Source organism: Xenopus laevis, chromosome 6L (assembly GCF_017654675.1).
Source record: "Xenopus laevis strain J_2021 chromosome 6L, Xenopus_laevis_v10.1, whole genome shotgun sequence".
NCBI lineage: Eukaryota > Metazoa > Chordata > Amphibia > Anura > Pipidae > Xenopus > Xenopus laevis.
In genome coordinates this window covers 136,133,553-136,205,641 of record NC_054381.1, presented here as the reverse complement: position 1 = coordinate 136,205,641, position 72,089 = coordinate 136,133,553, and the positions used below count along the sequence as shown (strand labels likewise).

At 39.6% G+C, this 72,089-nt stretch overlaps 1 protein-coding gene across 1 annotated transcript; it reads left to right on the top strand.

Moving 5' to 3' along the window:
- Positions 1–18,238: 18,238 nt before the first annotated feature.
- On the top strand, positions 18,239–43,542 carry tmem64.L (transmembrane protein 64 L homeolog). The gene is made up of 3 exons (XM_018268118.2): positions 18,239–19,177; positions 35,147–35,302; positions 41,489–43,542. Exons 1-3 carry the CDS (start codon positions 18,560–18,562, stop codon positions 41,660–41,662), a joined length of 948 nt encoding a protein of 315 aa, XP_018123607.1. The 5' UTR covers positions 18,239–18,559; the 3' UTR covers positions 41,663–43,542.
- The last annotated feature ends 28,547 nt before the right edge of the window (positions 43,543–72,089 follow it).

Below are 72,089 nucleotides of genomic sequence, written 5' to 3'. Positions count from 1 at the left end.
TGTTCTTAGATCTACCAGGCAGCTGTTATCTTGTGTTAGGGAGCTGCTATCTGGTTCCCTTCCCATTGTTCTTTTGTTTGGCTGCTGGGGGGGAAAAAGGGAGGGGTGATATAACTCCAACTTGCAGTACAGCAGTAAAGAGTGATTGAAGTTTATCAGAGCACAAGTCACATGACTTGGGGCAGCTGGGAAATTGACAATATGTCTAGCCCCATGTCAGATTTCAAAATTGAATATAAAAAAATCAGTTTGCTCTTTTGAGAAATGGATTTCAATGCAGAATGCTGCTGGAGCAGCACTATTAAGTGATTCATTTTGAAAAAAAAAAATAATTTTCCCATGACAGTATCCCTGTAATGTGACGAAAACTTTTTTGTTGCAAATATTTTTTTAGCACCTTCTTTAGGCTTTGGGGCTACCAATAAAAATTGGAAAGTCGACATCACATGAATTTTTCGCTCAGTATACTTACACACATGCCCTACATTGTTAAATGATCTACTATCTACTATGCTACATCTGATTTTCAATAGAAAAAAATGCTCCTATGTTGCCAATTTCTTAAAAACATGTCTGTGATTTTTGACATTCGACTAGTAATGGTATCTACTACTACACTTAGTAGTACACTTAGTTGCTGTTTAAGCAAAAAGTACCATCTATAGTTTATCTATTACTACTAGCTTACAAACACAGGAACAACTAATAATAAATGTGACAGCCAACAGATAATATCTGGGTGCTTTGTATCCCACATTAAAATGAATAATGTCACGATCGCCGCCCGGAGCAGTTCCAGGAGCTCCGGGCGGCGTGTCCTCCCCTGCCGACGTCGCTCCCAAAATGGCGGCGCCCATGGCCGCCACGTGGGTAGTGGCGCTGGCGCGATGACGTCAGCGCGTCGACGCCGGCGCAAGGACGCCGATGACGTCACTATGGCGCCAAATTCAAATATAAAAACCCTTCCAAGACGTCAGAATGGCGCCCAAGTATAGGATTCGTTACTGTGTGTTTTCTTGGGTTCCTGTCTGCTATTTTGAGACTAATCTTGTTCCTGTTAGTTGCCTGACCTCTTGCCTGGACTTTGGACTTTGCTGATTATTCTGCCTGCCCTTGAACTCTTGCCTGGACTTTGACCTTGTATCTTGCTTAACCCTTTGGATACCGCGACCTTGTACCCTCAAGAGGGCTTCCTCCTTGATCCTGACTACCTCCCTGGAGGGAGCTCCCGGCTCCCTGACAATAAACATATATTGATGTGTATGTCCTTATATAGACAGTGGGATGGATCAGATGCCATTGTGGAAATAGAGGGAAAGGCGAAAAAGATGTGTGCATTTGTCGTGCATGCCTCTTTCTTGTTGCTTGATTTGCACATCTTTTTTTGTCGTCCAAAGTGTAATGAGCCACGTGGTGAATTTTTGATGCAGACTCACGAAAATTTTTGCCACTGGCGAAACGCAGAAGTTCATGTCAATTCTATACATGACAACATTTTTCAATCCAAATAGTTAGGGGAGGACAAGGTGCTCCAGAATTAAATGTAAAGTAACTCACCAAACCGGCACTCGATTGGATCCACAGGACCAGAGATATTCAGTTAAAAAATCATTTTATTGGTAGAAAAGTTAAAAATATAGCTGCATCTCCATCCACCCTACACGTTTCGCACCCCTCAGGGTGCTTAGTCATGGGCTCAACATTTTTCAATCATCACTACACTCTACAGGGGTTAATTTACTAAAATCTGAATTTATCTCATAAATTAAATTAAAAAAACTCGACCAAACTCCAATCCCCCATTTTACCTTATTTATTAATAAAATAACTCAAATAAATTGGATCGGTAATATAAACCCGATAAAATGACCACAATATTTTCCAATTGGGGTAGGGACATCTCCCATTGACTTATACATGACCTCGACAGGTCTGAGATGGTGGATTTTCGGATTTTTGCTTTTTGCAGGATCGGTCTATAGTAAATTTAGAAAAAGTAAAATTTTTACCAAAAAAAGTCATACCAAATAAATTCGAGGTTTAGTACATAACCCACTATATCTACCTATGTAATTGTAAGTTGTATAACCTGGGTTGGCCTAATCACACACAACAAACACAAAAATGAATTTGGAAAATTCACTTATATCACAGGTGCCAAGACATGCTGGGTAATCTTGAAAACCTTTGATCACTCATCTGAGTGGCTTCTTCAATTTATTCCCAATGAATTCCCTACCACTCATTTGAACTGAAAAAGCTGCTAGGACAAGGGGTGAAATGGTGAACCTAGCCAAGTTGCTTTGAACCAACTATACCACATAGATTTGGTAGACAGCATTAAATCTGCCATTGTGTAACCATTGTGGACCATTTTTTGGGCTCTTTTGTATCTTTATATTAGTATAAATTTAATTATATGAATATATTCTTTAGAACAATTATTATTTAGGAACTTTTGTAAGCACTCTGTCCACATCCAGGTATTTGCAAAGAGCACGTTGCCTTAGTTCTCCATTGACTTTAATATAACCTTGCAGGTCAGTTCTGTAGTCACTTTATAGTTCAAGGTTGCTGGTTGCAGTTTAAAGCAGTTGGGATTAGTGATGGGCGAATTTGGGGCGTTTCGCTTTGCCAAAAAATTTGCGAATTTCCAGCAAAATTCGCAAAACGTCACCAGCGTCTCGTTTTTGATGCCGGTGTCCGTTTTTGACGCCAGTGTCTGTTTTTTGGCTGGCGAATTTTTGTGGCGGTTTCGCAAATTTATTCGCCGGCCGCAAATCACGGGAATTCACAGCGAATTTGCGCCTGGCGAATAAATTCGCCCATCACTAGTTGGGATATTTACATGATGTTATGGTGAAACAGTGAATTAGAAGTGAAAAAAAACTGAAGGCATTGCAAATATGTGTTTAAAACGTAAATAAACAGGTATAGTACAAACACCGTGCATTATAGAGGCAACTGCATAACAGAATAACTACGAGCAGTACAGCCTTTGGTAACATATCACTAGAACCCCAATGGTAATAGGGTTTTGAAGCCCCAACCATCCTCCCTACCTATTAATAGGCCGACTTTATTAATAAAGAAGCAAATAAAATACAGTGGTAGAGTTGTACTGGATAAGTGTGGATATAAAGCCCAACTGCAATAAGAAAACGGTATAGTCCTACATATGAGCCTAAAATAATATAAATAATAACCTCCCCACTGCTTGGTTTGTAGAAAAGCAGGTCCTCACACCACAAAGTAGCTATATTAGCAATTAAATGTAACATTCTGTTAGATACTGTATGACTAGTATAGTTAAAAAGTACAAAACTCAAACACAACAAACTTATGAAGTTCCCTTAAACAGAGCCAGTTACCTTTTACAGATCTGCCATTTTCAGGATCAGTTACAAAGGGTACTATTTAAATACTGACAGATTCATAATAATAAAATGATCTTGCAATGTGGGTCATGGAAGCCCTGGACCAGACAGTGAACCAATCCCGTGCAGCAGGTGTTTGGCAGTAAAAAGCATCCACAATGAAACTTTCTGGGCATGAAAAACAATTTGATGGGGACGCTCTTTAATATCTCAATTAATAACTCGAAACACTACAGATAATAAAAAACAATTGGAAATTGTCCCAAAATATCACTCTCTATATCATACTAAAATTGTTATTCTATCTATCTATCTATCTATCTTTCTATCTATCTATCAAAAAACAACTAGAAATAATCCCAAAATATCACTCTCTACATCATAATAAAAGTTTATTCTATTATTTTATTCTATCATATAGCTGTCTATCTATCTATCTATCTATCTATCTATCAATCTATCTATCTATCTATCTATCTATATATCTATCTATCTATCTATCTATCTATCTATAATCTAACAAAAACAATTGGAAATTGTCCCAAAATATCACTCTCTACATCATACTAAAAGTAAATGTATTCTATCATTTAATTTTATCATATATATGTCTATCTATCTATCTATCTATCTATCTATCTATCTATCTATCTATCATCTCTCTTTCTGTGTATCTATCTAAATATCTATCAATCAATCAATCAATCAATCAAAACCAATTGGATATTGTTCCAAAATAACACTCTCTGCATCATACCAAAAGTTAATTCATTCTATAACTTTATTATATCATCTATCTATCATCTATCTATCTATCTATCTATCTATCTATCTATCTATCTATCTATCTATCATCTCTCTGTCTGTGTATCTATCTAAATATCTATCTATCAATCAATCAATCAATCAAAAATCAATTGCAAATTATCCCAGAATAACACTCTCTACATCATACCAAAAGTTAATTTATTCTGTAACTTTATTCTATTATTTTGTATCTATCTATCTATCTATCTATCTATCTATCTATCTATCTATCTCTATCAAAAAACAATTGGATATTGTTCCAAAATAACACTCTCTACATCATACCAAAAGTTAATGTATTCTATAACTTTATTATGTCATCTATCTATCTATCTATCTATCTATCTATCTATCTATCTATCTATCTATCATTTATCTACTCATGTGTGATTTATTTAGATTTTCTCTTTCACGTTTCCATGGTGCTACTTATTCAGGATTAAACACAGAAGGCAAGAGTAATTGTATTCTTTAGAAGTAATATGGGCTGACATGAATAAGTAAGAGCTTGTGTCTGTGCCATTCTGAACAAAGTTAGGTTAGAGCGGGTGAAGAAAATGACACCTGTTTAAAAGTTGGAGAGGTGTGAGTTTCAGTGCTTCACTAATGGCTTCTATTTACAATAGTATAGTGTGTCAGGTAGAGAATTCACATCATGATTACTCAGCAGTGGAGTAAGAAGTAGAGAATTCCAGTAATACACAGTTGCTACAAGATAAACATCTGTCAATTATATCAGAATGTTTTCCAGGAAAAACTGTCAGCACAGAAAGGGACATGATGCCTAAAGCAATGACTTGTTTAGGGGAGCCAATACAGACTATTAAAACTCTTGTATTTATTCACTAAATAAAATTTACATTTAAACATACTCTTAAAAACAGATCTGGCATGTGCTAATTGTCAGAATATATTGTTATCACCTAAAGGCTCTAATAATTCCCATAAGATCATATAACCATAAGAAGCATTTTTTATTATTTTAGTATGATTTTTAGATGCAGTTCAAACAGCTGTACAAATATTTTGGTTTGACACATGCCACTAATACTGCTTCCTGTCTTGCAAAAGAATCCCTTAAGGCTAAGGCCACACTAGGCGATAGCGCCGCGATTTGACTCGCGGCGACTTTTCGCCGTGACTTTTAAGCCACAATCGCTGGGGAAACTTTTGCGCTGGCGTCTATGGGGAATCGCGAGCGTAAAAACACACGCGGCGATCTTTTTTCTATTGTCGCTCGAAATCGCCTAGCGAGGCAATTTCGAGCGACAGTAGAGAAAAGATCGCCGCGTGTGTTTTTACGCTGGCGATTTTTCGCGATTCCCCATAGACGCCAGTGCAAAAGTTTCCCCAGCGATTGCGGCTTAAAAGTCGCGGCGAGTCAAATCGCGGCGCTATCGCCTAGTGTGGCCTTAGCCTAAGAGCACTGATACTGACAAATTCACTAGAGTACCTTTGAGTAAAATGAGGCAATAAGGTAATCTGATCATGTGAAAACTCTCAAACACTTTCACAAAATCAAGCTACAAGGGCCCCATTGATTGCATTTAATTTAAACTGAATCAGTATCTAAAAGAGCCAAGTCCAAGCTGCTTAGATGAGTGGTGAAATGTTTCAAGTCCAGTTGATTTAAAGGGATTGTCACCTTTAAATTAACATTTAGCATGATGTCAAGAGTGATATTCTGAGACAATTTGCAATTCGTTTTCATTTATTATTATTTGTGGTTTTTGATTTATTTCGCTTTTTATTCATCAGCTCTCCAGGTTGAAAATTTCAGCAATCCGGTTGCTAGGGTCCAATTTACCCAAGCAACCATGCACTGAACTGAATAAGAGATTGGGATAGGAATGAGATAGGCCTGAATACAAAGATGAGTAATAAAAAGTAGCAATAACAATACATTTGTAGTCTTACAGAGCATTTGTTTTATAGATTGGGCCAGTGACCCCCATGTGAAAGCTGGAAAGAGTCAGAAAAAGAAGACAAATAATTAAAAAATTATAAAAGAAAAAATGTAGGCCAATTAAAAAGTTGCTTAGAATTACCCATTCTATAACATACTAAAAGTTACTTTAAAGTTGAACCACCCTTTTAGTCTAACTAGCTATCACTGTTAGATATTTCATATCATGACCTGGGTGAATCTAAACCTTTAAAAATATAAATGCAATCACCCCTGAACCCAGCAGTTTCAGTTCCCAGTTTTTTTTAAAAAAAGTCCCGTATTTCTACTGGTCTGAGAAAGAAGAAAAGAAAGAAGGAGACAGAGGTGAGACATACTAGGAGTTCCCCATTTATAACACCTTAAACATTTTTCACAATACTGTATGTATCATAGTACTTGTACAACTGCAAACTGTTTTATTCTTTATTGGAAGCAAACCAGCCTATTGGGTTTATTCAGGGTTGGACTGGGCCAGCAGAACAATGGGGAAAAGGAACCTTGTGGGCCCATCCAGCCCAGATCTACTCCCTGCTTGAAGATTTGTGTGGCATGGGACCAAATGTGGCGGCAAGATTAGGAAGGTACGCGGCAGGGGGCTCCCAGTCCAACTCTGGCTTTATTTATTGTTTACATGATTTCCTAGTAGAGTTGAGGTATGAAGATCCAAATTATGGAAAGATCCCTTTATATAAAAACCCCAGGTCCTGAGCATCTTGGAAAACAGGTCCCATACCTGTACTGTAATTCTTTTCTGATGATCAGCAATGAGCTCTAAATGGTCTACAAGAGAAAGCAAGAGAACAAGAGAACAATGAAAGCTCTGATTTTTTGCTTCTGGCTATTGCACTGTGGAAAATTTGCACAATGTTAGTAAATGAGTGTTAATGTGTATACAACACTGACAAAATGTTGCAGAAAAAATAACACAACACATTCTAAATTACATTCTAAATTATTCGGACGCCCGTTGACTTTAATGCAGTTGGACAAAATAGGCACGTGTATAAAAATTGCCGTGGGCATCTAAATTGACGCGTCAAAATAATTTTGGCGCCCATTGCCTTTAATTCGTTTTGCAGATTTTTCGCCGTTTCGTGAATTTCGCTGGAAATTCATGGGAAACAGGACAAATTCGCTCGTCACTGACTATAACGTCATATTGATTTGTGTTGCAGTGACAATTCCTGACAACTATTATCAAAGGACCTGCCAGGATCTCACTAAACTTTTTTCTTCTACATTTATATGGCTATGCAGTGAATATCTGGATTCTGACAAAAAGAGTTAATCAAAACAGGATAAAGATATATATATATGTGTATATATATATATATATATATATATATATATATATATATATATATATATATATATATATATATATATATATATATAACAACCAAAAGGCATACATTTCCTGTGCCATGTTATTCATTATTACACTGTTTATTATGTCATCTACATTGTATATAAGCAGACCTGAACTCCAATAAGTCTTCTCTAGGTTACAGACTATGTTTTAAATATACATCTACTCCAGATACAACCTATCCATGAACTGTAAGCTAGCAACGTGGAACTCTGATATAGTACTTATTAATATATGTGTGTGTGTGTGTGTGTGTAGGTGGGTCACAAATATTTGAGAGCTGATTTCAGTGCTTCACGCCACTATCTCATCCAGAAACACCAATTCCCTCCCAACAGATTCTATTAAGGCCCTTTAAGCATCTGCCAATACTTGCACAATACTAGCGACTGCGTACACTAATATATTATAATTATTTTATCCACGTATTGGAATTGGGTTTTGTTAAAACATTAACAGAAAATATGAGCTCACTAGAATCAGATTTGACCAAGGCCTTTAGAAAATTCCACTTTCGGGTCAGACGCCATGAATGGAACAACTTGAACCCACTAGAGCTGCCAGAGTGTGAGCCAAGAAGATGGCATGCAAAGCATGTGACAACATAGGGAAAAGACATGAAGATAAGATGCGTGACTTGCACTGGGACAGTTTGAAAAACACTCGGGTTTTAAGCACAAAGATAAGCATATTGGCCTCATATCCATTGCAGTGAAATTCTAACATGTATATACTACACCATAAGCTAATCAGCAGGACGTTCAGACAGACGAGTAACCAGAGACTGATGGAGGTAAGGGCAGACAGATTTGTAAGTGGATACAAGCAAGCGGCTACAGTCCAGCGTAAAATATAATATGTAAAAAGAGACAAGCTGGAAGTCAGGGCTGGCAATCTGAGTACCAATGTAAGTAGCAGCCAGGGGTCAGTAACCTGGAATATCACACTAGAGCTTAAACATGAAAAATAGAAGAGTATTATAGCTAAGAAGCTTGGTGATATCTCAATGTTCCAGTCTGAAGTTTGCAGAAGAAAAGTAAACAAATATTGTAGAGAACCAAGTTCCTGTTCAGACAAACTCTGCTCAGTTAAAACTGAACTTCTGTCTAACAAGGGTTCTTAGCCCCTGGTTTATACCCTCTAAGGGTGGTGACACACGCTAAGATTCCGGGGAGATAAGTCGCCCAGCAACAAATCCCCTGAACAGCCTTCCCGCCGCCTAGAATGTAAATTGCCGGCGGTATGGCACTCAGAGCTAGTAAGTATACAGATCAGTTCCTTTAACTGGCACACAATTTTACCTATTCTCTCACAGTTAGCATGGATTGATCTATATAAGGTAAAATGTTTCATGTAAAATGTTCTATAACCATGTTCAAAATGTATGGATACATACACAGGACTGAAAATATATATTTTTTTAATTTGCAACTCTATCTTTCTAATCTCTATAGTTAGTTAGTTACTTACTTACTTAACATACCATCTTGTTGAAAAAAATAATATATTTATATAGTAGTTAGGGATGATTTCAATGCAGTCATAGATCAAGTGCTAGATAAATTCTGTGCTGCTCACACTTCCCATACCCACCATTTAGACATAGTGATGGGCGAATTTGCGCCATTCGCCGCCGGTGAATAAATTCGCGAAACGGCCATGAAAATTTGTCAGTGAATGTGTGCCGTTTCGCTAATTTTTCGCTACAAATTCACCCATCACTATTTAGAGAGCATAAATTACTTAGACCCCTTCTGTATACTTAACCCCACAACAAAAGACTATGCCTACTTTTCCCATGTCCACAAAACCCACTCACCCACTCTGCTATTGCAGACCATGACCCTGTTCACTTGAAATATAAAATCACCAAACCAACTACCAGCTGTCACCACTGGAAATTTCCTTCTGACTTGTCCACAAATCACTAATTCAGGTTCTTTCTTATAACCTCCTGGGAAAATTACAAGGATGACAACATAGAACACTATGATGATCCAGCACTGTTTTGGGGTGCTTCCAAAGCAGTCCTGCAGGGCCACATTATATCCTATGTCCCAAAAACCGAGACTTTTTGAAGTCCTGTACCCAATTACATAACCAGGTTAAAACGACATATATTGATTTTGTACTCCAGCCAACAAGTGATCAGAAACAAAATACAAAGAAACACATGAGGAATTTAATACACTAATCAGCACTCATATGGCCCAGAAAATAGACCACAACTAGCCAAACCAAGGGGAATGCGAAAGTACCTAGCCAAAACCTAGCCAAACCAAGGGGAATGCGAAAGAGCTATCAACCCAAACACTCTACAGCGAGAACCGAAGGGATTCAAAATCTCTTTCATTAATATTTTACAGAATTACACAACAAGACCTTACCTTCGGCAGGTTTTCTGTAGCGAATAGTCAAATTCGAATTCTTAAAGGTCCAGAGTATGATAAATCTCAAAAATCGAATTTGAATTTTTGGATAATTCCCTAGTCGAATTTGACAGTTTTGACCATAAAAAAATTGAAAATTCAAATTGGAGTTTTCAATTCGACCCTTAATAAACCGAAAATGTACAATTTTCACTATATTTTGTATACTTAACATTAACCAAGACAAAGCTTTTCTCTATTGTACAAAAACAAACCGAATATATGTATCCATATATGTATGGATGCTAATTATCTATTGTAAAACCACTGTACCATTAATGTAATAAAAATATGTTTACAAAAAAAGGAATATATTTATTTGCATATTTATATTCTCTTCCTTTAATCAAAGTCCAGTCAGGACAGGAGAGCAGTGGATTTTTGTTAATCCATTGGGGCATTACGTTAAGTCTGATGTTATGTCTTATGATCTCTAAACGTATTCAGCAAGTTTAAATCTTTCATGCAGACAGCAGACTTGATTGAGAGGAGGATATACTGTAGTAGTCGCTTGTAACTCAAAGAAGGAGCCGTTGTACATTATTCATCAAGTTCCAAGACACACTGCTTTACCTCTGCAAATCATTTCCCTGCCTCCACCTTTAGACATGCTTTTTTTTTAGTTTTATTTTGTTAATATATATTAGTCTTATGTGTTTGTGCATTCATATAGCTACTTGTGTGGTATCTATAAATAAATAAATCTATATATTAACATACATAATCTTTAAAAATATCATTATATTTGGTCACTTGTCTTACTTTACCCATGGAACCTTGTGTACTTTTATAATAAAATTACCATCTTTGATACCTTTATAAATAGGAACTTTGCTGGGGAAGGTGCTGCTCAGCATCCAGAAGATTGTCTTGGCACTGGTCTGTCTTGGGAATGTAGGGGTGCATTAGCTTTGTGCTGTAGGAAGCATTTGTGTCTACCATTTTTAGTGTCTTCAGTTTATAAAACAAAATGTGACTCCAGCATAAGATTATTATGCCCTTACTCATGTTCTTTTTCAAGGTGGTTTGCCACCCTGCTGGGTTCCTCACTATCTTTCTGCAACCATCAGATTCATTCTAACACTAGAGAAACTAGAGAATATTTTACTGTTTTCAGGAATGTTCATCTCGTTCAGTTGCACAGACACTAGATTTCTTTAGTCCAAGCTGGAGAAAGGCTTCCCTTTTAGTTCACTCAACGTTCAAATTTTGTCTCTGTCAAACAAACGATAGGTGGATGAACCTCTGGTGGCTTACTTTATCTCAGCAGTTCTAAGGATTTGTGCACCAATAAATTCACATGCTCCACCCTTGGACCTATCATTGGGAATAACTCTATGCTTGTGCATATTGCTTTAAAAGTAGGTGGTCTTGAAGGTGTGGTAAAAATGGCTGCACATGGCTAAAAATGTTGCACAGTAGTGATGTGTGGATCAGGAAAAACCCTAACCAGCAAAATCTTAACCAGCACCTGACCCTAAATTGCAAATTGTTGGCATTGCAGGACCTGCACCCGACCCATACCCCCATCATCGCTCTCTGGTTCCAAGACTGGGAATATTTGGGAGCAGTGGAGATGTGTGCTTCCCCAGACTAACCCACACCCAACCCTAACCCAAAATGGTTGGCAAATTTCAACCCAAACTCTCTATGCTCTACATATTCCTCAATATTCCAGGTTAAAGGTAAACATCATTTACCGGAGCATGTGTAAAGGATAATTTTTTGCTTGAAAGTGTGGCGATATCTTGCTTTTGGGTCAAACCATAGTTTTATAAAAAGGAAAAAAAAACACCACTAGGAATGCACCAAATCCACTATTTTGGATTCGGCTGAAACCCTGAATCCTTTGTGAAAGATTCGGCCAGATACCGAACCGAATCCGAACCCTAATTTGCATATGCAAATCAGTGAGGGGGAGGGAAAAGGAGATCCGTGCACTCTATGTTTTGTAACATGATTTTAAGGATACGGATTCGGTTCGGCCAGGCACAAGGATTCAGCCGAATCCGAATCCTGCTGAAAATGGCCAAATATCAAACCAAATCCAGGATTCAATGCATCCTTAGCACTAGTTACAGAACGTAATAATTTGGCTTGTGTGTTTGTTAAACGTTTTGAATGCGTGGAGTGAAGACAGCAATATTTATTTTGTGTAATAGCTAAAAATTTGCTTTTAAAAAACAATATCCCTGGGTAGAGAGGAAAATATCAGCATTACAGAGTATACCAATATGGGGGATAAAATTAGATCCACATCTCCTGGACTAGTAATATGGAATAGCCCTGCATTTCAATAATAAGCAATAGCATCAGCCTTATTTATTTATAATGCAAGTTATATGATGCTTTTCATTTCAATAACAGAGGACTTACAAAGGCATACAATCTAAAGGGATGGGGAATGATTGGGAAGCTGTTCTAGAGAACAAAACCTGTGTCAGTACAGACCTTCAACAGACTAGGATTAGGAGTTAGCGAGTTGGGCCTCAGGGGTTTATTGTTGTTTATGTTTCACATCTTTTAAAATATTCTATCAATTTATGGCTTTTTCATACATGAAAGGGGTTGTTCACCTTTAAATTAACTTTTAGTATGATGTAGAGAGTGATATTCTGAAACAATTTTTTATTAGTGTTGTTTTTAGTTATTTAGCTTTTATCGGCAGCTCTCCACTTTACAATATCAGCAATCTGGTTGATAGGGTCCAAATTACCCTAGCACACATGCATTGATTTGAATAAGAGACTGGAGTATGAATAGGAGAGGCCTGAATAGAAAGGTGAGTAATGAAAAGTAGCAATAAAAATACAATTATGGCCTTACAACGCATTTGTTTTTTTAGGAGGGGTCAGTGACCCCCATTTGAAAGCTGGAAATTGTCAGAAGAAGGAGACAAATAATGCAAAAGCTATAACAAAGAAAAAAGAAAGCTGAGTTGAAAAGTTGCTTAGTTACTAAAAGTTAACTTATGGGTGAACCACCCCTTCATGGGGTGGCCTTAATGCTGACCAGAAGGCTGGACACAATTGTTATATAAACACAATGTTAGAGAAGAGACTCAGCACTGATTCCCTTTAGTTTATCGCACCTTCCTAGAGGCATTGGCATATATATTGATTCCTGCAATAAACAATTAAGTCAGCCCAGTTTTTCCCTCTGCCACTGACAGACATAAACTGAATTATGGCAGTCACACAGTTGTGAAAAGACACATTTCATATCAGTGCGTGATATGGTTCAAGAAGCTAAATGGTTAATAATGCTAAAGCAGAGGTCATTCTGAGTGTGGCATCAGATCTTTTACTTACCTAAATGTATATAATTCACCATGTTAAATAGCGTATGTAGAGCACCATATAATTTCCTTTTAGTATGATATAAGTGGCAAAATTCCCCCCAAGTGTTACTCCAGCTAAAAGGCAACCTGCAGTGCAGTGAACATACTGTAGTCATAACTTACAGTGGTTAATAGCCTCTCACAATATTGCTGCCAACTTGGCCCATGATTCAGCCCTCAGACCCACTTTGCATCAAGCAGTCACCTCCCAGCCTAACGAAAATCTAATTTCTGTAGCTGAAATTTTATTAAAAATTGTGTTTGTTCAGTTTGTTTGTATAGATTTTCTTAACAGAGTCGGACCCCTCTAGGCCCCAGCCACAGCCCAACTTCAGCACCCTCCCTTCCCGTGTGTGTACCTGTTATTTTCTGTGAGCGGGCCAGAGAGGGAGGCAGAAACAACAAACTTGGGTACGGGAGTGGGTCTGGGTGAGAGAGGGCGCACGCGGCCCCGGGCCCACTGGGTTTTTTCCCAGCTCAGTACGACCCTGGTCCTTAAAGGGGAACTCCGGCTTCCAAACCAAAATTTGATAAAGAGGCCCAGATAACACAGAAACCCCTAATATACCCATCAAAGTTATCTGTTTCTTCAAAAAGTATGAATAAATGCCATTTTCTATGCTGAAATCCAGCTGTTTAACAGTTCTTCTCTTTCTGCATCATTTGAAATCCTGGCAAGGAAGGAGGGACTAAACACTGATGTTACAAATTGTAACAATTTCTCCACAGCTTACAGACAGCATGCAGGAACTACATAACCCACAATGCATTGCACGGTGATGTTCCTATCCTTATTGAAATCACGTTTGCAGGGAATTGTGGGGTTTGGAGGATACAGGCTGAGGACAAATGGCTGTTGATACAAAGTAACAGTAGTCAGCCAGCTCAGCAAAGTAGTCAGACAGATCAGCAGGAGAGAGGGGGGCTAGGCTTGGGGAACTGTTCCAAACCATTGAAAATCATGAAAAGTTTATGTTTACTTTTCAAAAAGCTTAAGTTATGTTTGTGTGGAGTTCCCTTTTAAAGTGCTTTTCCTCTCTCTTTTTTGGCTACTATAGGAGAATGTCACTGATAATTTACCAGCAGTGATTAAAAACCAAATGAAGGTGCCAAAATCACAATCAAAGAGTGCCAGCTGTTGTATCACTGATGCTGCTTTTACCAGGAGATTAGTGAACTTTGCGCCAGTTTATCAGCCTATGGAACCAACCATATGTTTAAAAATACAGGTATAGGACCTATTATTCTGAATGCTTGGGACCTGGGGTTCTCTGGATAATGGATCTTTACATAATTTGGATCTTCATACCTTAAATCTTCTGAAAATCATTTAGATATAAAATAAACCCAGTAGGCTTGTTTTGCCTCCAATAAGGATTAATTAGTTGGGATCAAGTACACAGTACTTTTTTAAAGAGAAAAGGGGATTACTTTTTAAAAATTTTAATTATTTGGATAAAATGGAGTCTATGGGAGATGGCCTTACTATAATTAGGAACTTTCTGGAAAATGGGTTTCCGGATAATGTATCCAATACCTGTACTGGAAATTGCTAAACAGATAGGAGCTAATTTGCTGTCTGGCTTCTATGGGTTACCTGAACTGTAAGTCAGTGGCACTTCCATTATATTTTAATACATTTTTACTTGGCCTTAGGAGTGCTCCCACAACCCCCTTTTTGTTTACCTGAACTGGGCAAATATTTTTTTATATATAAATACTGCCGTATCCTGCTTGTTTAGTTGCCCAGTCAGCAAACAATCTTGTGAAGCCTGTCGAGATATTATTAGTGACCTGCCTAGGTTTCACCCGTTAGCTTGCCTCTGCACATATCCCAGTTAGTTGCACTGTCAGCACACCATTGTGTGAAACCTGCCGAGGCATCATTAGTTCCTTCCAGAGGTCTCACCTGGCAGCTTGTCTCTGTGTCTGACAAAACCGTGGATTCTGAAGCAACTCAGTGCAAATCACCAGCTCACGTTGTGCCACAGTCAGTCAACGGGAATCAGTGATTTCTTTCCGTCAGACAAGCTATGTTGCCTAGTGTGGCATTAGCCTAATACATAAACATGGCACGACTTTTTCAGTTTGTTGTTTGGCTTTCTCAGTCTGTTAATTAACAGGACAAAATGGTTGTCTGCTGTTCTTCTGGGACATTTAATTTATCATTATGTACACTTCATACCTCCCAACTGTCCCTTTTTCAGAGGGACAGTCCCTCTTTTGACAGCTCAACCTGCAGTCCCTCATTTGTACTGGAAAGTCCCTATTTTCTCTCCACTGAACAGCCAGAAAAAGAAACACAGTTTCTAACTTAATTGGCTTTTAGCAGAGAGCCCTGAACACCTAAAATGTGCAAATAAGATACTTTGTAACAATTTTGAGACACAAAAAACACAGTTTAGATAAGGAGAAACATTTTCAAACTTTCATAACCTGCCAAATTTTGTAAAATGAACATGGTAATTAGGGAGTGTGGCCACAGAAGGGGGCATGGTCAAAAAATATCGCTGCAATACATTTTTGTCCCTCTTTTTAAGTGTCATAAAGGTATGACACTTTACAGGTCTGGAGGGGCTGAGTTAGTTGTTTTTGTAGGCACATTTATAGACAGCTCAAATGAGATTGCTTTTACCCTAAAGCAGTGGCTCCCAGACTGTGGGTCTACCCCCCTGGGGGGCTTGATCAGTGGCATGGGGGCTCAGCCTGAAAGCCAGTAAAGCTGGGGATACACGGTAAGCTTTGTAGGCCCAATTAGGTCTATCTGATCAATGGGACCCCAGGCTAACATTGGAATGATAATGGAACCTACAGAGAGGACCGAATCAACCTGCCTCACCAAACAGGATTTTCGTAGCTGACTAATTTTTCACCAGTTTCTTAGTACCTATGATTGAGGGGCAGATTTACTAAGGTTTGAATGGTAAATTCAAATTCAGAGTTGTTTTTTTTGGTCAAAACTCACATTTTCGAGTTGAAATAAAGCCAAACTGGTATTTGAAATCGACATTTATCATCCCTCGACCATGGAAATTACTCGAATTCGATAGTATGCCACCTAAAACCTGCCGTGTTCATGTAGAAGTCAATGTCAGAGGTCCGTTGACCTATTTGAAGATGTTAATAGCCTTCCTGACATTCGAGTTTTTTTTCATAGGAAAACTTGATTCGAGGTCTGTTCGAATTTGATTACAGTTTTCAGGTCATTCCTATTCGATTGCATTATAGACGTTCGAGTTTTTTTCATAAATAAGCTCCCATTCCAGTTGTGAGTACATTCGACTTTATTAGAGTTAAAAAAAATTCACATAACTCTAAAATGCAAACCTTTGATAAATAACCCTCTGAATGTCTAAATACAAACTTGCAGCAGCCCTCCGAATCTTGTGAAAAAGTGTTTATTGCACCAACAAACCAGGGAACTTTTTGTACTAATTTCATTATTTGGAGCTTGATCTTAAGGGTGGTGGCAGACGAGGCTACTGAGGGAGATTAGTCGCCCAGTAACAAATCGCCTCTTCTTCAGGCGACTAATTTCCCCTAAATGCCTTCCCGCCCGCTAGAATGTAAATCGCCAGCGGGATGGCACTCAGATCGCTTTGGCTTTCTGAAGTTTCCTATGAAGCAACTTCGGAAAACGAAGCGTTCTGAGTGCCATCCCACAGCTATTTACATTCTAGCCATCGGGAAGGCATTTAGAGGAGATTAGTCGCCCGAAGAAGAGGCGATTTGTTACTGGGCGACTAATCTTTCTCAGTAGCCTCGTATGCCACCTCCCTAAAAGGGTGGTTCATCTTTGTTATAGAATAGCGAAATCGAAACAACTTTTCAGTCTGTCTTTATTTATTTAATTTGTTTTTTAATTATTTGGCTTGTTCTTCTGACTTTCCAACTTCGACATGGGCCCCCTTCGACCCTATCTAAAAACCAAATGCTCTCTAAAGCTCTGAGAATAAATGCAAATCAATTGCAAATGGTCTCAGAATATCATTTTCTACATTGTATTAAAAGTTAGTTCAAAGGAAAACAACCCTTTATATAAGTTCGATGAGCACTGGTTAGATCTTAACCACTAAATCGGTATCTGTGCGTTTATGATCCCATGCTCAGGTTTGGTAGAGCATTTTGCCAAACGTTGATCTCATAGCCAGACAGTATTTATATGTATAGAATAGGGATGCACCAAATCCAGGATTCAGTTCTGGATTTGGCCAGGATGCTGCCTTTTTCAGCAGGATTCGGCCAAATCCTTCTGCCCGGCCGAACCGGATTTAGGATTCGGCCGAATCTTTTACGAAGGATTAGGGGGTTCGGCTACATCCAAAACAGTGGATATGGTACATCCCTAGTATAGGCACCCTGGGTCAATCAGACCAAACTAAAGCGCCAAGGGTTTTGACATGAAAACACAATATTTATCCCACTTTCAGAAGTTTCCTCACATTCCCATCAGCGTGGAGGAGCTTACAATCTATTTTCCTTAGAACACACAGCTATTAGTATTGTGACTGGCTCATTTATAAACACTGGGCAAATTAGCCCCTGGGTAGTAACCCATAGCAACCAATCAGCAATTAGATTTGTTCAGACAGGTACAGGTTGATTTCTGAAAGCAATCATCTGATTGGCTGCCATGGGTTACTGCCCTGGTGCAAATTTACCCAGTGTTTATAAATAACCCCCGAGAGCCTGGAGTGGAGCTCAGCTGGAATTTCCAGAGCGGCCACGCAAGCGAATCCAAGCAGCGCCACTGACAACAGCACGTTCAGATGAGCAGACAGCTGCGCCAGTGGGCGTGACGGATTGACGCTTTTAGGGAGGAGCGAGCAGATACCTTGACCCCACCCAAGCAAAGCAAGACGCCCCACATGTATGGTAGGACTTCATTTCCCATAATGCTTCGGCATAAATACCTCAAGGAGGGGATTACTGGGACTTGTAGTTCCGTATTCTCTGGCAGGCGAAGGTTCCTGTAAAAGCCGACAGAGGTTTGTCTCGTGACAGCTGTTTGGGCTCTTCCCTCAGAAGATGTGGTTGGAGGAGGGGTTGTGGGTGTGACGTAGCCAGCATTGTTACCTCCCATAACCGAGATCGCCGCTAGGATGAGAAGGTTCTCTGTGTAATCGCCGGTCCGGTCGCCGAGTTCTCACTTCACCATGTACCGGAGTGGGAAGCGGGGCACAGCATCAGCCCAGCGGCTCCCTGTATCGTGTGACTGACCGGGACTGTACAACATCCCTCCGCCAGGAAGCAACAGGCTTCCTATTTACCCCCACTCATTCCGCGGACATGCCCGGCTCCGCTTTACAGATCCTCGTCTCTCATGGGCGCCAAGCGCTGGGCCGCTGGATCCACGGCCGGGACCTTCCCGATAACCCGATGTCCTCGGAGCCTTCAGGGGAGTCCGGCCATGCCCATTCCCCGCTGCTGCTGCTCCAGGCGGACGGTGGTGCCACCGGGGTGTGTTGGTGCCGGAGCGCTGTGCTGCTTTGCGCCCTGAGCGCTGTGTGTTGCGCCTCCCTAGCGATGGGCCGACATTACCTGAAGGATGTGCTGCTGTGGCTGGAGAGCCTGGACAGTCTGGTGGGGATGTTGCTCTTCATCGTGGGCTTCATCCTGGTGTCGCTGCCCTGTGTGTGGGGCTACATCGTGCTCAATGTGGCTGCCGGCTACCTGTACGGCCTGGTGCTGGGGATCGGACTGGTGGTGGTCGGGGTGCTCATTGGTACCTTCATAGCCCACGTGCTCTGCAAGAAACTGCTCACCCACTGGGTGCTGGCCAAGATACAGACCAGCCACAAGCTGGGAGCCGTCATACGGGTGGTGGAGGGGGGCAGTGGGCTCAAAGTCGTGGCCCTGGCCAGGCTCACCCCCATCCCCTTCGGACTACAGAATGCTGTCTTTTCGGTGAGTGCCAGTTCAGCAATAGTTGCAGTTGCCATACTGAGTGTCAAAGCTCAGCTGCCTGGGTTGGTGGGAGAACTCCCAGTGCTCTAACAGGGATGGATAATGTGGTGCTGGCTGTACCTGTGTGTGTGTAATAAGACTAGAGGCTGTCGCTTTATCCCACATCTGGCCACTTGCAGTCCCAGGTAAAGATTACATCAATAATTGGGACCCCAGTGAAGGCACTTTGGTCTCTTAAGGGTTAGTTCACAGGAGGAGATTCGGGGAGATTTTGTTGCTTGGCGACCAATCGCCTCTTCTTCTGGCCAACAATCTCCCCGAACTGTCTCCCATACGCTAGAATGAAAAGTCACATGCGCTAAAGCACACACGGCGCTTCGTTTTACAAAGTCGCCCAAAGTTTCCTCGTGAGGCAAATTCAGGCGACTACGCAAAAAGGCAGCGCCGCGGACAGGAAGACAGAGGCAGTTCGGGGAGATTGTCGCCCAGAAGAAGAGGCGATTAGTCGCCAGGCGACAAAATCTCCTTGTGTGAACTAATCGGCACTTACAGCCGAGCGTTTTTAGCTGCGCTCCCTTACGTTCCGGTTTCATGCAGGAGTAGACACACTGAATTATTGTCAATGTGGCTGTACTCACACAGACGCATGTAAGCGCCGACCGCAGGTAAAATGCAACATGCTGCGTCCCAACCTGCGTTCGGCGCTTACATGCTCTGTGAGTACAGCCACATTGAAAATAATTCAGTGCGCTCCCCTGCATCTGAACGCATGAAACCAGAACGCAGTGGAGCGCAGGTAAAAACGCTCTTCTGTAAGAGCCCTTAATGGACGATGTTTGGATGACTTCAAAGGCAACCGATCAAAATTTTCCGTCCAGCCCGATCGCCGACCCGACCGATATCCAAGTCTTTTGCTGAATTCAGTTGGCTCTTTTCCCACCATACACACACCTATTATAGTTTGAAAATTAGTTTCATACAATATTATCTGTGCGTCTATGGTCACCTTAAAACCAACACTCCTGAGCTAAAACGTCATTTTGAGTTGAGTTCATATTATAGTGAATAAAGTACCCACTCTTTTAAAATATATAATGAATAAAGTACCCCCTCTTGTAAAATATAAGGATATTCAAAGTTACCGAGGAGTTTCATGACCATATAAAAACACGAGGCCGAAGGCTGAGTGTTTTTATACAGGTCATGGAACTCCAAGGTAACTTCTAATATCCTCATATTTTGCAACTGGGGGTACTTTATTTATTTTAATACACAAATTTCAGTGAGTCATGTGACAGAAATGACATCAGAACTCACTGTTTATAACTGATGACATCAGAACTCACCGTTTATAAGGATATAATTTACAAGCTATTCATAGCTTTTGTGTATTATATAGTGAATAAAGTACCCCCTCTTGTAAAATATAAGGATATTATAAGTTACCGAGGAGTTTCATGACCATTTGCAACTGGGGGTACTTTATTTATTATAATACACAAATTTCAGTGAGTCATGTGACAGAACTCACCATTTATAACTGATGACATCAGAACTCACCGTTTATAAGGATATAATTTACAGGATATTCATGGCTTTTGTGTATTATAAGGATATTATAAGTTACAGAGGAGTTCCATGTCTGTATAAAAGCAGAAGGCAGAGTGTTTTTATACAGGTCAGGGAACTCCAAGATTACTTATATCCTCATATTGTGTAACAGTGGCTACTTTATTATAATACACAAGCCATGAATATCTTGTAAATTATATCCTTCTTAATGGTGATTACTGATGTCATCTGTTATAAACGGTAAGTGGTGATGTCAATTTTGTCACATTACTCACTCAAACTTGTGTATTATAATAAAGTACTCCCTCTTGTAAATTATAAGGATATTAGAAGTCACCTCGGAGTTCCATGACCTGTATAAAAACATTTGTATATGGTCATGAAACTACTCGGTAACTTATAATATTGAATTTCGAATTCATTTGAGTTTTTAAAAACTCCCCTAAACCCCCTTAAATTCAACCAGTCGAAATTTATTAATAAAATCGAATTTTTTAAACTCGGATGAATGGAATCGACCTGAAAACTCGAATTCGATTTGAATTTTAAAAATTCAAACCAAGTTTTTTTTCTCAGAAAGGCTGAAAACCACTCCAAATTGATCCCTGGACCTCTCCCACTGACTTAAACAGCAATTCAGGTGCTTTTAGGTGGCAAATAGTCAAATTCAAGTTCTTAAAGGGTCAGAGAATGATAAATCTCGAAAATCAAATTTGAATAACTCCCTAGTCGAATGTGACAGTTTCAACCATATAAAAAATTAGAATTTTGAATTTTCTTTTCGACCCTTGATAAATCTGCCCCTTGATGTCAAGTTTATATCCGTACTTTTTTCATTTCTAGAGATCTGTTTGTTTTACAAGCCCAACTTCCTGCATCCTTCCAGTGTTCATAATAATTGTGCAGTTTTATAGAGATTGTCTGTATAGGGTTAGAAGCCACAGCTTACACATCCAGTAACTGACTATGCCCCAGTTGCTGTTGAGCCAGCCCCCCCGTGTTAGTGTGTGTGCACAAGTGTTAGAGTTGCCACACTGTCACATGTCTGGGAACTGTAGTTCGGCAACAGCTGGAGTTGTGCAGATTTCACTTTCCCACAATATATATTTCTTCTTTGTTCAATCTCAAGTGTTTCTCTGGCACTGGCATTGCTGGTCTCTGAAGAAACAGAATAGATTTTTCCTAAAAGCTTTAGGGTTTATGCGATTATGGCTTATAAACCTTTGATTATTGTAACATTCAGAAAAGGAAAATTAGTCACTTGTGTTCTGCCTTCAGACTGTCATTGTTCTTGAGAAAAATGAGACCCATCTAACTCATCTAAAAACAAATGCTCCGTAAGGCTACACACTTATTGCTATTGCTACTTTTTATTACTCCTCTTTCTATTCAGGCCTCTCCTATTTATACTCCAGTCTCTTTTTCAAAACAAGCATGGTTGCTAGGGTAATTTGGACCCTAACAATCAGATTGTTGAAATTGCAAACTGGAGAGCTGCTGCGTAACTGAAATAAAAAATGAAAACCAATTGCAAATTGTCTCAGGATATCACTCTACATCATACTAAAAGTTCATTTAAGGGCAGAGACACACACTCAGATTCAGGGAGATTAGTCACCGGTGGGATGGCACTAGGATAGCTTAGTTGTCCAAAGTTGCCTGAAGTTTTCCCGTGAGGCCACTTCGGGCGACTTCGGAAAACAAATCGCTCAGAGTGCCATCCCGCCAGCGATTTACATTCTAGCCAGCAGGAAGGCAGTTTGGGGAGATTAGTCCCCCTGAAGAAAAGGAGATTTGTCGCCAGGCGACTAATCTCCCCGAATCTGAGCATTTGTCTCTGCCATTCAAATTCGCACCCTTGTAACTATGGGCTCACAACTTGACACCGTATAATCTACGTTTAGCATTCTTACATATGCATTTCCTCTGACGTCATGCCGCTAAGGATATTATCGCAGCTATTTGTCTCCCTGTCTGTTTGGTACAGGTGTTTTTGTATACTTCACTATGTCTCTGCTATTTTTCGATTATCGCTCCGAAAACGGTCTATGTACGTTTTCAAGCTACTGGCGCTTTTAAATAGCGTTGTGTGCATGGTACCTTATGCTTTCCTTTACTTTCTATGTACAGACAAAACGAGCAACTAGTCGCCGCTACTCTCTTTTTAAAAACGCGGGCGACAAATCGTCCCGTGTGAATAAAACCTAAACGTGTACAACCTCTGTAATGTAAACACAGTCCTCCGCGGTGGGCAACTGTCTCCGCAGGGGGTTCTGTAATACTTGAAGGGATTTTGTAATCCTTTAATATTCTATGAAAGTACTTGCAGATATAATCTAATCCCATAATATTCTATGAGAATGTCCTCCTTATCATCCCTTTATGCTTTAGGGCCTCTGTGCTGCTGTCTTATTCAGGGGTGTAACTACAGAGGGTACAAACCCTGCAGTTGCAGGGGGACCTAGGAGATATATGGAGCCCCCCTGAGGCCTTAATTAATGAGCAATACAATATATTGGTAAAACAGGACAATATTTTTGGGGCCCTAAAATTGATTTGCTGCAGGGCAAGTAAAATCTAGTAATGCCACTGGCCTCCTTACATACTTTAGTTGCCCTTTAATGCCTGTTATTTTGTTAGTGCTTCACATCGTTAATAAAGTCCCGCACACATCCCAGTGCTTTGCTGAAGCTGTTTATTTCCTGGGAAAGGTATAGAGATCAATACAATTGCTGTGTTCTGAGGTCACTGCCACATGGAATAGTAATTTGCCCCTTGTCGTGTCACTACACATGGCAGACTAGGGGCCGGGCTCAGCTGTTGCAGACTGCTAAGGTGTGATAGTAAGAAAGTTCAGAGTAATATGCTGAATCTCCAAGTCTTGCAGTCGGACATGGAATATAAATGCTTGATGTCTGGTTCTGTCCAAAGACCAGCAAAGCACCTTGATTTGCTCTCTTAGGCAATTCTATTTTTACTGTTCCTTTTTATTACTTATCTTCCTATTCAATCCTTCCCTTGTTCATATTCCAGTCTCTCATTCAAATCACCGGAGAGCTGCCAAGCAGAAAAACTAAAAACTAGACCAATTGCAAATTGTCTGAGTCTCGCTCTCTACATCATACTAGAAGTTAATTTAAAGGTGAACCACCCCTTTAAGAATATAAGTTATGTACGCCACTACTTTTCTATAGATCCGTAAAAAGTAGCATCAATGTTGTGTGCGCATACCTCTTTCATGATTATTTGACCTCTAAGTAGTGTAGAGGCGACCAAATGCTGGCCCAGATTCTTAACTTGGCCACTACAGTGGCAGTTTATTGGCCTGTGTATGGGGCCAAAATAGCCTGTGTGACTGGTTGAGGATTGTCCTGATATATATTAGACAGGCTTGTGCATTGAGCCATTGGTATAGGATTCTTTTGTACATCTTTTGTGATCTAATTGTTGGCCTGCATAACATTTATTTACTGTGGTGTATAGTTATTAATGATAATTTTTGTAGTTCAAGTGGCAGCGAAAGCCCTTAGACCAATGGCAGAAATAGGATACCAAGCGTATTTCAGCCAGCGGAGTTACGTTTCCCTTCCTGTCATTCACCATAATAGAAGTCACCTGTTACCACCACACTTGTATTGATTGTTTCTCTGTTGATAGGAGGTGCGGAGCGTGGCTACCAAATGTGCTCATCATTGAGCCCTACCAACCAGCTTTTAGGCTTTTAGGAAGAACTGCTGGGGTTAAAAGAACCTTTCTTGCCTGACTTTGATTAGCGTAGCTGCTTTGCAGTGCTGCTGCTGCCCTGAGTTCAATATTGTCTATGATATATATGAGATATATGCAAGACATTTGTCTACCAGCAGGTAAATTGGCTCCTGATGACAATGATGTCCTCACACTGTATACAGGTATGGGACCTATTATCCAGAATGCTCCGGACCTGAGGTTTTCCGGATAACGGATCTTTCTGTAATTTGGATCTTCATACCGTAAGTCTGCTAGAAAATCATGTAAACATTAAATAGACCCAATAGGCTGGTTTTGCCTCCAATAAGGATTAATTATATCTTAGTTGGGATAAAGCACATGCTGCTGTTTTATTAATACAGAGAAAAAGGAAATCATTTTTTAAAGTTTGGATTATTTGGATAAAATGGAGTCTATGGGAGACAGACTTTCCATAATTCGGAGCTTTCTGGATAATGGGTTTCCGGATAACAGATCCCATTTGATAATTGATAGGCTCATTAAATGATTTGCTCCATCAGTGATGACCAAGTATAAACATGTTGGGACTGTATTTTAAAAGGATTATAATAATGTGCTGCCTGTGGTGATATCAAATGGTAAATGCACAATATTGTTATACAGGTATGAGACCTGTTATCCAGAATGCTTTGGACCTGGGGTTTTCCGGATAAGGGATCGTTCTGTAATTTGGATCTTCATACATTAAGCCTACTAGAAAATCATGTAAACATTAAATAAACCCAATAGGCTGGTTTTGCTTCCAATAAGGATTACTTATATCTTCGGATCAAGTACAAGGTACTGTTTTATCATTACAGAGAAAAGGGAAATAGTTTTTAAAAATTTGGATTATTTGGATAAAATGGAGTCTATTGGAGACATAGTTTCCAGATAACTGATCCCATACCTGTAGTAAACATCCATGAGAGTCCCCCCCTCCCCTCTGGTACAGTCAGTGTCTTAAACTGATAGGGACCTTTTTCCTCCAAGGCAGGCATAGATGTGAATAGGGAACGGTCTCTGTGAACTTTCGGGTAATTGTGTTGGTGCTAGATAAAATATAATCATATTCAGATAATTTGGAAGTGAGCTGCTGATAGTAATATCTGGGTGGGGATCTGTCGAGTTTTTCAAAGTCAACATTCCTGCTGGATCAGTTCCTGCTATCACCATGAGACGGGGCAGTGGGAAGTGTGTACATTGCTTTTTATGAAAATTGAGCGCAGTTGCATGATGAGACTGCTAGTGACACCGTTGCTTAAGTTTCATCTTGGCATGCTATGTTCTGCTGTGTTCTTCAAGTTGGAAGTGGGCTGATAATCTTCTTGACTAAAGGTGGCTATAGATGTAGAGATCCGCTCGTTTGTCGATGCCGCCAAACGAGCGGATCTCTCCCCAATATGCCCACATTGAAGTGGGTATATCGGGCTGATCTGATCGTAGTCCCTAGGGCCCAGCAATCGGATCATAATGCATCCAATGGGCGGTCAGATTGTGGGGCGGCATATACGCACAGATGCGACCGCGATCCAATGAGATTTTTTAACCTGCCCAATCAAGATCTGCCCGATGTTCGTACAGGAAAGCCTGTCGGATGGCCCCATGCACGGGCCAATAAGCTGCTGACATGGTCAGTCGGCAGCTTTTATCGGCCCCTGTATGGGGGCCTTTAAGATGGCCATTGACGTGCGGATTTTAGCCTCATATCATATCACAATCTTCCCACCTGTAACTAACCATTCAGATTAAATACAGTAGTAAAAGAACAAATTAGATGATTTTCTGGCCATGATCGCAATTGTACGAAAGTTATGTTCAACAAATAGTAGTAACAGTCTCCCATTGAAAGTGCCAGATGCAGAGGTATGATCTGTAGCCGACAGATCTTCTAACCTGTCTTCTGATTTTTTAATGACCAATTGCCATGGTACAAAAATCCACACATGGTGTGACTTTATCTTTATGTCTATGACCACCTTAAGCTGACCAATGCTTTGTCCCAAATGGAATGTGAAAAGGGGGGGCCCAGGATATGCAGCATTTCAGGTCGGAGAAGGCACTTGTCTGCTGCTTTTTTTTTTTTTTTTTGCTTTGATAAGCTAATTCTATGACTAATTTTAGTCATCCTAGTGACAAGATGACATGTCAGTGTGTAGTCCTGACCCGGTGCTGTTGTGGTGATCACGCTATATGGAGTGTGTGCTAACATGACCTATACCCTCTTGCTGCAATCACCCGCTGGCACATTTCTGATGACATCATGAAAGAGAAGAGCAAAGATCCTTTATAAACACGTATGCACAGTCAGTAAGATAAAGCTTGTGCATGCATCATCATCTATTGCTTGCTTTAACATTAAACAGTCTGAATTAGTATTGAACAATATGGGGCACAAATGCCGTATTCATGCACGTACTCGTATGTGCCCCTTCTGTAACATGGTAGCTTACACTTCTAAAAACTGCATACTTTCTAGAAAGAATAATATTTGTATTTTAGAAGTACATGTAGTTTGTTAGGGCAGGGCTTATGGGGACAAATGATAAATACAGGTATGGGACCTGTTATCCAGAATGCTACACCCTGCTATGGGTTGCTATAACTGGCTATAATGTTCTTCAGGTCCAGGGGATACAAGCCTTTTATTAATAGAAAGTCATTTTATTGCGCTGTTCCATAACAAAGTGTCCCTTCTTATAAGCACAAGTTTTATCCGTATGGAAATTAATTTTGCTGCAATGTTTCAAGGCAACAAAGTGTCCCTTCTTCCAACGCTTCCTTTTTGGCTTATTTTCATTGTGCTGATAAAGGACGTTGTCTCTACACGTTGCAATAAAATTACTTTTCTACTGATAAAGTTTGTGTGCCCTGGAATCACTAAGCAACTGACAAAGGTGTTGGGGATAGCACAAGGTTGACACTATATGATGCATATGTTTTACCACCAGTGATTTATATTAATCCTGCTGGGAATGTAACTTCAGATGTTTCGCTGCCCATCAAAGATCCCCTATAGGAGAACTAATGCCTAACTAAAGAAGTAGCTAGAAATGTTGTACATTGTGTTTTAGACTTCTGTACCAGCTCAAGGCAACCACAACCCTTTAGAAGTAAAGATCTGTGTCTCCAAAGATGCCCCAGTAGCTCCTCATCCTTTTTTCTGCTGATTCACTGCACATGCTCTGTGCTGCTGTCATTTACTGAGCTGAGGGAACCACTCATAATATACAGTACACATAGAATGGAAATGTCACAATATAAGGCTGATTAGTAATTAATACAGATAATTACTACATGGCAGCACATAAACCAGTGCAATTAGCATCAGAATTTAATAATCAGCCCTGTAGCATCATCTTTAATTACAGACAACCTCATTTTCTGCTGGATAATTAGTGACGAGCCCTAAGCTTAGCTTCTCAACAGCTGCTCAGAGCCCACTGAGCATGTGAGTGTCGCAGACACTTTCCAAGATGGTGACCCCCTGTGACAAGTTTGAAGTCCTGGATCATTGCTGCTATTGAAAAGCTGAAACTTTAGGCTGGTGCAATAAGTTCAGTACATAAAATATGGCATTTTTAGCCATATTAATTTTTAGGTTTTAATTCTCCTTTAAAGCAAATGCTAATTGCATTAGTGCCGAGAAAACTGGAAGGGTGACCTATTTAAAAAAACAGAACCATCTCCCCATAATATTTTGCTTACAAACTAGGTCAGACATATTTGTAGGCAAAATAATGCGTTGCAGACACTGAATTTGCCTGGCATTTTTAGCCATATTAATTTTTAGGGTTTAATTCTCCTTAATGGCATGCATTGCTAGGCACCTGTGGCCACATTATTACAATAACCAGTCACTTCTACTGAACGTCAGTCTGTGTGATGCCAGTTTATAAGCCTACTTGTGTAAAGTCACTCAGGGTGTGTAACAGAGCCCGTGGGTGGAAGGGAAGAACAAAGGTCTAGCCAACTAGCAAGGAGGCTGGGCTCACCAATATTTATGAATGTGAAATGAATTGGTTCTGGCACGGCAATAGCTTCAGTTGAGGCTTGTGTGCAGTCCATAGAGTTGCAGGGAGCACCCGTGTGGGTATATTTAGAAGGGCAGTGAAAAACCCAGCACAGAAATATAATTTTCTTTGGTGCATTTTAAAACCTGCAGAAGCATGAAGATGTCTGTACAAAGCTGCCTTACTCATAGAAACTCACCTAATTACTACAGTTTTACAAGAGCCATGTGTAGCTAATGCAGGTTTTCTAGCTGCCCTGGTATCTATGCAAGTTTTTGGAAGCAAGCACTCCAGATCATTTGCATATTGGATTTACATGCATTGGGCAGTTTTATAAATAAGCTTTTCATGTTATTTTAGTTTTTGTGCATTTTCTTAGCATGTACAAAAGCTGCCTGTGCTTGGACTGATACCAGAGTTTTAAATACAAATATTCCTCTCTGTGTAAATAAACCAGTGAAGTACAGCGTGTAGCGCTGCCGTTCTGCACAGGGGAGGATAAAAACAGAAATCTGTGACTTTGGTTTATTACTGACACTTTACCAACAGCTGCAACTTGGCACAGGGATCTGTTAGCTTTACAGCTGCTTGGGCAATGCCAGGAAATAATTTAGAACAGTTACGTCTGATTTATTGCAAGAAAATAAACTGACCTCATTAAGGTTTAACACTTATGGCAGCACAGATCTCTCTGGATTTGCACAGGTATGTGTATTAGAGGTCCAAGGTTTATTTACCATGCACATGGTGCATCAGCAAATTAAATGTACCAACCCGGGCCAATCTCCGAACCCATAGACTATGAACATAGCAGAGACCTGCATCAGGTCAGGCACCCGCAGAATACCCAAAAACGATCAAGTCCCTTATTCCCTAACCATGTGGGTTGGTCCTGGGTTCTCTGCTTGGGTAACTGGCTTAAAGGAACGGTAACACCAAAACAGTAAAGTGTTTTAAAGTAATGAAAATAACATGTACTGTTGTCCTGCACTGGTAAAACTGATTTGTTTGCTGCAGAAACACTACTATAGTTCATATAAACAAGCTGCTGTGTATTAATGGTGGAAATTAAAAAAAGGCTATATGGCATATATTTTTTTTTAAATTATTTTAAAACATTTGTTGATGTTACTGTTCATTTAAAAATGTGGATGTGTTGCCTCCCTCTTACCTGGTTGAACCACCTCCAGAGTGACTTCATTTCATGTTTTCCAAGTCCCTGGGTCAGAAGGTAACTTAACCCCCTGTGGGTTGGGTGAGGAAGAGGGTCTGGGTAGGGGACATAGTGGTGGTCGGGCTGCCGGTCAGCGAATTAGCCCAAACCGGACCCATGCAGGTCTCTAGTATATATTTGGGGGCACATTTACTAATGGTCGAATATCGAGGGTTAATTAACCATCGATATTCGACCCTCAAAGTAAAATCCTTCGACTTCGAATATCGAAGTCGAAGGATTTACCGCAAATACTTCGATCGAAGGAAAAATGGAACGATTCGAAGGATTTTAATCCATCGATCGAAGGATTTTCCTTCGATCAAAAAAAGCTTAGAAACCTTATGGGGGAAGGTCCCCATAGGCTAACATTGATGCTCGGTAGGTTTAAAGTGGCAAAGTAGGTAGTGGAAGTTTTTTTTAAAGAGGCGGTACTTCGACTATCGAATAGTCAAATAGTCTAACGATTTTTAGTTCTAATCGTTCAAATCGAAGTCGTAGTAGCCTATTCGATGGACGAAGAACCCAAAAAAAAACTTTTTTTTACTTCGAATCCTTCACTCGAGTAGTAAATGTGCCCCTATGTATATACAGTTTTATTGGTCGGGATCTGCAGGCCAGCATAGGTGCACTGATTGTTGTAGAAAACGTTGTTTTATATGATCTGTGCATTGTACCCCTACCCTGCTCGCTGAGCCTACCTTCTGCCGTCCTTTATGTAATGCTAATAATTGTTTGGGTTTTCAGCATAAGCCCTCTGGGGGGGGAAAAAAATTAATGTTTCCATTTTCTGCATAGAAGACATGAACATTTAGGTCAGGCTGCCAAATGGATCAAAAGGAAATGTGTCAGTTGCAATAAGCCTGTAATCGCCTATTGAAGATAGCTTATCCTCCTGCTTAATTCCCTATCAGGTTAACAATACTCACTTGCTTTCTCCTGTCACCCTTCTGTTCTGCTGCTGCTCACACCCCTTCCATTATTCCCACATCATTTTACTCCTTTCCCACCTCCCGGCTGCTTGGTGCTCCCTGAATCCTCATCTGTCTCAAGTTGACAGTGTATAATCACCCCTGGTTATTGACCCATTTTCACTTCGTTTAAGGGAATGTCAAACCCTAAAATTATTTTTCCTATTTAAAAAACCTTTATTCTAAGCCATTTTGCAATGTATATTTATTACAATTTTCCTGTGGTGTTTACGTTATTTGTGCATGTAATTATATTGAAAGCAGTGTCTGTCCCTGTCTAATTTCTGCCCCGGTGGCTCAGACTGTTGACACAATGTAAGACAAGGCAGCTGAGTAACAGACCTGTCTTTGCTGGGGAACTAAAACTTTTGCAACATTGTTTAAAAAGGAATAACCAGGAGTTAAGCAAATGCTGCTTTCAATAGCAATGGTTGTTGCAAATAACTATATAAGTCATGAACATTTTTAATAAATTTATATTGGAAAGTTGCTTAGAATTCTGTTTTCTTGTAGTAGGCAAATTTGTTATTTTGGGTTTCACCTGCCCTTTAAGGGGGTAATTAATCTCCCTACCTTTTTTTATTTTAATTAGCCACTACTAAATTATTTTCCATTTAATTGGTCTTTGACGTGCTGTTGTTATAACCACGTGTATCTGTCGACTAGTTGTGTTGGTTTCCATTGCCATTAGTTGTGAGTTGCTTTTGGAAAGACACAGAATTTAGGTCACTGCCACTAAGATCAGTATTCTCCCTGGGCAGGCTTTGCTTTTTCCCTTTCCTGGCTCTACTCTGGCCCTCACCTAACTAAAAATGAAAAGAAAAATAGTTACGGAAGCCATTAGAACTGCACACTGTGTTTGTAATGTGCACCATTGCTCTGGAGTGTGTGTGTGTGTGTGTATAACACAGTATCTGTGTGCAAACACAGACTGTAAGCTCTTTGGGGCAGAGACCTCACCCATCCCAACTGTGTAGTGAAAACTGGCTGTGCAAAAATGTGGGTACCCTTGTTATTTTGAATGCATGTAACTGCTTAATACTGATTACTGGCAACACCAAATTGGTTGGATTAACTTGTTAAGCCTTGAACTTCATAGGCAGGCTTGTCCAATCATGAGGAAGGGTATTTATTGGTAGCCAATTGAAAGTTGTGCTTCTGTTTGACTCTCCTCTGAGAGTTGCTTTGAGGATCCCATGCTGTCACTCTTCAAAAGATCTGAAAAAATTGTTCAGTATCATGGTTTAGGCTACAAAAAGCGATCAGAGGTTTTAGCTGTCCGTTTTAACTGTAAGGAATGTAATCAGGAAATGAAAGGCCACAGGCACAGTTGCTGTAAAACCCAGGTCTGGCAAGTCAAGAAAAATACAGGAGCAGCATATGCAGAGAATTGTGAGAATGGTTACAGACAACCCAAAGACCTGCAAGAACATCTTGCTGCAGATTGTGTATCTGTACATCGTTCTACAATTCAGAGCAATTTGCACAAAGAACATCTGTATGGCAGGGTGATGAGAAAGAAGCCCTTTCTGCACTCACGCCACAAACAGAGTCGCTTGTTGTATGCAAAAGCTCATTTAGACAAGGCACAGTCATTTTGGAACAGAGTGCTTTGGACTGATGAGACAAAAAATTAGTTTTGTAAATTTGGTCTTAACACAAAGTGCTTTGAAGAAGAACACCGTATTCCAAGAAAAACACCTGCTACCTACTGTCAAATTTGGTGGAGGTTCCATCATGCTGTGGGGCTGTGGGACTAGTTCAGGGACTGGGGCCCTTGTTAAAGTCGAGGGTCGGATGAATTCAACCCAATATCAACATATTATTCAGGATAATGTTCAAGCATCAGTCACAAAGTTGAAGTTACACACAGGTTGGATATTCCAACAAGACAATGACCCTAAACACACTTGGAAATCTACAAAGGTATTTATGCAGAAGGAGAAGTACAATATTCTGGAATGGCCGCCACAGTCCCCCTGAATATCATCGAAAATCTATGGGATGATTTGAAGCAGGCTGTCCATGCTCGGCAGCCATCAAATTTAACTGAACTGGAGAGGAATGGTCAAAAATACTACCATCCAGAATCCAGACTCATGAAAGGCTATAGGAGGCATCTAGAGGCTGTTACATTTGCAAAAGGAGACTCAACTAAGTATTGATGTAATATCTGTGTTGGGGTGCCCAAATGTATGCACCTGTCTAATTTTGTTATGATGCATATTGTATATTTTCTGTTAATCCAATAAACTTTGTCACCGCTGAAATACTACTGTTTCCATAAGGCATGTTAAATATTAAAAGGAAGTTGCTACTTTGAAAGCTCAGCCAATGATAAACAAAACTCCAAAGAATTAAGAGGGGTTCCCAAACTTTAAGTCTCTGAAGCAAATACCTAGTTTTTATAGTGGAGGGTACAAAACCCTGAGAGAACTTTAACTGTTGACATGCCTGCTCCTTTTGTAGGGAGATTAAATAGATTTTAGGAGGCCTGGCTTTCTCTCTAGGAGCCGTTCTACTGTAATTGGGTATGCTGGCAGTGAATGGAAGGAAATGCTCAAGACTGTGCATAGATTGCTGTAACGGCAGGAGATGAAAGTAAAAATCAACGTGTTATTGAAAATGCTTACTGAATATTTTCCGTGCCTCGGGCTTTAGAGCGATAACACAGGGCTCGAGATTAGAAAATTCCAAAATAATAACAGCTAAAACCCTGTCTCATCCCCCCCTGTCATCTTTATATTGAAGCCGTTCGTAAAAAGTTTCCACAGCTGGTCAGGACTGAAGATATGTTTTCCAAAGTAGCAGCTTTCTATACCTATGTTAAAACTAATTATAAAGCTATTGAACTGCAAAAAGCCACTCGCAGGAAACCATTTTTTAGTGTACTCGCCAGTGAGTGAGTTTTTGGGAAATTGCAAAGCAGCATTTTGGGACCTGAATAAAACAAGGGTACTTCCATGTGTGCGGGATTCTAATATGTGGAACTTTGGCTCAAATGTAATTTCTTTATATGTGGGTGTAAAGAGCATAGGTGAAACGTATGGGGTGCAGGGAGCACAGGGGGACAGACAAGAGGGAGAGATAAAGAGTGAGTTGCTGTTATTGTAGATCTTTATTTCAAGTTTCATGTCAAATTAAGGTGATGGATTAGCACTCAAGTTTTTTTTTCCCTAGAAGAGATTATGCGCTTTAAAGAATAAATAAAACTTTAAAATAAGTGAATGTAAAAAAGATGAGTGCTGTTTATTATTCTAAGCCCTTGTGCAATTTACATTCATCATTTATTTTTAATTATTGTGTTTTTAATTTCAAGAGGATTGTGCACCTTTTCTTTACCTTTAAATTTTAGTATAATGTAGAGAGATATATTCTGAGACAATTTGCAATTGTTTTTCATTATTTGCAGTTTTTGAGTTATTCAGCAGCTCTTCAGTTTGCAGGGTCTGCAATTTGGCTGCAACCATGCATTGATTTGAACGAGAGACTGGAGTATAAATAGGAGAGTGGCTGAATAAAAAAGATTAGTAGAAAAATAATAATAATACATTTGTGACCTTACAGAGTATTTGTTATTGGATGGGGTCAATGACTCCCCATTAGAACAAATAATTCAAAAACAATAAACAATAAAGGCAAATGGAAACGTTGCTTAGAATTAGCCATTCTATAACATACTAAAAGTTAACCTAAAGTTGAACCACCCCTTTAACATTTTCAGCAGCACCACTTGCTGGTCAGTTTCTGACCACCAAGTAGTTGATGAAGTTGTCAGGAGAAAGAAAAAGGGTTTGTTTACTTATCCTATAAGAGAACAACAAAGAGTACTAAGTGGGGACAGCATACCTAACAAGAAAATACTCCATACAGGTATGGGACCTGTTATCCAGAACCTGGGGTTTTCCGGATAACAGATCTTCCTGTAATTTGGATATTCATACCTTAATTCCACTAGAAAATCATGTAAACATTAAACAAACCAAATAGGCTGGTTTTGCCTCCAATAAGGATTAATTATATCTTAGTACCCTGTACTTGATCCCAACTGTTTTATTATTACAGAGAAAAATGAAGCCATTTTTAAAAATTTGGAATTATTTGAATAAAATGGGGTCTATGGGAGACAACCTTTCCGTAATTCAGAGCTTTCTAGATAATGGGTTTCCGAATAACAGACCCCATACCTGTACTTTTATCTTTTTCCTCGGCTTCAGAAAAATAATGTGGGAACTGCATTTACCCTAGAGATCAGTAGAGCAGCTGAATAACTGACCCACGGGGGGATATATTTCATTGAAATATAAGGAGAATGTACATTGAAATTCTATTCAGTGGACAAAGTAATGCGCTGTGTGTAACTATGGTAACAATAGGTGGGATTCTTTCATAGCAACTAAGATAAGGTTAACCATTTCTTTTTAATGTAAATGTTTTTTTTTTTTCTTTTTAGATTACAGATCTGTCTCTTCCCAACTATCTCGCAGCTTCTTCAATTGGGCTTTTTCCTACTCAGCTATTAAATTCCTACCTAGGAACCACATTACGCACGATAGAGGATGTCATTGCAGAGCAAAGTGTGAGCGGATATTTCATCTTCAGCTTGCAGGTATGCCACGTTTTTTTCATATATAATGCGATATCTTCACGCAATGCTGTAAGCAAGCTTGCACTTATTAGTATAAACTATGCTACACGTTTGAGAAACACCCCTTGAGCATCCAACATTTAGGAGGTTATTTATCAAAGGTCGAATTTGTGAGCTTTGAGGTTTTTTTGGTTTTTTTAGCGATGCACCGAATCCAGGATTCGGGCCAGATTCAACCTTTTTCAGCAGGATTCGGAATCAGTCGAATCCTTCTGCCTGGCCAAACAGAATCCAAATCCTAATTTGTTTATACAAATTAGGGGCGGGGAGGGAAGTTGCATGACTTTTTGTCACAAAACAAGGAAGTAAAAAATGTTTTCCCCTTCCCACCCCTAATTTGCATATGCAATTTAGGATTCGGATTTAGTTTGGTATTCGCCGAATCTTTCGTGAAGGATTCAGGGGTTCGGCCGAATCCAACATAGTCAATACGGTGCATCCCTAGTTTTTCTATAGCTCAAATGAACTCACAACTCAAATGTTTTCTAATTTATGAAAAAACTCAGTGAATTTGGGTTGAAAAAACACTAATATTCGAATTAATCGAGTTTTCCCCAAAAAAAACCACTCATCTCTCAAATTAATAGAGTTTTAGAGCGAAACCCACAGAAAAAAACCCCCAAACATCACAAAGGCTACAAACATGTTCAAATAGTTCAAGGGTCCCGAAAATTTGCGTTTTGAATGAAAACTACCCTTGAAAAACTATAACTCGACCTTTATAAAATCTTTAACAAATGTGCCCTTTAAACTTAAAAAAAAAAACCTTGTTATAGAATTTATGAACGTAATGGCAGCTCCTATACAAATAAAAGCAGTTCTAAAATCCGTGAAGTTCCGTACTACGTAGGGTGATGCAGAGAATGCCTAGGACCCCGATCAAGATGGCTGTGCTCCTGGGCTGGTGGGGTATAGGAGGTAAGCAACTAGAATTACTGGGGGGGGTCCTAACAACATGCCCCCCCCTCCAGTGACTTTACCTTTCCTTCTCCTTTAATTTAAAGGCAACATTGAACTTGCTCAGGAAAGCTTTCAATTCTCAGCCCCTTTCAACTATTTTGAAACTCCAAACTTCCCAAATTCCTGAGCGGTGTGTTGCTACCTTTGCACAACAGGGTTATTCTCAAGTTTACACATAAAAAAAGTGAGACATGTTAAAGGGGAACTAAAGTCTAAAACCGAATAAGGCTAGAAATGCTGTACTTTGTATACTAAACATAAACATGAAGTTACTGCACCAGTAGCCTAATTAAACAAATGATTTATGTTTTCAAAGTTGGCTGCAGGGGGCTGTCCTCTAACCTTGTTAAACATCTTTGCAAGACCAAGACTGTGCACATGCTCACTGTGGTCTGGGCGTCAATTGGGAGGTTAAGCTTAGGGATCGTTATAAATGATCAAAACAGCACAAGTCAAATAATGTATGCCATAGAAGCCAATAGAGCAAGACTGATTATTAATCAGAATATGCAGACTGCACTGGGACTGTGGATACAAATCTCTACACAGTTGCCGGCTGCTCTACAGAGAAAGAAACAAAGCTGCTCGAGGTCAGGGAAGTAAGGTGGGGGGGCTCCCTCTCCCCCCCTGCCATTTGAAAGTATGATTGTTTCCCTGCAGAGCAGTTAGGAACCATTTCCTATTTGCAGCAGTCAGAGCAAGTAAAACGAAGGGGGAATTTCACTGCATACAGTTAGGTTTCTTATAAAAACTTTTTTTTAGGAAATAGATTTCTTTTTCATTAAAGAAAGTAAAAATGGGATTTTATTTTTTTGCCTTTACATCCCCTTTAAAGGGTGGTTCACCTTTAAGGTAACTTTTATTATATTATAGAACGCCCAATTCGAAGCAACTTTTCAATTGTTTTTCATTATTAATTTTTTATAGTTATTTGACTTTTTCTTCTGACTTCTTTGCAGCTTTCAAATGGGCAAATGTATTGTTAATGTTACTTTTATGTTACTTTTTATTACTGATCTTTCTATTCAAGCCTTTCCTATTCATATTCCAGTCTCTCATTCAAATCAATGAATGGTTGCTGGGATAATTTTGACCCTAGTTACCAGATTTGTTAAGATGCAAATTGAAGAGCAGCTGAATAAAAAGCTAAATACGTCAAAAACCTTCAATAATAAAAAATGAAAACCAATTGCAAATTGCCTCAGAATATCTCTCTACATCATACTAAAAGTTATCTTAAAGGTGAACAACCCCTTTACGCTTGCTCTGTTCCCATGTGAGATTTCCCCAGATATGATACAGAATATCTTGTGTCAGGTTAACTTGCTCCACTGAAAGTTATTTGCTAGATGAGCAGTCATGCGAGAGGCTAAAGTGTAAAGTTCTTTCTTTTTACAACAAAGCTCAATCTTGCTAGATACTTTCCCTATCACTGATTTTGTATATAGGGAACAAAAATGATCTTTGGTGCAACAAAAATATCTCCCCCAATTAAATTGCTCTCGTATTACCGACGGCAACACAGATCATTGCTGAATGTAATTATGAATGCACAATTATTATCGGGGTACAGCCCCAAGAGAGCAGACATTTGTGGCAATTCTATCAAAATCTGTAACAAAATCTCCTGCACCCCCACTTTCTAGCTTCTCTTTGTACATGATTAAAAGCAAGTAAATTTGGTCGACCTAAATAAAAACAAGGCCTTTACTTAATTATAACTCTGTTCTTCATTTTGAATGTGATCTCATAACTGTGAGCTAGATCAGAGGGAGGCCCTGGCAATGGCAAAATGTCTAATTCAGCGGTCCCCAAACGCCGGGTGGGCAAGGACACTGCTTCACTGGGCCAAATTGGACGCTGCGTGTCCAAACTTGCTGCCGACCCCACCTCTGGTTCACAGTCCAAAAAAGGTTGGGGACCACTGGTCTAACTTGTTGCCCAGGTCCATTGGCTGACTGGGGACTGCTGGTTGTTGCAGATGTCCAACAGTTGTTGGATATCCCTTACGTAGCAAATTATTAGTAACCTTTTGCCCCTAAGGGACCCGTCTGATGCTCTGCAAGAAACAACCTTTCTGAGCAATCCTAAAACTAGCCCTGTCTTTACCTTGAAACAGTTGCACATGGGCAGTTTTTATAACATAGAGATTAACACTGTTTGCCAGTGACCACCTCAACCAAGTACAGGGGTACAGGGGTTGTTCAACTTTGAGTTAACTTTTAGTATGACCTAGAGATTGATATTCTGAGACAATTTGCAAATGGTTTTCATTTTTTTAATATTTGTGGTTTTTGAGACTGGATTGTAAATTGGAGGAGGGTCTGAGTAGAGAGATGAATAATAAAAAGAAGCAATAACAAATGTGTTATACAGAGCTTTTGTTTTCTAGATGGGGTCAGTGACCCCCCCCCCATTTGAAATCTGGAAATAATTTAAAAAAAACGATAGAAAATAAATAATGAAGTCCAATTGAAAAGTTGCTTAGAACTGATCATTCTATAACATACTAAAAGTTAAAGGTCAACCGCCCCTTTAGAATTGGAATGAGCTGTCCAGCACTAGCAGACACAAATGCTGCTTGACTACTGTCTAAACACAAATGCTCTTTAAGGCTACAATTTTGTTGCTTTTTATCTCTTCTTTCTATGCCTCTCCTGTTCATATTCCAATCTCTTATACAAATCAATGCACGTTTACTAGGGTAATTTGGAACCTAGCAACCAGATCACTGAACTGGAGAGCTGCCTTATAAAAAGCTAAATAAGTAAAAAAAAAAATAACAAATAATAAAAAATGAAAAACAATTGCAAATTGTCTCAGAATATCACTCTCTACATCATACTAACAGTTAATTTAACAGTTAATTTAGTTAACAACTAACAGTTAATTTAACAGTTCATTTAAAGGAAAACAACCCCTTTGATAAGTAAAAAAAATAATAAAAAATGAAAACCAGTTGCAAATCTTTTAGAATATCACTCTCTACATCATACTAACAGTTAATTTAAAGGCGAACAACCCCTTTAATTATCGCTGGTTTAAAGTGCTTAATCGCATACCCAAAAATCTGCAACAATACTCCAATTAGGCGATTCATGCTTCCCTGCTTTACCTGCGGTAATACAGTCTATAGTGCAACCATGGTATGCAGTCCGCAGCAACTGTCAGCTTTTGTACTAACAATTATTCCTGCAGAAATACAGTACATGGCCCTGACCTACAGAGACCAGTGAACCTGTCATGACTATGGCAGCCCTTCTGTTCTTCCCAGCCTTATTTCTATGCCAGAAACTCATTTGCAGCTTATCCATTAGATACACAATTTATTAGCATGAGGAAGTGCTTGAAGGCAGAGATTATTAGAGAACATTATGATAGAGGAGGAAGGCAAAGATTAATAGGATGGTTTTATTGGCTTTTTATAAACAATCCCATTCGGTTTATTATTTGGGGCTGCTAGTATATTTCTCCGCTTGTTTATAGTTGTTTCTTTTATCAATAGTTCATTTGATTAAGAAATAGAAAATGCAAATGGTTTTTCCATTTTTCATTATGAGCTGCCACTTCTCTTTACTGTGACAAATATCTGGAGAGAACACGAGCGACTGTGGCAGCCGCAATATAAGCAGAACACCTGGCCCTGTGGTTTGTCGAGTACAGAAATAAAGCTGAATTTCAGATTCTTGTGAAAGTCACCCTGACAATGTGCTGGTATTACAGGGGGGAATTCAAGGAGCACAGAGGACTGTGCAGTGGAAACAGACCGAGATTATCAAGGCTTTCGTTTAGAACCCGATCCCTTTGCTGCAAATGATCAGTGCCAGGGCTGGGGCATTCCCTATAGATGCCAACATAACTGAGCAGAGGAAGAATCTACCTTCTGCCTAAATATTGAAGGGGTGGTTCATGTATAAGTTTAAAAACTCCCATAAACTCGAAATTCAACCAATCGAAATTTATTTAAAAAAATCGGATTTATTAAACTGGGATCAAACCAAAAACTCGAATCAAATTAGTTAAGAATTTTAAATACTCAAATCGTGTTTTTTCTCCGAAAAAAACTCTATCAGGAAGGCTGCAAACAACTCAAAATTGATCCCAGGAGGTCTCCCATTGACTTAAAGGGGTTGTTCACCTTTAAATTAACTTTTAGTATGATGTAGAGAGTAATATTCTGAGAGAATTTGCAATTGGTTTTCATTTTTTATTATTTGTGGTTTTTGAGTTAAGCTTTTTATTATTCAGCTCTTCAGTTTGCAGTGTCGGCAAACTGGTTACTAGGGTCCAAATTAACCTAGCAACCATGCTTTGATTTGAATGAGAATATGGAATGTTATTAGGGGAGGGTCTGAATATAAAGATGAGTAATAAAAAAGAGCAATAACAATAAATTTGTAGCCTTACAGAGCATTTGTTTTTTGGCTGGGTCAGTGACCCCCATTTGAAAGCTGGAAAGAGTCAAATAATTAAAAAAACTATACAAAACCAATAATGAAGACCAATCCAAAACTTACTTGTGCAGTGTCCCAGTCCCATGCAATGTATCTATGATTGCAGGGACAAGCAGGCAGCTACCCTTTGTTTTCCTGGCAATATCGTCTGAAATGATCTTTTTTAGTTGATTGACAATTCGTACGATCGTTTCGAGATAATCGTGGTCAAATCTTTACATCTATGGCCAGCTTTAAAGGTGAATCGCCCCTTTAAAAAGCAATTCGGCATGTTTTTGGTGGCGAATTGAGTTCTTAAAGGGCCAGAGTATGATAAATCTCGAATATGAATTTGAAACTCCAATTGAATTTGAATAACTCCCTATTCTAATTTGACAATTTCAAATTCGAATTTGCAATTCAACCCTTGATAAATCTGCCCCTTAGTATGTTCTAGAATGGCTAATTCTAAGCAACTTTTCAATTGGCCTTAATTTTTCTTTTTTGAATTATTTGCCTTCTATTTATGAATCTTTGCAGCTTTCAGATGGAGGTCATTGACCCCATCTAAAAAAACAAATGCCCGGTAAGGCTACAAAGCTCATATCCCAGTCTCTCATTTAAACAGTTCATGCTAGAGAAGCGGACCCTAGCAACCAGAAATTGCAAACTGGGTTACGGATAATTGCTAATTGCTGTTGTGTTCTTGTCTCTGTATGGCAAACATTTAATTATCTTTTCTCTTGATTCGCAGATCATTATAAGCATAGCACTTATGTTTTATGTTGTCCACCGAGCTCAAGTGGAACTGAACGCCGCCATCATAGCTTGTGAAATGGAACTCAAGACTTCTCTTAAAGGCAGTCAGCTCAATGGTGGCCCTTACTGCAGCAAAAGAACTTTGCTTTCTGGCATAAATATAGTATGATTCTCGCAAACACTTTTTTTTTTTTTTGGATGATCTAAACCTTTGTCCATTGCCAAGTTAATGGGATTAATGCAAAGCTTATATACTTCCTCTTCTTCGGAGGGCTCCCCTGGGAATTCCTCATAAACTCTGTAAAATCAAATCCCATCGACTGTTCCTGATTGGAATAAGTACATCCATGCAAATGCATTCTGTGCCATGGCATAACCAGTGCACTTTTTCCTCTACAGACCAGGTCTTTGTCTTGGCATATTTATTTATTACTGAAACATAGATAGAAATTGAAAACCTATGAAAGCAATTATGTTTGCGATTTTACATTCTGTTAACGAGTGCTGCTAGAAATACCTAGACAGTGTTTTTTTGGGGTTTTTTCTAAGAACCACCGGACTATTTTCTTGTAAAGGAGACCGTGGAAGCTTACACCCTACCAAGTGAGACCAAGTGCTCTTAAACTAGTTATTTTTTTGTTGTTGTTGGGTTGAGCTCTCTAGAATTTCAAGATCTGGGCGAGCAGATCTTTAAAGCCATCTTTCTTTATTATGTTTAAGTGAGTTTTAGGGAGACCAGTTGGAATGGATCATTTCCACTATACGAGGGAAGGTACATTTCAATAGTCATAATTAATAGTCAGTGGAATCTACAGCAAAGAGAACCATTTGCTCCATTGTGGGATTAATGTTACCCATGCCCTTTCTAGCATATTATTTTGAAAATCCAAAGGGGTAATAAGTATTCAGAGAAAGTGGTTTGGCAGAGTACACATGTTTTGTTGCAGAGCAGGCAGCAAGGAAGAGATCAGGAAATGGTTTTCTAAAATGTATGTCACTTAAAACCACCATCTCAACAATATATGTGTTTTGAATATTGAGAAGTACTCCCAAATAACGGAGAAGATGAAATAAGTTTGTGTGGCAGAAGTAAAGAAGTGTCTTCACCTGTATGTGGGATCACAAGAAGGATTCCTGCATGGTAGGTATTTCAGTCTCTGCAACCTTCTCAGGGAAAATCCGTGCAATCAAAATGCCTGGAATGGAAAGCTGGCACTTCTTGCTATTAGGCCTAATTAGTCTTAAATGAGAGAGTCCCATCCGCTAGTGTCACTCTGGGGCAGATTTATGAAGGGCCGAATAGTAAATTTTCGAGTGTCAAAATTCATACATTCAAATTGTAATCCCCCTATTCGAATGTAAATACGAATGTGAGATTTATCATAGCTCGTCCTAATTCGAATATTCGCCACTTTAAACCTGCTGAGTCCATGTACATTTGGAGATGTTAATAGCCTTCCTGACATTCAAGGTTTTTTCAGAGAAAAACTGGATTCATACAAAGCGAATACAATTTGAATGTATGGGTTGGAACCATTAGATTGAATAGTAGACATACATTTTTTTTCTTAAATAACCTCCCAGTCAAATTGTGAGTATACTTGAATTCACATGAATTCAAAATGCGACCTTTGATAAATGGGCCTCTAAGTATGTCACGGACCTCTGCTCACGGACGCCATGTTTGGTAACTTCGGATCCTCTTCTTACATTCGGCTAGCTACAGAACTTTCCAGCGCATGTGCGGTGGTCCTTTACCAAACGTATCCGAATTTGGCACTCGTGAGCTCTGATGCGCTACTTTGCATGCAGTGGTCTCTGCATCATTCAGCAATGCTTTTTTAAAGTAATGGGCTATGCAGGGAGCAAGCAGGAAGGGGTTAGTTCTCCTTTAATGTGATGTTTGATGTATTTTCACTGGCAAAGAAAACAGCAATACTTCTCTAATACTTTGTGCATGCAGGCAGTCATAACCATAGCAACCACCTGTCGCTATGCACACAGGGCAGATAACGACCACTAAAGGAATAGTAACACCAGAAAATGAAAGTGTTATAAAGGGATGACTATAATGTAATGTTGCCTTGCACTGGTACAACTGATGTGTTTGCTTCAGAAAAACGACTATAGTTTATAGAAACAAGCTGCCGTGTAGCCATGGGGGCAGCCATCTAAAAGACCAGTAACAACAAAAAAAAATTTGTTAGAATACATCAAAAAAAAAACAACCAACACAAATTAAATTTAAAAATGCAGTCTTTATTAAGAAATAACTTACCGAAACTCGGCTTGCGCTCCTCTTCATTAAAGGTGACACGGCAACGATGCATCGCGCAGGGCTTGATTTCTCTTCCCTGGCTATCTCCTATAAGGAAGGCAGGGAGGAGAAGTCGAGCACCACATGATGGATCGCCCGATCGCTTTCTGAAGAGGAGGTTTCGGGAAGTTATTTCTTAATAAAGACTTTGCGATTTTAAAGTATAAACTGTCTATGTATTTTTGTATTCAATCTATACTAATGAATTTGAAAAAAAAGTTTTTTTAATGTTACTGGTTCTTTAAGCACAGGATACAAAGTAGATAACAGATATGTTCTGAAGAATCCCATTGAATATTATAGAGATTATCTGCTGTGTATCCTGTGCCTCTTTTCCTTTCTCGGCTTTGAATGGCTGCCCCCATGGCTACACAGCAGCTTGTTTATATAAACTATAGTTGAGTTTCTGAAGCAAATACACCAGTTGTACCAGTGCAGTGCAATCAGTACATTATATTTTCTTTACCTTCATTTTTTGGTGTTGCTATTTTTGGGCAGAAATTGACCCTTTGTGCAAAGTGGCAGGTAGTGCAGTGGATTCCTGCAAGCATAATTTGGAGAGCCAAGTAAGATATTACCCTTTAAAGGTCACGGTAATTGGGAAGGGAACACAAAGGAAGGGAATTTTAACAGAAGCAAAAATGCCTATACCCCTAAGATCCTTGCTCTCTACCCAATGCTTGTGCTACAGACAGGGCAGTTCCCATGCCACATTCATGGAATCACAGGGCAAATTGATGGCATTGGTTTTATCTGAGAAGAAGCAGTTAAACTATAAAAACAATCCTATATGTAAAAAATATATATTTTATAGAAGGGGACTTAAGATGTAATTATGTACATACATCTACACTTGACATATGTCGATTTTTGGAGATCTATTCATCTCCATGTTCTAAATACTGGACTGTCTGCAAACCTGTCCTATTGAGTGGCCTTTAACTTTGTATGCTTATTTAGTTTGTTTTGTTGATCTTTAATTTTTGTTTTTTATTGAGTTTTAAAATGATCATGATGTACAGCCAGATGCATTGTTTGTAGTGCTTCAAATGCTGCATTGTACACTAGGGATGCACCGAATCCAGGATTTGGTTCAGGATTTGGCTGTTTTCAGCAGGATTCGGATTCGGCTGAATCCTTCTGCCCAGTCGAATCCTAATTTGCATATGCAAATTAGGGGAGGGAAATTGCGTGACTTTTTGTCACAAAACAAAGAAGTAAAAAACATTTTCCCCTTCCCACCCGATTCAGTTCGGGATTCGGCTGAATCTTTGTGAAGGATTTGAGGGTTCGGCCGAATCCAAAATAGTGGATTTGGTGCATCACTGTTGTACACCGACGCCTCCTTTACATTGCACAAGTCTGTTCGGTACGAAAAAGCTTTTTATTTGAACAAGAAGAAAACATTCGTGACTGAGGATGGCAGAGCCACTTAAATGTGTGATCAGTATGTCTAAGGGATTGGCTTTCACTTCCTTGAACACTTGCGGGCAGATTTATCAAAGGTTGTGGGGGGGGGATATACATTTTTTTACATTTTATCCACAATGAAGTTTTTATTTTTTAAAGATGTGAAAGGAAAATCCTGAGGTTCACCTCATTCAGCTGGCAGTGTACCCCCCTTTTTTCAACATGAGCCCAATGAATGGACCTTGTACCAATCACACTTTTTGCCTATGAACAAATTTTCATGTTGGTACAGCCTGGTTCTACCAGTCGGCGTATATAGGTGTTTACTGCCTCTTTAAGTTTTTGTTCCATAGGGAAACAATTTCTAGAGGAAAAAAGCGGGGAAATAATTTTGATAAATGAGCCAGATTGGTAATGTTTTCCAGTTCTGGAACAAACTGGTGACATCTTTCAGAATGTTGGAGAAATTCGATATTTTTCATTGATGCATTGATATGAATGTAACAATTAATTGTACCCTTTTCATCTTATAGGGATTTCTTATGGTTCATAGGCCTCCAGATGTCACTGGGCTTGGTTGCTGTTCAGGGGGAATGATGTGCCCTGTAGTAAATGATGGTTTTTCCTAGGGATGCACCAAATCCACTATTTTGGATTTGGCCGAACCCCCGAATCCTTTGCAAAAGATTCGGCATAATACCGAATCCTAATTTGCAGATGCAAATTAGGGATGGGAAGGGGAAAACATTTTTTATTTCCTTGTTTTGTGACAAAAAGTCACGCGATTTCCCTCCCCGCCCCAAATTACGATTTGGATTCAGTTCGATCGGGCAGAAGGATTCTGCTGAATCCGAATCCTGCTGAAAAAGGCCGAATCCCGAACCAAATCCTGGATTCGGTGCATCCCTAGTTTTTTTTTTGCTTTCGGCAATGAAAAGGCCAAGCTTTATTATCTGTTCTACAGTACTGCCCCTGTATCATGTATAAAAAGTGAATGTTATTAAAGGGGAACTATTGCGAAAATGAAAATTTAATATAAACTTCAGCATACTGAAATAAGAAACTTTCTAATTACTATCAATTTAAAATTCTGCATCGTTTCTGAAATAATCAAGTTTATCTTCACTATCCCTCTCTCAGAATCTGTTTCTCTTCAGTCTTCATGCAGGAGGTGGGTGTCAGATATTCATTGACAGTTAGATCCAATATATTGTCTAGGGGGGCTTCCTTTCCTATCAGATGAATTAGAGCTCACTCAAAGAACTGATTCGAGTACAAACAACTGGACAAAACTGTCTTTTGCACAAATCCTGCATGTAGAGAGACATGATATCTGGTGATTTTAAAAGAGTGAGCTCTAATACATTCTAGTCAAAAGGAGCCCTCCTATAAGATATATTGGATCTAAAGCTGGCCGTAGATGTAAAGATTTGTCCATCAACTAAAAAGACCAGGCCATATTGCCAGGAAAACTGAGGGTAGTTGCCTTCTTGTCTCTGCAAACATAGACAGACAAAAAAATGTAACCTGGCCGATCAATTTTCTGACAGATGTCGGACGAAAAATCGTAAGATGTACGATCGTTCGATTCCCACTAACTTCATGATAATTTGACGGATTGGTCTGATTTCGCTAAAATTGGTCGTTCACCAAAGAAAAATCTTTGCATCTATGGGGACCTTAACTGTCAATGATTATCTGACACCCAACTGCTGCATGAAGACAGAATGAAGGGAAACAGATGCTGAGATAGTGAAGATAAATTTGATTATTTTAGAAACGCTACAGAATTTTTAATTGATTTTATTTAAAAAGTTTATTTCAGTATGATGAAGCTTGTATTAAATTTTCATTTTCGCAATAGTTCCCCTTTAACAAACCAGTTATTCTTATCTGGTACTTGTCAAACCATTTCTGTGGATCAGCACCATGAATGATTGTGGTCTTCAGACTTGGTTTCACCTTTGTACACCCAAAGCCTGTCCTATAGGCAGGCCCGGACTGGCAATCTGTGGGTTCTGGCAAATGCCAGAGGGGCTGCTATACGGTCCCATAGAAAGTCAGTATTTAGTGGGCTGTTTGGGCCTCTGTATGGACTGATTGGGCCTCTATGTACCTGAAATGCCAGGGCCTATTTTAATTCTCAGTCCGGACCTGCCTATAGGTCTTGGCACTAGTGTTTTCAAGCTTTAGAAGCGACCGGATCCAAGGGGTTTATTTACTAAACCTTTAATTGATCTGGTCATTCTTTTTGGGGCTAAAAGTTTTTTCATGAAAAAAAAAAACAAATTTTTCAAAATTTATTATACCCTGATGCTGCAAAATCCCCAATCTGAAAATCCGCTATCTCAGACCTGTCGAGATCCTAGTCAATGGGAGATGACCCTATTCCAACTGGAAGTAATTGTGGTTTGTGCTGGGTTTAGTCCAATAATCTAATATTTTCGGGCAAAACCCCAAAAAATCGAGGGATTCGTGGGGGAAAAAGTCAGAAAAAAAAACATACGATTCGGGTTTTCACTTGATTTTATCGAGTTGTTTCCTGATCCAATTTATTTGAGTTATTTTATTATTTATATCGGGCATGGGAGTTTGGTCGAGCTTTTTTTTTTTTTTAATTATGAGATAAATTTGTGGTTTAGTAAATAAACTTCCAAGTGTCAAATAATGTAAAAGTCAAACAATTTGTAGATCAAAATGTCTACATAGGTGAGAATCTGAGCAGAAGTGTTCACTGGGTACATTGCTGTATACCTGCAAGTGGAACATCATATTTCTTTAAATACCAGGACACTGCTTCCCAATACAAAGTGTCCCAGTTCCAATGTTAAAACAGTCCACCCCGCACAACACACCAGTCCATTTAATAGTTCAGAGAAGGTTCTTCTTTACCCTCTGGGGGTTCTTAAAAAGAGTCCCGGCACCAATTTGTCCTGGAATGAGCCTGTAACCACCAGTTATGCTGCCTCATATTGCAGATATTAGGGCCACACACAATCTTCCACACCCTGTCTCTGTTGTTCTGTTTTTTTATTAAAGAGAAATACCCAAAAACTCTCAATCGCAAAACAGAAATCACATTTTGAATTTTGACCTGTTTGTCCTCTTTTGTCTGAGCGGCTGCTCTTCTCTACTGTTCTATAAAAGCCGACAAGATTTGGTTTTGTATAGTCTTCCATTTATTGGCTTTATTCTCTGTATCAGGGTTTCCTAAATGAACCCCCGTGTTCACTTGCTTGATTAGGCTTCCTAAGAATATTGAATATCACTGTTTTGCCGCTAAAAGCACAATGAATTAGTAGAGAATTGCTCAGCCAGTGACTCTCTAACCCTCCATCCTACACATTGGGGCCACACTCACCCATCACTTATGATAAAGTACAGTCTGGGCCATTGCCGATTTGTACAGTTGCACTTAAACCGCCCGCACTACTTCTGAGACTTTCAGCAGCCTAAAGTGTTTTCAGTGACTTTAAGAAGTGCCTTATGGCTCTTTAATGGCTTTCTGATATCACCATAGCTTCCATAAATCTGAGTTGCTGCTTGTCTACAAATATGACTTAAAGGGGGACTGAACTCGGCTAAAAAATTTGGAAAGCTACTCCATGTTAGCTAGTTTGTAATTTACTTTCATTGACTTTTTTTTTTTCTTACTGATTTCTGAGACATAAGCCGTTTTAGACTGCTATTACCAGACTTTCCACAGCTCTTGCCGTGTCAGCTTGACCCAAATGATACTGGTAAAGTTGGATGGACTATGCTTGTGCTGCATAGTCAAGTAAGATTCATTGACCGTGAAAGAGCAGTGGTGCTGAAAGCCTGATATTAGCAGTCTCAAACTGCTGATCCAAGAGAAACCACAAAAAATAGAAAATTTGTATAAATTGCGAACGTTTTCAGAAGAGTATTTTTACACTCATTTGGTCTTGTATTTAGAGCCCCTTTAAGTAGGTTTTGCAATTTATTCCACATCACTTAATATCTATTATGCTGCTTTCGTAAATGGCAAAGGGAAACTTTGCTTTCCAACCAGCTTTTATCAATACTGGGATCAATTCTTAATAAAGTTCATGTTAGGTGACGTCTGGTGGCAGCATAGCTTGCCTGCTTTCATACACTCCGCCTGCACTTTTCTGGAATGCAAAGAAAATAAATGAATAAAAAATAGCCGTCGGGACTTCATAATGTTTTTGTAATGTACACAAATTATTCATTTCTAAGCAAACTTCTAATTCTTCACCATATTGGTTTAGCAATGTGCATTTATGAAGCATTTTGTAATGGAATATTTGGCAATGGTTTTTTTTTTTTTTTTTTTTTAGTATGCAACGAGTAATTCTGCTTGCATTTTGTGCAATTGAAAGTTAAAATGTTGTATTTTCAATGATAGTTTTCTATAAGAAATATTTAGATTCCCTAAATAAATCTTATGCAAATTGGTGTGGAGTATTTTGCATTTTTCCTCCCCTATTATTAGTTTTATATAAGAACAAAGTTATACAACAAATGTAGTTGTCATTGGATGGAATCTTCTGCCTGGTCCAATCCGTATCAGAATATCTCTCATTAAGTGAAATAAACCCAATAGGCTGGTTTTGCTTCCAATAAGGATTCATTTTATCTTCGTTTGGATCAAGTACAAGCTACTGTTTTATTATTACAGAGAAAAAGGAAGTAATTTTTAAAAAATTTGGCTAAAATGGAGTCTATGGGAGACGGCCTTTCCGTAATTCAGAACTTTCTGAATAATGGTTTCTCGGATAATGTATCCCATACCTGTACTTTTAACTTTTTCCTCAGCTACAGGTTTGGGACCTGTTATCCAGAATGCTTGGGACCTGAGGTTTTCTGGATAAAGGATCTTTCCGTAATTTGGATCTTCATAACTTAAGTCTACTAGAAAATCATATAAACATTAAATAAACCCAATAGGCTGGTTTTCCCTCCAATAAGGATTAATTATATCTTAGTTGGGATCAAGTACAAGGTACGGTTTTATTATTACAGAGAAAAAGGAAATCATTTTTTTTAAAAAAATGTAGATTATTTGCATAAAATGGAGTCGATAAATATGCCAGGTGCAAAATCGTGGCAAATTTCCGCATTTTGCTACTGGCGAATAAATTTGAGAAACTGCAGCGAAAATTCGCCAGCGTCCAAAAATTTTGGACGCATGTCAGAAAAGTCGATTGCGTCAAAACCGCCACACGTCAACATTATTCAGAGGCCCGTTGACTTTAACGCCGGTGTCAAAATCGATGTGGGCGTTTCGCGACAAATTCGCCCATCACTAGTGATGGTAACTAAGCTCCATATTGGTGGCAAAACCAGCCTATTGGATTTATTTCATGTTTAAATGATTTTTAGTAGACTTAAGATATGGTGATCCAAATTATGGAAAGATCCCTTATTTGGAAACGTGGATGACAAAATGCCATGTGTGTCTGCCCTAAAGGACAAATTACACCAAAAAAAATGGAAGGCTTTTCTATCAGATTAAACGTAATGCACTGTTTACCTTGTTCCCTTTACTGGTAAAAAATGGGTGTTTGCCTGAGAAACTCCAATGAGAGTGTTTATATAAATGAGCTGTGGTGTAGATATGGGGGCATTTACACAGCAAATCATGGATAAGCTTTCTAGAACACAATGGTTTCAGTACTCAAGGAATAGCCAAGGAATACTTTATGTAAACAAACATTTTTTCAAGTGATGTTTCTTAACATTTCAGACCTGTGGTTTTGCAACACGTCAGAATAGGATCATCTATGTCAGGGGGTATCTGAGAGAACCTTGATTCCGTTGCAAGGAAATCAATAGCTTTTCAAGGTTAAAAACAAGCACGTGGGAGTAAAATAGATTGCCAAATGAATGTACAACAGCTTCTGCAGCCAAAGTGCTCACTACAATGGCCCCCCATAACATCCTTTATTATACACTGTGTTTAAAAGAACAGTGATACCAAACTATGAATTTCTATGCTTTTAAATATAACGTTCTGTTACCCTCTGCGGCTAAACAGGAATCATTTCAAAGACTCCTTCATGGACAACCAATCACATTCCATTAGGTGATAATGTCTTTTACTAGTGGCGGCTTCTTCTCCTTTGTCTTTTGTTCCATCACAAGCCCCTGCTCCCAGAGAACACAACCCAACTGTCATGAGGGACAAATTCTTTAAGAAGCGCAAATTCGCTAACGACCGCTTCGCCCACTTCGCAACACTTCGCCAGGCATAAATTCACCAGGACAACGCAAATTCTCTAAAAAGCTGGCGAAGTTGCACTAGCGTTGGCTAATTTACATACAGCGGGAAGTTAAAGTTGAATGGACGTATATGTTGCAGCAAATACATTACATTACGCAAGGCCAGGGAACCTTACTAAAGACAATAAAGTTGTTATAATCCCCTACACATGAGCCCACTGTATAGTTTATGTGCCATATGTTAGGAAATGTAGGGGGTAACCCGGGTATTCAAAAAAAAATTTACGGTCTTTTGCAGGCTATCATTTTAAATGGAAAAGACGCCAGCATTTTTTGGGACTTAGAAAAGTCCTATCTACTCCATTGCACTTTGCCTGGTCTGAGGTGGGGAAGGCAAGTCTGGCGCAAGAGGTAATGTTCAGTAAAATCTGCATCTTAGTGAATTTGCAGAGTTACATCCGTTTGCCAGAGCGAAAATTCGCTGGCACGCTAGCGTCTATCTCCTTCTCTAGCGAAGTGGCACCTGCGATCGTTAGGGAATCGGCGTAGTTACGAAATGACGTCACACTGGGGAATTTTTGCTAGCGTTAGTCACTTCGCCCTTTAGGGAATCTGCCTCATAGTCTTTCCTAATTGAATACAGGCACGGGATCTGTTATACGGAAACCCGTTCTCCCTAAAGCTCATAATTATGGAAAGGCTGTCTCCCATAGACTCCATTATAATCATATAATTCAGATTTTTAAAACGGATTCACTTTTTCTCTGTAATAATAAAACAATACCTTGTACTTGATCCAAACTAAGATATAATTAATCCTTATTGGAAGCAAAACCAGCCTATTGGGTTTATTTAATGTTTATATGATTTTCTAGTAGACTTAAGGGGTATATTTATCAAAGAGTGAAGTTAGAGGTCGCCACGGTCCTCTAGAGTGAAATTCCGCCTCTCTCCATTCATTTCTATGGGATTTTGAAAGGCATATTTATCAAAGGATGAACTTTCCCATAGAAATGAATGGAGAGTGTCAGAATTACACTCTAGAGGACTGTGGCGACCTCTAAATTCACTCTTTTATAAATACTGTATACCCCAAGGTATGAAGATCCAAATTACAGAAAGATCCATTAACCCGGAAAACCCCTGAAAACCTATTGTTCCAATCCGTTTGCCATTTTAGTTACACAACCCAATTATCCTTTCTAAGGACTGACCCCCAAAAGTTCCCAGCATGTTTCATTCAATATTTGGGTATATATATATCATGTCAATATTTGGGTTATGGTCCTGATCCTTTTATAGCAAGTGAATGATTTTTTCAAGTGACTTTACTGTGATCTCCAGGCATTGACAGAATATATACTGGTTACACTAAATAAGCAGAAGGGACATTATAAATGGATTAGACCTAGTGCAGCTACTAAACCTACAATACACAATGACATTAACAGCCCTGTACTTGCTTCCAACCCTTTTTTGTGGGCACATAACTATGTCATATCTAACACTGTCTGAGCCACACACTCAGCTGCTCAAGAATTGTAAATGAAATGGAGGAATAAAATGGTATTGACTCACCTGAAACAGAGCCAGTGCTTGAGACACTTGTATGTAAGAAGCCTCACTAGTTTCTGTGCAAACTCTTCAAAGTAGCTAAATTTGGTGCAGACTCAGCTCCAACTTGGAGATAAAAGCCCCATCTATTGCTCATTTTTGGATCGTTCCAGTGACTATAACACGAGAACAGGTTTGGACTTCAAGAAGACGGTGAATAGTTGTTGCCACTGGAATCCCAAGATGGACATACCTGATGTTGGTAGGGTTGCCACCTTTTCTTGTAAAAAATACCGGCCTTCCTATATATTTACATTTTTTCCCTATTAATACATTGGGATCGACCATCATTTCTACCGGCCAGGCTGGTAAAATACTGGCCAGGTAGCAACCCTGGATGTTGGGACCCTGTGAATCTGAAACTCAGGCAAAATTATTCTCTACCCTACTATGAAACTACTGGATGCATATCATTTTCCTTTGTGTGCACAGCTTGAAAAAGGGCCAAGTGAGGCCTGAAACATTGCAGTAATGCCCTATAAGTGTGCAATAAAGGCATTTTTATTATAACAAGACGTGGTGTTGTTCATATTGAATCTCTGCTGCATTTGCTGGTGGGAAGTGGCCACTGGAGAACCTGCACCCATACAAAGTAAGAAGATTTAACAAAGTTGTGCTGACTATTTTGCCTATATACATTGTGTGCACATCCTTGCCTAAAAGCAAAAGATGTCCCAGTAGCTCCCCATCTTTTCTGCTGATTCACTGCACATGCTCTGTGCTGCTGTCACTTACTGAGCTTAGGGACCTACTCACAATATACAGTACACATAGAATAGAAATGTCACAATATAAGGATGATTAGTAATTAATACAGATAATTACTACATGACAGCACAGAAACCAGTGCAACTAGCATCAGAATTTAATAATCAGCCCTGTAGCATCAGCTTATATTACAGACCAACCTCATTTTCTGCTGGATAATTAGTGAGGACCCCTAAGCTTAGCTTCTCAACAGCTGCTCAGAGCCCACTGAGCATGTGAGTGTCACAGACACTTTCCAAGATGGTGACCCCCTGTGACAAGATTAACGTCCTGGATCATTGCTGCTGCTGAGAATTTGAAACTTTAGGCTGGTGCAATAAGTTTATTATATAAAATATGGCATTTTTAGCCATATTAATTTTTAGGGTTTAGTTCTCCTTTAAAGCCAATGCTAATTGCATGAGTGCCGGGCAAACTGGAAGGGTGGCCTATTTAAAAAACACAACCATCTCCCCATAATATTTTGATTACAAACTAGGTCAGATGTTTGTATACTAAATAATGAGTTGCAGACACTGAATTTGCCTGCAGCTTCAAGATTCTAATATTCTAACATTTCTAAAAGGCTTTGGGGCTCTCATACAAGAACACTTACCGGTAGATGGGAGTTTTCTCTATGAGGCATAAGCATTGTATGGCTAATTTTAATTAACTTGAAATACTCTTGCTGCTCAGACGCCATCGTATATTGTTTGAGGGATTGTGCCCAGCTTGTGTGTGATGTTGACGTGTTGTCTTAATATGTTAATAATCCATATTATGCAAAGCTTCAAACCTGCTGTCTGGTTTCACCACTCCCAATTACTTGCATAAAACTCCATTGTAAGATCAACTGCCCCCAAGATCTATAGAGCCATATTAGTTAAGGAGTAGTGAGGGCGCGGATTTGCGTCGAATTCCCGCGATTCACCGCCAACTAATACATTCGCGAATCCGCAGCGAAAATTCGCATCCCTTTTTTTGACGCCTGCACCGTTTCAAGAATTTCGCTGGAAATTCGCAAATTTTTTGCAGAAGCGAAACGCCCCATATTCGCCCATTACTATTAGGGAGAGAAGGATAAAAGGAGCCAAAGAGCCCTACTCTGGAATGTTTTCTATACAGTAGGTGCATATGCTTTTATCTGCTATAATTTAAAATCATAGGAACAGTATAAGTTGCTGCATGGAAAATCTTTGCAGTCAAAAGCCACCCAATAATAATTAGTGAAGGCAACACTCCGACATAGCTAAAGGCTCTTCAGGGTTGATACTACTAATTAGGCATGTAGCGAACCGCCGATAATGTGTTCGCGAACGCCGTTCGCGAACACCGGCAAATAATGCGAACAGTTCGCGAACTTCGAACATCCGAAAATCGTTCGATTCGAACGATCGAAGGATTTTAATCGTTCGATTTTAGCGACCGAATGGTCGAATGGTCGAACGATTTTGACGCGAACGCCTATTGGCGAACGTCGCGCGACGTTCGCGAACTTGCGGCGGACGCGAACAGCCGATGTTCGCGCGAACAAGTTCGCCGCAGAACAGTCCGCGACATCCCTACTACTAATGGGTGGCTCTAGAAAAACTCAACCCGCACCCAGCTTCCTCCCTCCATTTATAGGCCCACCCTGCCGATGACATCACAAAAGAGACAGGACAGGCTCAAGCCTATAAAACAGAAGTCAGAAGCCAGCAGTCTATGGTCGCGGGCGGGGAGAGCAGGAAAAAAAAGCCCAAACCCACCCGCGACCCGAAAGAGGAGCAGCGAGGTTGGCCCGTACCCACCTGACCCCTGGGTATCGGCCCATCCCGCATATCACTAATTGATGATTAAAGGAAAACTATACTCTCCAACAATCTTATTCTCTAAAAATAGATTGCATAAAGCAGCTCATGTATAAAAGCTTCATCTCAATAAACCTTTTCATAGAAATAGAACTTTTATTAGTATGGACCATTAGGTATTCCTTAATAAAAAAATGTTAAGAATTAAGGGCTGCCCTTGGGATTGTACACTGCACACAAACAAACCAAGGGCAAACATACATGTTATGTGACATGAGCCAGTTAAAGGGGTTGTCCGCTTTTGAGTTAACTTTTAGTATGATGTAGAGAGTGATATTCAGAGACAATTTGCAATTGGTGTGGTTTTTGAATTATTTCGTTCTTTATTCATCAGCTCTCCAGTTTATAATGTTTGCAGTCTGGTGGCTAGGCTCCAAATTACCCTAGCAACCATGTATTGATGTAAATACTAGACTGGAATATGAGAGGCCTGATTAGAAAGATGAGTAATAAAAAGTAGCAATAACAATAAATATGTTGCCTTACGGAGAATTTCTTTTTTAGCTAGGGTCAGTGACCTCCATTTGAAAGCTGGAAAGAGTCAGAAGAAATAATTAAAATCTATACAAATTAAATAATAAAGACCAACTAAAAAGTTTCTTAGAACTGGCCATTCTATAATATACTTAAAGTCAACTTAAGGGTGAAGCACCCCTTTAATGGACAAAGTTCTGTCTTTTGCTTCCACACTTCTTCCTGTTACAGTTAGAGCTGCAGTATTTCTGGTCAGGTGATCTCTGAGGCAGCACACAGACCATCACGAAATGGTGGTTCAAGGCAAGAGATGTAAAAGGGCAATATTTACTGATATCTATATTCCAGTTTGGTAAGATTCTTTAATAAGCCATTTAATATGATATAAACTCTCTGTTGGTTAAGGATTCATTCTGGAGGTATGGTTTTCCTTTAAGTCTGCCAAAAAATATTAAACCCAACTGGATGATTTTGCCACCAATATGGTGCTTAGTTACCATCAAGTATTGTCCATCACTCTGTCTGTAGGTCCTTTGGGCATCAGTTTTGAGTGACTGATACTTGGTAGGTGACAACCTCCACTACACTTGACACTATACCAGGGGCAGCATGGCGGTTAGCACTTCTGCCTTTCAGCACTGGAGTCTTGAGTTCACTTCTGGCCTGGGCACTATCTGCAAAGCGTTTGCATTTTCTCCCCGGGTCTGCATGGGTTTCCTCCAAGTGGTTTCCATCCACACTTTAAAAACATACAGCCAGGTTAAATGGCTTCTGATTAAATTGAATTAAGGGACAGATTTATTAAAGGAGAACTAAACCCCTTCGGCGCTAATATCTCTCCCCTGTGTTGTCCCCCCCTCCCTCCTCCCCCCTGGCAAATACCGCTAAGTTGCTACTTACTCCTCAGCGCAGGTCCTGTCCACGGAGTTCACAGGCGCCATCTTCTCCCGTGCTGTCTTCTTCCTGGATTGCCCGGCGTTTGGCAGCGCATGTGCAGTAGGAGTATTTGCCGGTTCAGCTCTACTGCACATGCACCGAAAGTCACGAAGTTTCCGAAAAAAGAAATCAGAAAACACAGAGTGGGGGGGGGGGGGAAACACAGGGGAGGGGGAGGGATTTTAGCGCCGAAGGTGTTTAGTTCTCCTTTAACAAATCTGTCCCTTAATTCAATTTAATCAAAAGCCATTTAACCTGCCTGTATGTTTTTAAAGTGTGGATGGAACCACTTGGAGGAAACCCATGCAGACCCGGGGAGAATATGCAAATGCTATGGGGGATTTTAGTGCCGAATGGGTTTCATTCTCCTTTAAGGGTGGTGTTTTATGGTCAGAACTGTCAAATTCGACTAGGTTTCGAATCAATTCGATTTTCAAGATTTATCATACTCTGGCCCTTTAAGAATTCAAATTCCACTATTCGCCACCTTAAACCTGCCGACTTGCTGTATAAGTCAATTGAGAGGTCCAGTGAGCAATTTGGAGATGTCTGCAGCCTTCCTGGACGTTCGAGTTTTTTTCAGAGAAAAAACTCGAATAGAGATTGATCGAATTTGATTCGAGTTTTAGACTCGGTAAAATGAGTCAGAGTTTAAGATATTAGATTTTTTATAATAAATAATCAAATATTCGAATTTCCGTTAAAATCAAATTCATGTCAGTTAAAAAAACCTCATGAATTCGAAATTCGAATATTGATAAATGGGCCTCTAAGTGTGATAGGGAACTTAGATTGTAAATTCCACTGGGGCAGAGACTGATGTGAATGATATATATATATTCTTTGTAAAGCTATGTAGAATGTATGTTGTGCTATATAAATACCAGGAAATAAATAAATACCATAGAAAGCAAGAATCCAACTCCTCCGGTATATACAACATTCTGATGGCATAGAAATCAGTCCATGAGTGGCCTACTTTGTCAAACACCTATCCTAGATGTAATGAGTAGCAGTTGCAGAAATAGACTGAACCTCTAGCAGAAAATAATGCCAAAGGTACTCAGGATATTCTGCATTTCCTACAAAGAATTACATCTCATCTGGTTTCCAACCTCAACAGAATGAATCCCAGACATTTGTCTAATCTGTAATTAAAGTTGGGCAAACATTTTAAAATAATTTCCAGTTTTGTACACACCCAATTTCCAAACCCCTCTGCGATGCCAAAATTCTTAAGCATAATAATTACAGATCACACCTCCAAGGCTAGAGATATGCTGATTGTAATTATGACTGCACAAAGAGTTTAATTCAAGTACAGAAATTGTTAACAGTATAACCAGCCAACCCTATATTACCTTATAATACACAAAAGCCATGAATATCTTGTAAATTATATCCTTATAAACGGTGAGTAGTGATGTCATTTTTGTCACATGACTCAATATAATAAATTGAGTACCCCTCGGCCTCGTGCTTTTATATGGTCGTGGAACTCCTCGGTGACTTATAATATCCTTATATTTTACAACAGGGGGTACTTTATTCACTTTATATATTGGGTGATGTATAGACACAATAACTATTGCACACAGCAGAAAAATGAATACTCGTGAGATATGTATCTTATTTCACATGACTTCACGGGACAGGTAAACAGTAACAAAATCCTACAGGCTCAGGTGTCTTACGTTTTAGTGGGTGTAAGACCTGCCTAACTTCAGGTGACAGTTGTAGTCCTTCATTTGTTCTCTAAAGTGTCATTACACTGAAAACTTCTCAGGTTGGAATGAAAGCTCATGTGACCGGATGATCTTTCTTGATAAAGGGCTTTCCAAGATTTATTTTATTGGGTTGCCAAGTGTTCCTCTTTTGTATTCACTAAGAGAGTGTCAAGAGAAGTATCCGCCTTGTGTGGAGACAAAAGCTTTAGGCAAAAAAAAAAAATAAACAGCCTGTTTCAGGTATAGCAGCCTTGTAACATGGAATGCTTCAAAATCCTTTCTAATTTTGATAGATTTTGATAAGCTCTCTCTGGGCTCAGAAATAGAAAAACATGAATTAGTAGAGAAAAAAAAAATAAGATTCTCATACCTCCCAACATCTTGGAAATAAAAAGAGCGACAAAAAAGTTGCCGCGCGTAGAGTAGGGAATTGTTGTGATCACGCCCATATTTGTGGCCACACCCCCTAATTACCATGTTCATTTCACAAAATTTCGCAGGTTATAAAAGTTTGAACATATTTCTGTGTTTTTTTTCCAGTTATTACAGTTTTGCTAATGAAGGTGAATTGCCATTTAAGCTGTGAGTCTAACTTTTTCCAAGGGACCTGTTATCTTATATTGTTACAATTACTTATTTGCTTATCTAGATTTCTTCTACAATTGTTACAAATGTATTTTATCTTCTGTTGTGGCTGTTCTGGGCTCTCTCCAAAAGCCAATTAAGTTAGAAACATTGTTTCTTTTTCTGGCTGTTCAGTGCAGAGAAAAACTGGACTTTCCAGTACAAATGAGGGACTGCGGGTTGAGCTGTCAAAAGAGCACCTACAAGATCAATTCCCCTAACTGTGCCCATTTTTGGTACAGAGGGATATAATTAAACTATGTGAATGCAAGGGAAACCAAATAGCACATATTATCAGTAAAATTATTCACCTGCAACGGAGCCAGTGCTTGAGACTCTTGTATGTCTAAATTTGAATCAATAGGCTCCTTAGTGTAACTGCTACATAATACAGGTATGGGATCCATTATCCAGAAAACCCTTTATCCAGAAAGCTCTGAATTACGGGTCTCCCGTAGACTCCATTTCAATTAAAAAATTCACATTCTTTAAAATTATTTCATTTTTTTTTTTGTACTGAATCCCAACTGAGATATAATTAATCCTTATCGGAAGCAAAACCAGCCTATTGGGTTTATTCAATTTTTAAAATATTTATTTTTAGTAGACTTAAGATATGGAGATCCAAATAACGTAAAGACCCCTTATACGAAAAACCCCAGGTCCTGAGTATTTTGGATAACAGGTCCCAAATCTTTATATTATTTGTGATTACAGCTGTATTTTTTTTTTGTAGAAAGGAACCTTATAACTACCTGCTCAGTTTATCTGTGGTACCCGAGCAGCGCAGAATACATTGTTATTTAAACACAATCGAGCAGTCTTTTCATAGTAAATGTTAAAAGGGAATGACACAGATTTGTTTTGCTCTATGTGCTACACCCAGAGTTCAGATTCAGCAAATAAAAACAAAACTGGCGGCATAGCCTTTTTTATGAGGCTATTAAATACCAGAAACTTTACCAAGTTACAGAGTCAGTTAAACAGGTTTGGATCGTATATCTGGATACTTGGAACAATTACTATACCTCCGGCTTATTGTCTCATTGTGTTCGTGTATTAACCATTCTACAGCATTAACTTTAGCGCAACCTCACCTTTCAGTGATATGCTTGTCCTTCTTCAATGGCATATGGATGACTTTCTGCCTAGATAATCAAATTTTAGGTTTGAGATTTAGGACATCCTTTTTTTTTCTAGGCTTGCAGATAGTGCTGGGCGAATATATTGTTGCGTTTCGGCGACGTCAAAAACATTTGGAAAAGTCACTTGTGTCAAAACCGCTGCAGGTCAACACTATTCGGACTCCCATTGACTTTAACGCCGGCGTCAAAATTGATGCGATCATCAAACTGACATGAATTGACGCGGGCAGCACAATTCAAGAATTCTTTGCGTTTCACGAATTTCGCGGGAAATTAGTGCATTTTTATGCCGAAGCCAAACGGGAGAAATTCATCCATCACTACTTGCAGAAAGTCGTGCATCTGGAATCACTTTAGGGCAATTCTAGTCAACAACATCTGAGTGGGAATAAGAGGTTTGAAATGGACTGACATAATAAAAACTGTGCAGCAGATGTTAAAAAAAGGCAAAATGTATAAACATAAACACAGTGCTACGCAATAAGTACAGTGCTACGCAATATGTTGGTGCTATATAAATACATGTTAATTATAAGAAAACATCATGCATTAAGCAGAGAACTAAGGGGCTGATTCACTATGGGTCGAATATCGGGGGTTAATTAACCCTCGATATTCGACTAGGAATTGAAATCCTTCGACTTCGAATATCGAAGTCGAAGGATTTAGCGCAAATAGTGCGATCGTGCGATCAAAGGATTATTCCTTCGATCGAACGATTAAATCCTTCGAATCGAACGATTCGAAGGATTTAAATCCAACGATCGAAGGAATATCCTTCGATCAAAAAAACTTAGGCAAGCCTATGGTGACCTTCCCCATAGGCTAACATTGACTTCGGTAGCTTTTATCTGCCGAACTAGGGGGTCGAAGTTTTTTTTTAAAGAAACAGTACTTTGACTACCGAATGGTCAAATAGTCGAACGATTTTTAGTTCGAATCCTTCGATTCAAAGTCGTAGCCGTAGTCGAAGTAGCCCATTCGATGGTCGAAGTAGCCCAAAAAAACCTTCGAAATTCGAAGTTTTTTTACTTTGAATCCTTCACTCGAATTTAGTGAATCAGCCCCTTAGTGTACAATGTCGCCAATATACCAGAGACTGACAAATGACAATCTTCCTGAATAAAGTGTAATTAACAAACACTTAGCGAGATAAGTGGGTTAACTAAATATATAAGTTCTGCTGTCTAACATTGTAGTTGCTTGCTTCCCTTTGAACTCTCAACTGAGAAAGGGATGTGTATTGTATTGTAAGTACAGGTATGGAACCTGTTACCCAGAATGCTCAGGACCTAAGGTTTTCCGAATAACGGACCTTTCCGTAATTTGGATCTCCATACCTGGTCTACAAGAAAAGCATGTAAACATTAAATAAACACAATAGACTGGTTTGGATACCAATAAAGATTAATTATATTTTAGTTTTGATCAAGCACAATGTACTGTTTTATTTATTACAAAGGTGAATTATTTGGATAAGATGAAGTCCATGAGAGACAGCCTTTCCGTAATTTGGAGCTTTCTACATAACGGGTTTCTGGATAACAGATCCTATACCTGTATCCTTTACTGACACTCCTTGCTGCATAATTGGTCCATAGAAATAGTTTTTTTAGGCAGAAGTTCCTAAAAAAGAGGCGAAAAGAAATGGGCAACATGTCCAACCTGACTACCTCCAACCTATAGTTAAAGAAAAAGTGCTGGAAGCAGTTAGAGGAAAGTAGACTGGATATCTGCATGTAAATAAAAAAAACTTTTTTTTATTGAGTATAACATTTAATTTTATGTATTTCCCCAATATCTCCAGGAGGCCCTCCAAGGCTTGGGGATCTTGTGACAATACCTCCCCCTGTCCCCTCAATCTGCCCTAAAATTGCAATCCTGTAGATGTGCACATAGGGTTGCCACCTGCCGCTGGACAGTCAAGTTTTTTACACATGCTGTCCAGTTCGAAAATACCTGCCCGGATTTCAGATGTCTGAAAACCGGGCAAGCCTATTACCTGCTTCTTGGGAGCTGTGGCCAATCACGGGCTGCTACGTCACAGGCCTGCCCCTTCACGACACAGGCCCGCCCTTCGCATCACTGGCCCCGCCTCTGCCCGGATTCCGAATATGGGAAAGGTGGCATTGGTAACCCTATGTGCATATCATAGTTAAGATAAGCCAGTGGTTGTACATGGGAAATTAATTTCACAAGCACAAAAATTTTAGTGCTAGTTACAGTTTGTGTCACTACTAATTATTCCTAATTCTTCGTCTAGGGACCCTGAGATTTGGGTATGTTTTACTCCAGCAGTTGGACACCTAAGTGTTCCTTTGTTATACACAAGCAGCTATGGCTCCCTTCCTGGGTTCTCTGGGATGTAATCTAGGTTATGGTTTGCCCACTAGGTGGCATTATTTAAAAGGGTTATAGTAAGTTATAGTTAATACTTATTGTAGTAAGTTTTATCATATTTGCTCTAGGAGCAGAAGGCAGGCTTAGGGAAGCAACTTCTTCTCCAACAAGGAGTAATAGTGGGTTTAGGACCCAGTGGTATGTGACCCACTAGCTCAGGCACATCAGTGGGTGAGTTGAGGACCAGGTAGGGTGCAAGACACAAGACCCCAGGCTGAGTATCCCTATGAGCAGCACTTTAATCTCAGGGAGGAATTGCCCAGGTGTGTGGTAATTTATACTCTGTTTATTTTACCTCTGAGAGGGATTTCGATTTCTGCATTTGACTTTGCAGTGCCTAAAGCGACTGTGAATATTTCTACTATCTTGTATCTGCTAATAAATTTTGCTGCAAGAAAACATCTCTGCAACTGGATCCTACACAAAACAACACAAGGTAATGGGAGTTGCTGGGAGTTACTCAGGTACAAGAGAGTCAGTGGCACTAAACAAGTAGGGTAGCCCTGTTAACACTTCACACTTCATACAGTAAAAGTGCACTCAAGGGTGGGCTACAATGTATTTTTCCTGTGTGCAACAGTACAAAGCAGTATAAATGGAGTATAAATGGTTGTGTTGTTCCATCATATCTGCCTTTATCACTTGCCTAGCCATTACTTTTCTTGTTTGCTTGGATTTTGCAGAAGCCAGATCTTCTGGCTGCTTTGCAGATTCCCAGTAGAGGGAGTTCAAGCCGTTCTCTTGCAGTTGAGCGCACATCTGGAAAGACAGCTTGCAAAGCAACAACAAGATTATACAAATGATATTGTTCCATTCTGCAGGATTAACATGATCAGTTTCCATAATAATTATGCACAGGAAGGCGCCTGAGTATCTTTACAGCAAGGCGTCCCTGAGTAGGAATAAACATAATAACCAGACAGGGTTGTTTTGCTGCGTCTCGTGTTCTCTCTTCGTGTGCATTCACTTCTAGCAAGTTAGAACTCGTTTTGTTTCATCAGTAATTAATCCCACAGATACAGATACAGATTCAGCCCCAAACCAGCAGATTCACGGGATTTTGGGCTGATTCGCATTTTCCTGTACTCGACTCTTGCTCAAGTACAGGCTTCACTGAACTGTCACAAATGTATTCTAATCAACACTGTATTATAAATGTCTGATATTCATGCACTTGAGCTACAGTGGCTTAACTATCTATTAGTAGACCCTACATGTTGCAGGGAGACCTAGAAAGGTCTTCCTAAGTAGAAGACCATCAGAGCAGCCTCTTTCTTTCTCCTGACAACTTTCCTGACTACTTGGTGGTCTGACTATTCTGAAACTGACCAGCAGGTTGCACTGTTGTAACAAAATTAATTCATATTATCAGAACATGTATCCCTTAATATCCTGTAATAAACACAAAATAAATAATGAATGTAAATGACAAAAGTTCTTAGACTAGCCCCCTCCTCAGTTTTACTATCATTTATTTTAAAGGTTTACTTATACTTCATGTGTAAGCCTATAGTAAACCGAGTGGCACCGTTGCTCTATGAGCTTAACCCCAATAATGTGCCTCGGATGAGACCTTCCAGGGGGTGAACCCTCGCAAAGGTGTGGAGGCAGTGTGTTGTGCAACTGTAACTCAATGCAATGCACAATAATTGAGCGCCAGTGGTCCTTGAGCAATAACTGATTTGTTAGAACATATCCATAAGGGAGAATGGCACAACGATACACAAGGCAACCATGGTGTAATAGTCAATACATACGCACAATTCAGACCAATTGTAGAGTCTTCTCTCTAAGGGCAGAGACACACGATGCTTCTTCGGGCGGCTAATCTCCCTGAACTGCCTTTCCGTCAGCTAGAATGTAAATCGCCGGCAGGATGGCACTCAGAATGCTTCGTTTTCTGAAGTGCCATCCCACCGGCGATTTACATTCTAGCCAGCGGGAAGGCAGTTCGGGGAGATTAGTCACTTCAAAAAAGAAGCAATTTGTTGCTGGGCGACTAATCTCCCCAAATAGCAGTATGTGTCTCTGCCCTAATAGTGCTGAGAGGGAGATATCAGTCTACTCAGAGTTTCTCCTGTTTTCTCTGTGGTCACTACTCATGGGAAACCCATCGGGATCTATCTAAAGGTGGCCATACACAGGCCGATAAAAGCTGAGACAGACCAAGTCGGCAGCTTATTAGGCCGTGTATGGGGCCCTCCGATGGGCTTCCCCGATCAAGGTCTGGCCAAAAGTCGACCAGATCTCGATCGGATGGGACTAAAAATCCCGTTGGATCTCGGCCGCATCTATTCGTTGATGCGGTCACCCAATCCGACCACCCGTTTACCTCTGTTCTGATCCGATCGTTGGGCCCTGGGGCCCACAATCAGATCAGCCCGATATCGCCAACCTCAAGGTGGGCATATCGGGGCGAGACCCACTCATTTGGTAACATCGCCAAACGAGCGGATCTCTCCGTGTATTGCGACCTTAAGTCCTTATTGCCCTGTCTCTGGCTCCCTGACTAGGCAACAATGCCTAGGGATCTAATCCCTTCTATCACTCCTTGGTGAAGCCAAAGCTGCTCAATATAGGTAGCCCTAAGCATAACTGGCTCTCTTAGAGAGGCTATTAAAGGGTCTAGCTATTCCTTACTAGTCCTAACTAATGATGACTCCATAGGAGGCTCAAATCCACTTAGGCGAGGGGCAGGCAAAAGCCTCTGGCAAAATCCTCTGCAAACTCCCTCCTGATTCCACACGGTTCAGGCATTTATATTATAACACATCACCATCTAGCTGCTAAACCTAGGATAGCTAGGGGTCAGACTGTGCCCCAGGAAATGGGGAATTACTCCTTTCCTTAGATTAGGGTCCCCTTTTCATTGCCCCATTCATTGGAGGTACAGTATATCCATCCAACAAAGCCAGGCCTATGACAATGACCAAGCAAAGCACCTACAAGATCAATTCCCCTAAATGTGCCCATTTTTGGTACAGAGGGATATAATTAAACTATGTGAATGCAAGGGAAACCAAATAGCACATATTATCAGTAAAATTATAAAAAAGCATCTCTGTACATAATATAATGAACATGGAGCACATAAAGTGTTACTGTTGGGTAAACACTGAGTGAAAAATAGGATTCATTTAACATTCAATTTAGAATCCAAAATCCCATGTGCTTCCTTCCAAATTAAAAGATAATTGGCACAGTGTACACTGGTAATTAAACTCCCTAGTGACAGAGAACGATTTTTAATTTCTTTTACTTGGAAAAGATCATAAGGAATAAATAACAGATCCCCAGCTTTATCAGCAGAACATCATTAATGTTGGTCTGCCCTTAGTTACTAAAAGTTCCCAGGCACAGGTATCAGGGATAGTGATGTTCAAGCAACTTTGTCTGGCTCAGTTGGTCTCACTCATAGAGCCTATGATTAAGTATCTGAATGATACGAAATGCGTAAGGCTGTATCCTTGTTCACTGTAATAAACAACTCTTTATTTAACAAGTCTGTCTGGAAGATTGGTCTTTGGAAGTGCCTGCTCTCTTTTTCTACATGGTTATCTGCTCCCTCAGGTTAAGGTTCAGGGCGGTGTACCTGGACCTCTTCTCCTAATTGGTGAGTTTTTCCTCTATTGAGACCTGAGAACTTCATTGTAAACCAATGTTCATATTCAATTTGGTCTCACTGTAAGGCCATGTAGCCACAGATGCTTTATTGTGCTGCTTGTACATTTCTAGCTGCAATCACCAGGCCTGGAATCTGCAGTGGTTGTGGTTAAGACGTGGAGTTGACTGTAGTGGGGACTGGGAGTATAACCAATCCATGAGCGGAGACACAAGGAGAAGGAATGCCAGATACCTGATCTCTTATGGACTGGACATCAAAACTGTTTAAACGTTGGAACTGGGGAGCGATTGTTTTGAAGCACAGTACTGCTGCTAAGAACCCATGTGGGAAGCAAGTTAATTTATTGAACCGCAAATGAAAAAGTGTAATCTTGTGAGAAGCAAATTCTGCTGCATGAGTTGGTGCTGTCTGGGTAAATAGGACATTGCATGATTGAAATCCTCCGCTTCTCCCTGGCCTCTATTAAGGGTTTAAAGGACAACTTAATACAAACTTTTTAAGACAAACACATTTGATTAGTCACAAAGGGTGATTTGATTATTTTATAACATACTACATTACATGCACTTTATTATTTGTTGTTTACTCTCCTGCTAGCCTGCGGCGCTGGCCATTTCATAGGACACGAAGAATAAATCAAACCCGGGCCTGTCAGTTGAGACAGAATTTGTACACTGAATTGTATAACTGGATACACACATACTGCTAAGGCAACAGGACACTGCTCTTTTGGGGTGTCACACACTGCTGCTGGTAATATCACACTGCTTGTGGGACAGACAGATGCTGGAGGCCAAGGCATAGAATTGTAGAAGCAATATACTGCTGCTAGGGGGCAATAAGTCATTTGTATAACTGTTTGTATGGATGATGTACTGCTGGAATCAATGTAAACACTTCCTATGGGACAGATAGACTGGAGGCAGAAACAGAAACTTTTTTTAAGAAACATTACAAAGTATGTATTTCAAGTAATAAGCATTTACGCTTTTCACTTTGCACATGTGGCACAGTAACTAGCAAATAGTGAGACATTGATACTAACATATAATTGACCTGTTACCCACTTAAACAGGTGACTCTCAGCATACTTCCAGCATAAAATGGCACTGAGATGCCCACCAGCCCCAACATTTTTAGACTGCCAGCACTGGGATCCCCATCAACCCCAACATACAACAGTTTTGTGACTCCCAGCGCTGGGATCCCCATCAACCCCAACATACAACAGTATGAAAATATGACACTTTGACCCAGGCAACCCTAGAAATGACAGAACTGTGATTCCAGAATAAAATAACCTTGTTAACCCAGCAACCCCACCCCTCTATCTCTATAATAATCTTTTAACAGAAGTTTCGGCAGATTTATTGCTATAGGAGGCAGTTGCTGGAATATTGTCATGCAATAAAAGTTCTTGTTTGCAGACTTTAAATCATGTGCATCAGGGTTTCTGAACTCAAGGCCTTGGTGGGCAAACATGCCCCAGATTTTAGTGATTTTCTTATTTAAGTAAAGTTAATGGTTAGCTCAGTCACTATATCACCTATGTTGAAACATGGTAAAATCTGGTTTCACAACTGATATAGAAATTTACATTTAAGCACATCATTTAATACACTAACCTTGGTCGGTTCCTCCCCGGAACAGACAAACAGATTAACCCATAGCATTGTGCCATTTCCAAAGCAAAGAAGACTGCACTGAGAAAATCATGCCAATATTTGTTATGAATTACCCAGAGCAACACTGAGTACCTTCCATTCCACCAAATATTAATATTTTTGCTGCTTGCATTTGATTTAAATGCTGCTTCTTCTTTTGGATTTATAATTTTGAATTTTATTCACTGTCAGACAGAATATATCTTATGTAAGTGGCACAAATATGTACTTTTCAGGCACGGGTGTGCTGAAGGCCAGTAGCTATAGTATGCAGGGCCGCCATTAGAAATCACGGGGCCCCGTACAACAAACTTTTTGGGGCCCCTGGGTCCCTCCCACCCCCCTCCCACCCTAACACCCAAGCCCCACCCCATATCTCGCCCACTCTACATCACAGTTAAAAGACCACACAGACATCAGCGCCAAAAAAAGTAACCCCCCCCCACAAGTTATAAAAAGCTATTGATGGTCAGGGCCCCCTTATAAGTTAAAAATAACACGAGGCTGTAAAAAAAATTTTATTTATTTTTTTAAAAAAAAACATTGGTGGCAGGGGCCCCCTTACAAGTTACAAAAAAATATTGGTGCCAGGGCCCCCTTACAAGTAAAAAAAAAATTGGGGCCCCAAAATAATTTTTTTTAAAAAAAACATTGGTGGCAGGGGCCTATAGAATATTAAAATAATACATTCGTGGCCAGGGGATTATAAAAAAAAAAACCACAAACTGGTGTTCAGTAGAATTGAACTCAAGGCTTCAGGATTTCAACTTTGCCTCCTGTCATGACTTCAGGTCTTTTTGCTGCTTCAGGACTTCAATTTCGGCTCCTTTCGTGACTTCGGGTCTTTTCGCCACTTCTGGACTTCGGCTTCGGCTGTTCAGCTTTTCGGCACTTCCGCATTCGGCATCCTGAGAAATGGCCGCACAGCTCGGGCGCTCGTAAGGGGGGCCTGGCTCTTTCAAAAATGCAGCACTGCTGGGCCCCCCTTCAGGCCCGGGCCGGGAACACTTGTCCCCCCTGTCCCCCCCCTGATGGCGGCCCTGATAGTATGGCTGCAGACAGGTAGGCCAGCATTTCAGAACCAATAGGTAATAGGTTATATGAAGGGCCATGTCTGCATTTATTGATGGATAAATACATGTATGTAATATACACATCATTTTGGGTTGAACTCGAGATTTCAAGAATAAAGGTCTCCCCTGATGACATCCAACTGTTAAGTTTATATTTAAGAGGCATCTATAAAAGAGGGTGTATGAAAACTTCACCGGCCCTGTAACTCTTTAAACTTCCAGTCTGGCTAGGCAACTTATAGGGGCTGTTCACCTATAAATTAAAGTTTAGTATGATGTAGAGGGTTTGTAATTGGCTTTTATTTTTTATTATTTGTGTTTTTTGGGTTATTCAACTTTTAATTCAGCAACTCTCCAGGTCGCAATTTCAGCAATCTGGTTGTTATGGTACAAATTACCATAGCAACCATGCATTGATTTAAATAAGAGACTGGAATAAGCCATTCTATAACATACAAAATTAAAGGTGAACCGCCCCTTTAAGGAGACCCGGATCAAACCAAGTTTTCAGGTTATCCTACAGCCAGGAAAACCGTTATCAGAGGTAAATGTAATTATGCATAACAGATTATTCTGCCAACATTCATGAGAGATGATCCTGAAAGCTGATCTGTTTTATGTCCTTAGGGACTAGAGAAGGGACATACACTCATTCAACATAATTTCATGACGCCTGAAAGAGAAAATTGCTGTCTGCAAGAATTAATTCTCCTGTATGTTACTTTAAGTTTCTGATCAGAGTATTATCATCTGTCCCCAGATCCTTCATAGATTTATACAACCATTGTTTTTTTTAGTTTTTCCTTTTCAGCTTTCAAATGGGGGTCTCTGACCCCATCTATAAAACAAATGCTCTTTAAGGCTACACATTTATTGTTATTGTTACTTTTTATTACTCATCTTTCTATTCAGGCCTCTCCTATTCATACTCCAGTCCCTTATTGCAATCAATACATGGTTGCTAGGGTGATTTGGCTCATAGCAATCAGAAATGAATTGCTGAAATGACTGGAGAGTCGTTGATTAAAAAACTAAATAACTCAAAAAAACACAAATAATGAATGTTTTACAATTGACTGGTAGTGATCAGTGCACAATGAAACATTCACAAGGCAGAATCTGGACAACAAGTTGAATTTTTTTTCATGTGCTGCCCTAATGCAAAGTTAACACCAGATGGCAGGATTTGGCTTTGCAGTTTTCTGTCCTACATTTGTCCGTTTCTGTTTGCACATATCATTCTTAACATTTATGTAACAATAAGAATATGAAAAAATGTGTGCGCCATCTCTCTTCTAATCTGTGCGTTTAGACTGCTTTATTTTATGGTGTCTCAGCTCACAATAAAGGAATGTTATCAGATAATGTGAATAATCAAGGAGACTTCTAGTAAATCCAGAAGGGGCTTCACAGGACTCCCTATAATTTATATATAATCAGTGCAGCCCAGCAATATGACTTCATAAAGTCTCCCTATTTTTAAATGATTTGTTAACATTACAGCAGAAATAATAGTGTTCTACAATTATTCATGTGATATAATAGTACTTTTTGAAGACCCCCCAATATTCTGACATCATTGTGCCTGTGCTCATGTAGCTGCAGTGGGGAGCAGACCCTGCAGGGTGGCCCAAAAGTGCTGGGGGCCCAGAGATGTCCTAAACAATGAGCTATATTAACTTATTTTGGTAGAAAAGGTCAACCTATCAATATTTTGGGGCCCTAAATTGAATTTGGTGTTGGGCCGTTGCTTAATCTCTGAGCCTAACCGCGTGAGTCCCTATCGTGGAAGCCTTGTCACCGCAGACTACAAACCCTCCTGTTCTCCTCATTGGAGCCACTGGCTGCTCCACTAACTAACCCCTGATCCTCTCTTTCACTCCTAAAGTGACTATAACAAAATCGCCCTTGCACTCACTCCTATACTGGAAGCTTCCTCCAGCCACTCAAGGACCACACCATCTTCTCCAGTAAATGGGTAGACCAGAAGGGCCTAAAGAAAAACAAAAAAAGGGATAAACAAAAGAAGAAAAAGGGATTGAGCAACAATATGGACTAGTGATGAAGACCCAGATTTGCTCCTGTAAAAGCATCCAGTAAAGTCTGTTTTAATATATTAGATTATGTTTTTGCAACAAATCAGGTGGATTAAGATCTCAAACAGTTCTCTGCTTCTACGGCACGGATGGCACATATTTGTGTTTGACCTTCATATGCAATGTTCCCATTTTATTTCAATCCATTTACACCCCACTGTGAAACATACATGTAGATTTAAGGTCCCGCAGGTTGCTTAGAGGGTCCCGCTGACCGGTTTCCGATGATCTGTTATAAGTACACGGCTTAGCAGGTCTAGTAATGGCTTCCTGCATGGAATGCACACTGACTCTCATTATCACATCTATAACCCTCTCAGTGCACGGAAATTCCAAAATAATGAACTCATGCTCTTCACACCCTCCAAACAAATAACACTAGTGCAATGTTTTTTGCTCTTATTTTTCTAACAAATACAATTATAAAGTGGAACTCATTTTGTTAGTACATTTCTGGTAGTGATGTCACAGCTGTGTGTTTATAACCACATTATTTTACGGTTATGATCACTTTCATGTGTAAAATATTGCATCCTGATACATGGAGCGACCCCTGGCGAAAGTAATTGTGTTTCGGTGTAGAACACACTTAAAGATATTCATTATCTGGAAATATTCGTTGCCTCTTTCCTATTAGGTGTACAGCTGTGCTGGGAGTTGACAGCAGGTAGTAACACTGCAGCAGAG

What these genes read in the sequence shown, in the direction of transcription:
- tmem64.L (XM_018268118.2), top strand. Translation starts at nt 18,560, where the DNA reads ATGCCCGGCTCCGCTTTACAGATCCTCGTCTCTCATGGGCGCCAAGCG. An exon ending in TACAGAATGCTGTCTTTTCG is followed by an intron (nt 19,178 to 35,146) that starts GTGAGTGCCAGT and finishes TTTTCTTTTTAG; the next exon opens with ATTACAGATCTGTCTCTTCC. An exon ending in ATTTCATCTTCAGCTTGCAG is followed by an intron (nt 35,303 to 41,488) that starts GTATGCCACGTT and finishes CTTGATTCGCAG; the next exon opens with ATCATTATAAGCATAGCACT.